Raw genomic sequence first — 72,089 nt, forward strand, 5'->3', positions numbered from 1 at the left:
ATGACCGTGGCTTCTTTAAAGGCAGTTGGAACTATGCCCGAGGTGAGGGAGTAATTTAGAAGTGCAAGGGCAGGGGCTGGATAGGTGGAGAAACACTCTTTTAAGATGCGAGGGGGGCAGATGTCCAGTGGGGAGCCGGATTTGACTCTAGTCATTAGTTCCAGAAGCTGGACCTGAGTTATGGGCTGAAAATTAGCAACGGTGGCAGTACTGGTCTTAATTGCCATACCGAACGTGATTGGGGTCACCAGTTGAGGAATGCTAGTTTTAATGTCTGCAATTTTATCACTAAAGTAGGTGTTAAGTGAATCACACAGACACTGGGTAGGAATTACCTTAGGGCGGACATTCTCCAAGTTCGTCAATTCATTGAAAATAGAGAAAATATCCTTAGATTTGTTTGAGGAATCTAGGATTCGAGAAGAAAAGTACTCCGCCTTTGCTGCGGAAATGGCATTCATATATTCCTTTCTGGTCCTGACATATTTGATTTTTAACTCGGGATCATATTTGCGGCGCCAAAGGCGTTCAAGATGCCGTAAGGCCAGTTTCCTAATTTTCAAGTCATCGGAGAACCATCTATTGGCATCCGTGCGCCGTGCCAATCTAATTCTTTTGTACTGGGCATGAAGATTACTAGCCACTTGTAACCAGCCAGTGAGAGTGGATACTGAAGAGTTTAAATCGTTGTCCAGGGGAGGGATGACATTACCTAGTGACTGTAAAAAAGCAGTTTTATCCATTGCATTCCAGTTTCTAGCTAGTCTGCCGGTGACTGGCGCAGTGATCCTAGTGGGGGTAATACATACCCTAAGTTTAAGAATAAGGTGGTCTGACCAAAGGCATGGCAAGGGTGTCGGGGTTGTTACGCATGTGGTGTTGGACCACACATGGTCTAGTATGTGAGCTTTGCAATGGGTAGGGGAGAGCACTAGTTGATTAAAATTTAGGTTAGACAGAAGATCAGTCAGTTCAGCCGATTGAGGGCCCTCCGAGGGATCTTTATACTAATAGTTAAGATCACCTACTAGAAAGATCCTGGCATGGTCAAGGGCCAAATTAGCAACTTGATCGCTTAAGGCCATAAGAAACGATGGCATCGAGGTAGGGGGTCTATACAAGAGGACGCATGCTATACTCATGTGGGGAGTAGCAATTTTTAGCACTAGGTTATCTGTGTTGGCTAACGTCAAACAGGTAAGGGTGGTAACATCCAGGCTAGAGTGGATAATTGCCGCGACTCCTCCTCCCCCTTTCCCCGTAACACGGTCTGCCTGAACGATATGGTAATTAGGTGGCAGAGCTGCAATGATGTCGGGTGCGGAGGTAGGGGTTAGCCACGTTTCTGCCAGTAGGAGAATATCTGGTTTCTCCGTATCTAGTAGCAGAAAGATGTCCATCTGATGCTTGACAAGGGAACGGGTGTTTAAGTATAAAATAGTTAGCGATTGGGGGGGTAGGTCAGGCGGAACCTGATTGTTTGCGCGGGTGGTCAGGTGACAACCCTGACTCAGGATACCATACTTACATAGCCGACAGAGTGCTGCGTTAAAAAGCTGTACCAGCATGGGGCCCCAAATGTCACTGTTAGCTTTATACAGATCTGCTGGGATCCCATCTGGACCTGCCGCCTTTCCACCCTTTGTAGCTCTCAGACTCGTTAAAACTGCGGGCAAAGTTACCACCAGTTTTTGTGCATCGTCCCCTTTCTCGTGTATTAGGTCGGGTCCTATTTCGGAAGTTTCCTCTAGGCGCGTATAGAGAGTGGAGAAATGAGCAACCCAATGGTCTTCATTAATCGCAATTTCCATGCGAGCTTTGGTATTATCATAGAGGAAGGGGGCATTTACCGCCCTCCAAAAAGCAGATGTGTCTTTAGATTGTGAAGCTGCACATAGTTCTTCCCACACCACCCTCTTTATGGCATTCTTCCTATTGGTCAATGCCAGATTGTAACGTTTCCTTAGGTCTCTTATTAAAACGGGGTCCCGGGGCACCCGGAGGATGGCGTGTTTAAGCTCAGTAAAAGCCTTGGTGCATGCCTTATCAAACCATCTTCTACTATTCTTGGGCCTATTTCTTGACTCCACCCTCAGATTCTCTTTAATAGTGAGTGCTATGATATTAAAATGTTCTATTGTGTGCTCACTCTTGGAGTCTTCATCCAGGCAAATTCTAAAGCTATCGCTACAGGTATTCACCAGCTTAGCTAGGAATTCCTCTGGGACCACCTTACTCCACTTGAGTGTGTACCCATTTTGACTCCCCAGCGTCACGTCCGGGGCTGCCTGTGTAGGGGGCTGATCATTTTGCCAGGCCACAAATGGGATATCAATCTCAAGTATTTGTCGAAGATGATGGCTCATTGGACAGTCAATGATCTTACAGCAACTTATCCTTTGACCATAACTATTTGCGCAAATGCTAAAATCAATAGTAGTCGATGCTCCCCTGCCAATTAAGGTCGGGCAAATGGTGTTGGTTGATAGGCTATTTCATTTGCGTATCCCAAATCATAATTAAATAATATCTCATTTAACAGATCCCCGAATAAAGTATGACCAAAATGTGTGAGATTAATGTCCAGCTCTAACATTATGCCACAAATGCCTTTTTGGCCCTTTTTGCAAAGTGAACAGTTAAAATCCCCCCCCATAAAATCATTACTTCCTTCTCTTTACTATCTATTTCACATTGTAAGTCGTCACTTAACATTTTCAAAATATCCTGGGTCGCGTTACTTGGGATATTATTATAAAAGTTTATGATAATGACACTAGCTCCCCTCCTAGTATCTATCACCATTTTATGATAAAAACTACATTTGGAGTAGAAACGTACCCTCTCATATGTTAAACGATTTGAGAGGTACGTGACTAGGCCACCCTTAGGTCTCCTGTGTGTTCCCCCAGGTTTCTTGCAAAGCCAAGATATCCAGGCTATTTGTGACAGTTTCCCATGAGGGATCAATGATTTTCTGTTTTAAACCTGCCACGTTCCAAAACATCAGGGTGCAGGTTTCTTTATTCTCAGCCACTGCTGCCTCATCCGAGACAGCATGTCCTATTTCCGTCCCATGGTTTTCCGATGTAATTTTGCCATGGATTTTTGCGGGCACAGAAATGTAGTTACTCATACTCCCAAAACGTACTCCCTTTTTACATATATTGGTATCCCCCGCCGAACCCCAGATATTTTGGTTCAAATCCCTATGCATTTCATGCCCCCTCCCTCCCCTGGCATTGCTGGAGTCCCTAGTCCAGCTCCATCTATTGTCTGGTTGCTCTACTTGCATATAGAAGTAGGAGAGGGGTCTAGCCACAATCGTTGATCCATGATTTCTAGGTACCCCCAAGCAGATATGCTCCAATCAATCGATCAATCAATCAATCGAAGCATTTATATAGCGCACTACTCACCCAGAGGGTCTCAAGGTGCTGGGGGAGGGGGGTCCGCTACTGCTCGAACAGCCAGGTCTTGAGTTGCTTCCTGAAGGCGAGGTGGTCCTGGGTCAGGCGGAGGTGGGTCGGGAGGGAGTTCCATGTCTTGGCGGCGAGGTAGGAGAAGGACCGTCACCCTGTGGTGGCTCTTCGGATGCGGGGGACGGCGGCGAGGGCGTGGCCGGTCGATCGAAGCTGGCGTTTGGGAGCGTAGAAGTTGAGGCGGCTGTTGAGGTATCCTGGGCCTTGGTTGTGTAGGACTTTGTGTGCGTGGGTGAGGAGTCGGAAGGTGATTCTCTTGTTGACCGGGAGCCAGTGCAGGTCTCTCAGGTGTCCGGAGATGTGGCTGCAACGGGGGATGTCCAGGATGAGTTGTGCTGAGGCGTTCTGGATCCGCTGGAGTCTCTTCTGGAGTTTGGCGGTGGTTAGGGAGTTGCTGTAGTCCAGACGGCTGGTGACGAGGGCCTGGGTGACCATCTTCCTGGTCTCGGTGGGGATCCACCGGAAGATCTTACGTAGCATGCGCAGGATGTTGAAGCACGACGAGGAGACGGCGTTGACTTGTCTGGTCATGGAGAGGGAGGAGTCCAGGATGAAGCCCAGGTTGTGTGCGTGGTCTGTTGGTTTGGGTGCGCTGCCTAGGGCGGGGGGCCACCAGGAGTCGTCCCAGGCGGAGGGTGAGGATCCCCGGATGAGGACTTCCGTCTTGTCCGAGTTCAGTTTCAGGCGGCTGTTCTTCATCCATTCGGCTACCTCTTTCATCCCTTCGTGAAGGTTGGCTCTGGCGGTGGCGGGGTCGTTGGTGAGGGAGAGAATCAGCTGGGTGTCGCCGGCGTAGGAGATGATGTTGAGGTTGTGCTGGCGTGCGATGTCTGCGAGGGGGCTCATGTAGACGTTGAAGAGGGTTGGACTGAGCGAGGAGCCTTGAGGAATGCCGCAGATGACTTCGGTGGCTTCAGATCTGAATGGGGGGAGGCGGACTCTCTGTGTCCTTCCGGCGAGGAAGGAGATGATCCACTCCAGTGCCTTCTCCTGGATTCCGACGTTGCTGAGTTGCTGCACTAGTGTACGGTGGCAGACAGTGTCGAAGGCCGCAGAGAGGTCTAGGAGGATGAGGGCTGCTGTTTCTCCGTTGTCAAGCAGTGCTCGGATGTCATCGGTGGTTGCGATCAGGGCGGTCTTGGTGCTGTGGTTGGCCCGGAAGCCAGACTGCGAGAGGTCGAGGGATCCGTTCGTCTCGAGGAAGGCGGCCAGCTGCTTGTTGACGGTCTTCTCAGTGACTTTTGCAGGAAACGGGAGCAGCGAGATGGGGCAGTAGTTCTTGAGGTCGGTGGGGTTGGCTGATGGCTTCTTTAGTAGAGCGCTGAGTTCGGTGTGCTTCCAGCTCTCCGGGAAGGTAGCGGTGTCGAAGGAGGTGTTGATGATGTCCCGCAGGTGGGGTGCGATGACAGCGTCGGCCTTGTTGAAGACGTGGTGAGGGCAGGGGTCGGTAGGAGATCCGGAGTGGATGGAGTTCATCGTGCGGACGGTGTTTTCGGTGCTGATTGGGGTCCAGGCGCGGAGGGTGGTGGTGGGGGGCGGTGGTTCGGTCGTGGCGTGCGTCGGTTGAGTGCTGAAGCTGTTGTGTATGTCCGCGATCTTGTTGTGGAAGTAGGAGGCGAGGGAGTTGCAGAGGTCTTGCGAAGGGGTGATGTTGTTGTTTCCGGCGTTGGGGTTGGAGAGCTCTTTAACGATGTTGAAGAGTTCCTTGCTGTTGTGTGCGTTGTTGTCCAGTCGTTCCTTGAATGCGCTTTTCTTGGTGGCGTGGATGAGTTGGTGGTGTTTTCGGGTGGCGAGCTTGAGGGCAGTCATGTTGTCCGGTGTTGGGTCTCTGCGCCATGTTCTCTCGAGGGCTCAGCAGTTCTTCTTGGAGCTCTTGAGTTCGTCGGTGAACCATGGGGCTTTCATGCTACCGGGTCTGCTAGGCGGGGTCTTCAGAGGGGCGAGGTCGTCTGCGCAGTTGCTGATCCACTTCGCGAGTTTGGTGGTCGCCTGGCTTGTGTTCGTTGCGCTGGTGGGAGGGTTCATGCTCAGGGAGGTCGCGAGCTGGTCGGCTGTGATCTTGTTCCAGCTTCTGCGTGCAACCTGTTGTTTGTGGTGGTGGATCGTGGTCCTTCTGAAGTCGAAGTGGACGCAGCTGTGGTCGGTCCAGTGGAGTCCGGTGGCGTGGCTGAAGGCGATGTCCTTGCTGGATGAGAAGACGGGGTCGAGTGTGTGTCCGGCGTAGTGGTTGGGGGTGGTGACCAGCTGCTTGAGTCCCAAGTTAGCGAGATTGTCCAGCAGGGTGGTGGTGTTGCAGTCGTTGTTGTTCTCCAGGTGGAAGTTGAGGTCCCGAGGAGGATGTAGTCAGCGGAGAGGAGGGCGTGCGGGCTGATGAAGTCGGCGATGTCTTCGCTGAATTGTGTGCGTGGTCCCGGGGGTCTGTAGATGAGGGTGCCTCTGAGGGTGGTCTTGGGGTTGATATGGACCTGGAAGTGCAGGTGCTCGGCGTGTGCGAGGGTGTCGTCGGTGTTGGTCGTGATGCGGATGTTCAAGGGTCTTCAAAAGTGACAACCACACAATCCCCCTGAGATCTTTTTCTATTGTAGCCCAACCAGGGAACCCTCTGAACCATTAAAAGATGTTACTGGTTATTTCTGGTGGTAAGGGGTGATTGGAGTTTAACCAATAAAGCACCTTATTTCTAAGTGCCCAGAAGGGTTCCGTAATTTGAGGAGCCAATTCTGGTTCCCCAGCTAAGACCATCACGTAGGGGCATACTTCTGGTGGTAAGTTGATGCTTCTATGTTTTTCGGTCTAATCTTGTTGAGGTTTGTCAGGATTATGAATGGGTGCATTGGGGGCAACTGGTTTATTTGTGGTTGCCTCGCATGCCGGAGTGGATTTGGCACAGGCTTTACTAGCTTCAGAACAGGTAGGGTTTGGCATGGGGATTTTAGATACTGCTTTTTCCCTTCCGCTGCACATTTATTAAGTGTCTGGGGTTTATTAGCTGGTAAAGTTGTATGGACTACTCTTTTTGCCTGGCTAGTATACTGTGCTTTTATGTCCTTCTGTAGTTCATGGAGTTGGGTTTCTATCCCATGAAGCCTCCCTTCTAGGGGAGTAAGTAGGGATTTAATTAATATCGTCAAAGTACATATTAGAGGATCTTACCTTTCTGCTCTTGTACCTGTGCTATTGGCTGTGGTACTATTAGAAAAGATATCAGCTAATGTGTCATCTAAGGTGGTGTCATCTAAAATGCTCAGTGGCATGGTTTTAGAACCAACCTCGTCTTTTTCTGACTCATCCCCAGGAATTTCCCTTGCTGCCTCTTTGCTACTATCATCACTAATGCCCCCCCGCATTCGCTGCTTTTACCTTCTTAGCAGTGGAGTTATTTTTGTTAATACGCTTATTTTTACAGATTGCCCCCTCCCTTTTACCTCTCGTTTGACTGTTGCTACTATCAGCCTGGGTATCTAATTGTACTGCAGTCATAATATTTCCTGAAGGTGCCGGAGCCTGAAGATCATGAGGGATCAAATTTTGAAAAGCAGGCTGAGTACAGGCGATATTATGGACCTCCACTTGTGTCTGCAAGGAGATAGATTTACTTAAGGTGTTTTCAGGACTACGTGACGTGGCAATTTGGCCCATGGATGACCTCTTAGCAAATGCTAGGTCTTGAGATACCCTTCTCTCCATGAGCACAATTCCTTGGTCTATCAATGAATTTGTGCGTACTATAAAATCGTCCAGTGTACCCGTCAGCTTTGTTCCTCCTGCCGCAGCCTTACTTCTAGTTTCACGTGTCATTTGTGTGGGCTACAGATGTCAGGGTTCACAAAAATAAGAAATAAGAGAGCTATATTCTAAAAAGTCTATTTTTGGAGCATGTACAGAATAGGTGAGGTAGGGGGAGTCTATATTCAATCAAGGTGATATGCTACCAAATATATGCAATTAGCTGGTATAGACTAAAGGGTCCTCAATGGGATTCACAGTTCAGGTGTGACGAATATACTCTTAGATAGTGTCAAGGACTCCCAAGGAATATGGTACAAATATAGTGCAAAAAGAAGGGTTGCTTACAGTTCCGTTGTCCTCAGATGAAATAACAACCAGGGTCTCTGGCCCAGCCTAGTCACTTCAGGCCACTGAGGGCCTAGGAGGGCCCGCCCTTTGCCCGGGCTTAGCCCCGGGCGCTCCCGCACGCTCCAGCGCGCTCCCGCGACACGGGGGCTGTGAGAGCTTTAATGCGCCTCCGGGCGCTCTGATGACGGCGTCAGGGTGCGCCGCCGCAAGGGATGCCGGGATAGCGAGTCCTCCGCTCGCCGGTTGCTAGTGTGGAAAAAGCGGCAGCGGGAGGACTCGCAAAGCAGGCAGCAGGTGTGGGCCAAGGCGGCTAAATCAGGTGTCGCCGGTGTCCAGTTCCAAGGCAGGTAGGAAGAATCATTTATTTACTTTGCATAGGTTTTACTGGTCCCCAAAGAAGCTGTCCAGACTAGGAGGGTAAATAAGATGCTGCCTGAAAAGTGGACTTAAAAAAGAGGATGACGTGCATATGTTTTGGGAAAGTCCTGGAATGAATGCTTATTTGGCTAGATGTGGGTTAGATATTAACAGATATTCTGAAAAAGAGCATAGAGGCAAGCTTATCGCTAATTAATTTTGGGATCTAAGATAATCATGGCTTTATTGGGAAGAACAGGAAATCGCCTGAGCAGCTGTTGTTAATTTTGATCATCATTGCTCGCAGGGAAATATGTATTAGCTTGGTTAATGACTGCTAGACAACTTGGCAGGTTAGATTGTATAAATACTTCTGAGAAGAGAGCCAGCATATGGGAACCCCTTATGATTCAAACTCAATCAGGCAATAGAGTACTAAAACGGTCCAAGGATTAAGACATCCTATTCCTAAGGGAGGTATGCGGGGGAATCCTCGCCACCTCGAGATAAAGGTTGGAAGTAGGTGTATCTGGGCCAGGGAACATCCAGTAGGATGCAAGTGTATATTCAGTTCTCTAAACCTTGTGCGCACCGTAACAAACACCTTTTTAGGTCTCGCCTACAAAGCGTGCATGCGCTGCATAGGAGAGAGACCTAATGCCATCGGCACAGCTTTGGAGGCAAAAACCTACAGGCGTTGCATTGCTTGCAATGCAACGTGTGCACATCTTGGCAATTTCCTTGTGGGAGCGTGTAGCGCCATATGGTGGTGCCATATGGTTCCACGCTGCCGCAAGGGAATCGCACAGGCCCCCTCCCCTAGCTGCCGGGTGCTTGTTTGTTGTCGTTACTTCTCCTTGCGCAAGGTATGTCGGTCGGGCACTTGTAACTCAGTGAGCGAGACAAGGCCATCAGCAGCAGCGATGGGGGTGATACTTTTATGTAATCTTCTCGTGTGAGTTGTAAATGGTGTGGGTAAGTCCAGTGTATCCCGTATGTGGAAGGAAATTTGGTGCGGCCCTAGCTCAGGGATGCCCAAACAAGTACCTTCACCCAGGATAGCATAAGTGGTGTTTATTGTGGGCAGTCTAGTGTTTGGAAGTGCTGGAGATGAGCTTCGGTAGACGGGACACTGTATGCGGAAGCTAAAGACTTCCTGTGGAATTGTGCTCACCTTGATTACTAAAGCGCATGCGCAGAGCCTCCACCATGGGGTCAAGACTTGCGCATTCGCGATACCCGTGGGAGGTGACCTGATGCTCTAGCCATCATCTGATCTGCAAAGGTGAGTGATGTCATCTTTATTGCAGGAATGATGTCACCAGTGGGTAAACACCTGACTAAATTGGACGGTCTGTTCACGAAGCCGAATCTCTGCAGTTTATAAACTCCCTCTTGTTTAAAACTACAAATAAAGTAAACATTGAAGACGACCAAAGTAGTCTGACCCTCAGAGGTTCTATCTAGAATTATCATGGTGCAACTTTACCATTAATTTGTCAACGGATGCAATTATTGCCATAACTCTTGCCAACTCATTGGTAACTCATTGAGGTTACTTGCTTTAACCCAGTTGAATAACCAAACGTAACTTTCTTACTGGCTTTGTATGTATAAGTATGTTGGGTGTACTGCCTTTTTGACTATTCACAATAAATAGATTAGATCTACAGTTTTGGACACTGGCTTGGCACCATAACCAACTTGCTTTTTTATTGCAGCTGAGAATAAAATATTGCAGTCAGATCAGCTGGTATTGCTTTGTGCCAGAGGGTTACAAAAGCGTATTCGGTCATTGAATTGACCGGAAACCGTAGCAACAGGTAAGCATTTGAGGTGGTAGGTTGTTAACACCATCTTTGGGTTAGATTTCAGTAAGGAACAGAAGGTAAGGTGAACAGCCCACGACTGAGCCGCTTCCGATGTTTAGCGCCACTGCTTGCAGGCCCCAGAGGTCAGGAGATGTCTCTTGTTTACCTTGATTTACTGTGAAGGGAGGCGGCTGCCAGGCACAATCTGCAGCAGTCGCCTTCTCCTGGTCGGGTGACACTCGAGGGCTTCACTGAGCTGCTCAAGTCCTCCGCATAGCCGTCAGGATCATGTGGGGTGTCGATGGGGTTCAGGGGTCGCTGATCATGACAGGATTAAGTGGGGCCCAGATGGAACTCTGTGTGGGGAGCATAGGCGGCCGTGGCGCGGACCTGGTCAGGTAAGTTTTTAAACTGTTTTTTAAACACTCCCCCGTGAGTTTCCCCCCCCCCCCCCCGGAGTCCACCCTCCTTCCCCCCCACGAGTATTCCGAGTGGCGACTGTGTGCCCTCCTCCGAAGCCCCCAAATTCCACACGCGCTGCTCTCTCTTGTTTCGCTCACAGGCCTGAATCCTGGAAAGGTAGCTCCGCCTTTCATCGTTCCAAGGTCTGTAAAATTACACTTACACTTGAATAGCAGCAGCAGTTATTTACAGCCCTGTGAAACTGTGAGACTATGTCAGCATACCACTATTGAATAATTCTGCATTTTATTCTGTCCACGGTGGACATCATTCTGCCAAGCATTAAAAGAAAATAAATACGATATGTGCATACATTATTTTTCAGGTAACTGTGAGACGATCTGCACCTCTACCGAGTTCTACCCTGCTCCCAGACACACATTTTTCTTGTCCCCACGTCCACTTTCTTTTATATTCGGTACCCCTCTTCAGTCCCCCGATTTCTTATCTTGCCCTTCTCTGTATGTTTTTTCCGCTTCTCCTCATAGCTCTTCTCCTTGTTCCACTGTTCCCTCATTTTTTGACTTTTTTCTCTGTTGTAAATCCCTACTCACTTTCAACCCTCATTCTCTGTTTGGTTTATCTTTTTCCATCTCTATTTCCACTTTGTCCCATATTGTTCATCCTATTTATACCTCCTTCTCCATTTCCGTATTCCTCTGTAACCCTTAACGTTCATCAATTACGACTGCCTCCTCCCTTCGTTTCACAACCTATCTCATCTTTTTTCTCTACTGGTCCTCAGTCTTTTCATGGGTCGTCTTTCGCCTCTTTTCTCCGACCTGCCCCTCGCATTTCATTCAACTCACCTTCCTCATCTCTATTGTCTCAGTGCTTCTGTTCACTCTACCCTAACTTCTTTCTCTTATTTTCTCTAGTACTCTTTTTCCTCTCTAGTATTCACTGTACTTTTTCCTATCTCTTCCTTACTCCCCTCTTTTCCACATTTCTCCTCCCTCATTTCCCTTTATTTATTCTTCACATCTTGTACATGCCCCTCCCTTATTTCACTCAATCACTCTTCTTCCTCTTCCTTGCTTTCCTCTACTCTCTCTTCTCCATTTTTCTTCTTTACTCACTTTTTCTGTATACCTCCCCCTTTCCTAATTTCCATTTTACTCCCACTTCTTCCCCTCCTATCACTGCATACCCCTCATGTTCCTTTGACTTTTCCATGCCCTCTTTTCACTCGTATTGCTTTCTTTTCTATATACTTTCTCGTGTTCCCCTCTTTTACACTGATGGAGCGAGTTTCAGAAATTATTTTATTCTGGCTCGTGAAATTAATTCTCTGTAACATGAATTAATATATTAATGGATTGTTGCATGATTTGTTGTATTAATCAATCTAGATTAAAAGTTTTACCTTACATCACATGTGGGATTAATATTAATGTGCTCATGTTGCATTTGCGAGTCTGTTTTGTAACACATAACTAATATTGTTTTGTTCGTCCTATTGTCTTTGTCAACATTAATGCGGCTGATTATCTGGTGGCATGTGCTCTTATTATGTGTGCTTATGTGTTTGTCTATGTTTTGTCTGTTTATCCATGTTGTGTTCGTTTATCTTTTTACTCTTTCAGATATATGAAGTATCCAGCTGGACTTTATGAAGAATGGTAGACATTAAATGTGCTGCTTTACTTGTGCGCTTTTGCTAGGTGACATATATTAATGGGTTAAATATTAGCAATGGAGGGTGGGTAACAGAAGGGTTTATTTTGCTTGAATTAATCACTTTTTTGTGTTTGTTTAAATACTAGCTCGAGAGAAAGGCTTGAGGCCTAGTTCTGGTGGAAGTTGGTTGCCCTGAGTGAAAGGAGCTGAGCACAGCAGTGTTGAAGCTTTTTAATAAAATATTTCCTTGGAAATGTACTGAAGCTCAAACAAAAGACTTTGTGTAAAACGTGCTCCGAAAGTAAATACGTCAAGGCCAAGAAAGCGAGTAGAGGCAGTTTGGCTAAAGTCCTGGAGGAAACTGTGAACATTTAGTCTAATGTTGCAAACTCTCGGAAGCCGGTGTCGCTTCATGTCAATGGACAATGACATAATGATGTCATGAAATTCTGATGCGGTGGCCTCTCGATGGTCTGATGGACGACAACCAATTGGGTTGCTGGTTTTATTAAAAATATCATTTTTAGTTAGATTAGTGGGTCAGAAAAAGTATAAGAACCTAGCCTTTTGAGGGGAGCGGGACGAAGTGCAGGGCGAAGTGCTGTCCGTTTTTCCTTGGACACGTAAGGCAAAGCAAAACAAATTTTAAATGTCTTTTTCTTACAGGGCCAGAAAGCTTAATTTAGGGAATTAGGGTCTATTTGCTTAAATTCATCAGTTTCGAGCAATTTTGATGTGTCAGACCTTTGTGCCAATAAACTAATTGATGATACTGATTTAATGAAGATGTTTGCTATTAATAAAGAATTAATAAAGATTTTGAAAACTGAAACTTAACTTTGAAATCTTAAAATAAAAGACTTAAAACGTCAAGCTGGTCTTGATTAATTTAGTCGTTACCATTAGCAAATATCCATTGACCATAGTGGTTTAATTAAATGTTTTCCTTATGTTTAGAAATGTTATACTGCAGTTTGTAAATAATGTATATAATATTATTCAGTTGGTGTGATTAATTAGGCCACATGATTCAGCTCCAAGATATTCTGTCTTAGTTGTATGGGCCTTGGTATTAATTAGTACGGTGAGTATTAGGTAGTGAATGGTGGTGTATGTGAGACAGAATTTCTATAGCTGCACTGGATCAACACACACCCTCCATCTTCTCCTTTCCCCCTTCTTTCTTTGTCTCTGTCCCTTACCTTGTTTCATTGTTCACTTGTTCCATTTCTCTCTGCCCCGTGGTTGTCACCTCTCCACCAGCCTGTAAAGGGCACCATTCCTCCTTCCACCAGGTTTTAGAGCCATCTTGATTGGTGCTGTGGTTACCTATTTTGTAGGTCACACTAATGTTCTCTTTTGGCACTTTGTTAGGAAAAACCTCAAAGCCTCAAAAAAGCCAACAGGCAGGAGTCTGCTGCGTCTATGGATCAGCTAAAACAGATCAGTTTAACAAGCTCTTCTTTTGCTCCTTGCAGGCACTAGAATTCAATTAAAGCGCTTGTGCGTGCTTTCTAAAAGCTAAGAGGGAACCCTTCCTCTTCATTGAATGAAAATGTGGGTGTACCTTCCTAGCAGAATGCTGATTTCAGTTGGCAGCAATTTCCTATGCATCAAGGGTTTTTAACTTTTTGCTGTCAAAGGGCATAGACTAGGAAGTTTGGGGATTTGGTGGTGGAAAGTCCTGTTAGGTAAGCTCTTACATCAAAAGTTTTACATCTTTAAGACAAGTCGTAAATCTAACCTGTTCTAACTCTGGTCCTCACAGGCTACATTATCAGTGTGAGGGCCTAGAAATAACTTTTTGTAAAGTGTGCAATATCTATCTATCTATCTATCTATCTATCTATCTATCTATCTATCTATCTATCTATCTATCTATCTATCTATCTATCTATCTATCTATCTATCCTCCTAGCCATTCTGCTGCTCAGTCCCTCTCCTCAGCTCTCATCCTACTTTCGCCCACTCTCTCCTCTCAATTTTATTGCCTTATATTATTTTCCTTTCATACTCCTCATCACTTATTTTCTTTCACTGCTTTGTTTTACATTGCTACCTTCTTCCCCATATTTTCATTAGCTGCTCTTCCACACTTTCATTACTATTCCATTTCCCTTCCCACTTTTCTCTCTTACTCTTCCCTTGCCTTATTTCACTTTTCAGTTCCCAACTACCTCTTGCAATATGTTAGCTTCTACTTTAGGAATCGGCTCAAAATCCTGTGTTTTTGGTTAAATCACTTAATCGCCCCCCTGCCTATAAACAATGAATATCATCTTGTGTAATATAAGTAAGTCGTTTAAATCGCTCAAATACATTTGGGTCGAGTTTATCTATATATATAAAAACAAGAGTATGTCTGTCTGTCTGTTTGTCCTTTATGCATTACTACACCATTCATCCGATCACCATGAAGCTTTGGGAAGTTGTTGAGTACACTCACGCGTATGTTTCAGTCAAATTGTTTTTTTAAAGTACACTCCTGCGAAGGTTTCTGTCAAAGCAATGTTTTACAAATCGGCCCCCCAGGGCCCTCATAATCTTTTGAATACTGAAATAGACAGTGAATTTGCGAGCATCGTCGACAGTTATGACCCCCAAATGGAAATCGATTGGTCAATCTACATCATAAGCACGAAAGAAAAAGGGATTATTAGCTTCAGAAACAGACGAGCAATGGGAAGCAAGATTAGAAGTTGTTCGAATACAAACTACTCAAGCCCGTGATGCTGTTCAAATACAAACTGCTCAAGCCCATAATTCTCAAACGAACGAGCAAAGAGAATCAAGATTGGAAGCCGATCGAGTACGCACTACTCAAGCCCGTTCTCCTCAAACGAACAAGCAACAAGAATCAAGATTGGAAACAGATCGATTACGCACTGCTCAAGCCTGCTCGAATGAAACAGGAGAGCAATGAGAATCAAGATTGGAAAACTATCAATTACGCACTGCTCAAGCCCGCTCGAATGAAACAGGAGAGCAACCAGAATCAAGATTGGAAGCCAATCGAGGACGCACTGCTCAAGCCACACTTAGAAATGTTTTAAAAAATAAAATGAATAAGTTTCAATAACAATGACACAATGTAAATTTAATGGTATCATAACGAGTTTCCTTGAATTTCCTTTCTTATGAGATCGCAGCAACGCGCTACTGGTAAGCTAGTGCTATATCAAAACTGCTGAAAAATCCACAAAGAGATTAAAACAAAGCCTTAACAAGATACCTAGGTGCCCATTTCCTGGCTGATTTGCACAAAGTTAAATAACGAAACCTGGCTAAATTGCGGCTTTTCAGCATAAGTTGATGGGTCTTAGACAAATATTTTATTTCACTGAAACTTTTTTCTTCATTAGAACTTATGAAATCAGTTTCAGATATTTGAGATCAGAATGCCAGTCGTAAAAAAGCATTTGCAATGCAATAGGTCTTGCATTTTAGAAACTTTGACCTATTGGTATTGTAAATGACAATGCCTTTTATTATTGCTAATTTTTAAAACAAATAAATAAATGGCATTGCCATTTACAATGCCGATCGGTCAAAATCTTGCAATTGCGAGACCTATCGCATTGCAAATGCTTGTTTGGAGTGTCGCATATGAGGATCCCAAAAAAAACTTGGAAGACGCTTTTGCCAATGTAATATTGGCCCTTCCCTGAGATCTAACCCCACACAGGCAAATCTGAAACAGAGTAGATATATACCAGTAAGTTACATCCTAAATTGCCTCTTATAGTCGAAATATCATTAATAACTGAGAAACAAACTGTCAGGGTTCAGCACGTACTATAGGAAATCTTCATAGGCGATTCTGTTCTTCCCATCAATGTATCAACAAAAGCCTCTAATGAAAACAACCATCCTAAACCAAGATGCTGAGGGCCTGATTACGATCCGCGTTCGAAGGCTTTTGCCCGACATGGTAGGTTTAAAGTCCAACTGCTGTATTAAGATGATGGCGGTTAGAGTTTAAACCCGCAGCAGGATTCGGCTGTAGTTTGATGCGCTCAAGGAGCCTGTCGGTCAGTTGGAAAGTCTGCATAACCCCTAACGACGACAACTCTGCCGTCTGGTTTATGATGTTGGTTTTTGACAGCCATTCCATGTCAACCTATCCGACATGGAAAGGCTGTCAGAAAGAGACGTTGGGGGCCTTTAGCAGGGCTCCTCTACCCCTCTGGCCTTCTGCATTTGGGCCTGGGGGGCCAAACTATCCCTGCACCTTGTGTTTCAAAACATACATTTTTCAATGGAAGCTTGTGCTGTGGGCCTTTTTAGCCCACCGCACAAGCTTCTATTGTGGAATGGATCTTGGCGATCGCCCATAGGGTGGGAGCATTGTAATTGTGTGGTCGGAAACGCGGACCCAAGGTCGGGCGGTTCTTTTTTGCAACGGTCTGCCTGGCATCGTAATAAGGTCCTGGGTGTTCAGTGGATAATGAGAAGAAGGGCAGTGACAGGAGAAGGATATCAGTCAAGTCCTAATTCACAGTTTCAAGATTTAATACCACATCTTGTTAACTCACACCACATCAGTGCTTTTCAGTTTAAATCATTCTAGGGCCATAAATCCCAGTCCACAGCTGAAATTCTGCTTCACCCTAAACAGGAAATTCAACACAATACAATTAGAGGCTGTTTCAGTGTTGACAGACAGGATAGTATAGCGTCTTCCCCTTCCTGGGAGCATGCAAATGAACACACCACACCCGGATTTTTGCAACAGACATCTTTATTTCTCAGCATATGGTCACATTCTCTATGCATTGCTTCATAACTTTCATAACCAAACCTTAACACCTATCAGCTGACTACGTAATTCCTGTTTAAATTCCACTCAGAACCACGAGGGTCCTGGCACACATTATATCAAAGAAAGCACAGTATAGTAAATAGTATCCCCACATTGCTCTACTCATTCCAAAAAGCCTGCATATATCATATTTAGTGGATCGGTGAGGAATAAAACTAAAATGTCCAAATGCATACTGCATGCTAAATCTGGGCATATCCTCTTGGCCAGCCCCTCACCCAAAATTTTCTTTTGAAGTTAAAGAGACATAATGATATTCAGAGTGCTAAGTGGCTAGCTTACTCTCTCTACTCTCACAAAATACTGTTAGCCATATCAGTGTTTCAGGCACCTATGGTGATGCTGAGTCGTTGTGAATCACTGCATTTCTAATTTCTGATGTGTCGACATTCTCTTAATCACCAATATGTTATGACTTTCACAGGAGCACCTCTTTAGTATTTTCATATCCCGGCTAGGGAGTATCTAACTGCATCTACCTGCCATACTAATAGAAAATTAATGCATTGAACCTAATTACATGAGAACCACCCACCTATTTGTAGTCATGGGGAAGGACTGCAGGAGAATTAGGAGTTTCCCATCTTAGTACGTCTATATGCAAAGTTCAATGAGCTGGTTAAGAAGCGCAAAGACCTTGCATATGCCAGGTTATACATATTCGGTGTACAACTATTACCACGCATTTTTTACCACGCACTACACTTACAACGCAGGCATTACCACGCATACCATTACAACGCATTGCGCTGGGGGGCGCTCTAGGATAGGGAATACGTTTAATTTTATATCCAACACCTTCCCTAGTATCCACGGGGACTGGAGTTGGAATATAAAATTATACTTACCACTATCCAGCACCTCAAAGCGCTATGCGTTGTAACGGTATTCGTTGTAAATACCGCGTTGTAATGGTATGCGTGGTAATGGTATGCGTGGTAACGTCATACATCCTACATATTCTCATATGAATCACCATTGTGAATATGTTGGGCCTGCTTAGGATATAGGTGGGACCGCCCTCAACAGGCCGTTGGTGGTGGCCCAACCAACATCCAGCTGGGCAGTCCGATAGCCGCCTTATGATGTGGTTGGTCGGACCGCAATGCTCCTTGAGCCCGTCGGACCATCGGTCGGAGCGTAGTTCTTACAATAGTGCAGTGTTTGCTCAGGCACCACCGTAGGGATTACGATGTCCCTTTATGACAGCCTTTCAATGGCGGTTGACCGCAGTAGAAAGGCTATCGGAAAAGGACTCTGTGGGCCCTTAGCAGGGCCCCGTCTCCCCTTGGCCTGCACTATTAGGCCTGAGGGGCACCTGATGTGCCCCCCAAACATCCTTGCCCATGTACCAGACACTGTGTCGCGCCTGGCACACAGTGCAGGGATGATTGTAACAAGCCTTTTGCCATTGAGGCTTGAGCTGCGGCCATTTCACAGTCTGCAGCACAAGCCTCAATGGCAAAAGGCATATTTCCGGCCACCTACACAGTGGTTGGATCATATTTTGGTGTGTGGGACCTCTGCCTACCTATCGGCCAGTCCCGTTTCTGCAACGTTGTGAACCTGTTAGCCTCAGAAATGGCAGGTGGGAAGAGGCCAATATTGCTTTTTCATCACATTTATCATGCATAATAATCAGTGTCATGTATCGAAATTGCTGATAAAGATGCAATCTATTAGGTTGTGTTGAGTGCTTCAAAAACAGTTTCAATTGCCAAAGCATTGTTTTCAATTATAACTCAGTACTGATCACGTGCTTGACATTTCCGACTTAGACGAAGGCCCGGTCATTCCCCCATCAACAGTAGTTCAGAGAAACAAATATCCAATTAAATCATCGCATCCCTTTTGAGGAAGTATGTAATTTGTACGTTTCTTCTGCCCACTAAAGCTTACTGCATGGGAGAATGAGTCAGCCCACTTCACCCACTTCAACTCATTGAGAGTGGGCAAATGTGTACATTCGCCTAAAAAGAGCCAGCCATTGTCACCTTTAATTTCTTTATTTTGGGATTTATTTTTATTTTTTAATTACATGAGAGAGTGCACGGTTAAAATGCTTCTGAAGGCTGAGACAATGACGTTTTTACCAAGCAGCTCGTTTAAATTCCGATCACCTCTCTGCTGAACAGCTTCTTTTACCACTGGATCATCCCAAGTTTCCTCAGATACAGCTGCCAGGCTGCTGACTAAATATTTATGGTGGCTACCAGACCTCTATTACTGCTTCTGTGCCACATAGCGCCCCCTACAGACTTCTTCTTTCATCATCGGATCACCCCAATTCTTCTCCTATGACTTATGCAAATAACACTGATATCCCAAAGACAGACACACACACACATAATGACACTAAACAAGTGCATGCAAAGGAAAAGTCCACAGATAAATGACTGAGCCCAACCCAGTTAGTGCCTCATTTACATTTAAGATGCACCACTGTAGTGTCACTTTTTGCGATGCTCTGGTGGCGCAGGGGCCTGCTCCATATTTACCAGGCTGCACTAAGCCACCTTTGTCTGCGGTAAAGGGGCGTGCATTGGGTGTTGATGTGGGCATTGCCAGGAATGCCCATGGCTTTATGGCACTGCCCCAGATTTACAAGGAATCGTAACTCTGAGGCAGCGCCAAAAACTTAATGGATGTGTAACGAGGAGAAATACCTTTTTTTTCTCCATGTTTTTCCTTTTTCTATGTGTGTTTCAAAGAGGAAAAAGCCTTTTGTGATTGCTTTTTTGCAGGAAGGCCCTTCCTGTACAAAAACAATCATTCCTGTAACACAGTCACCCTTGTACCAAGGCGCAAAAGTGCATGTGTCAAAGCATGGCAGTCCATTGTGTGCCAGTACAGGGTAAGGGGGAAGAAATGCACTGTATCGGATAGATACAGCACATTCCTACTCTTTTCTTTTACCGTAGGTCAAGGGCAGCAGGAAGGCCTGTGCTGCTGCCCTATAACAAAATCTTCTGAATAAGGCCCCTAGTTTGCAGAAAGTTATGCTGAAGGTTTACAAGGTACAGGAATGGGTTACCGTACGGGCCAGTGATGATAGACCTAAGCTGGCTCCTGCCTGATTAGCAAATGATGATCAGGGATACACAATATCTGCTCCTGAACCTCTGGGGGTTCACCCCACATCAGGACTCTATAGTCCAGGAAAATAACTCATGCGCAGAAGTGGAGCATTATCAGGCAAGCCCCCAGTTGCTGTGGCTTACAACTGCCCTTGGGAATAACAGGGGACTGTCACTTTCATTCCGGGGCCCTGCCGTTAAGCCTCCCAGCGTGTTGACTCTTGTGGTTACTTTTTGCTTCAAAGTCCTTTGCGTTGCCCTGTAACTCAAGAGGGCCACCACTGGAGCCATACAGTGTATGAGGTGGATCCTGCCTTGAAAGTGACTTTCCTGAGGGGGTTCGGATTTCCTCCCCAGGTGCAACCACTCCACTCCCGCTCCCTTAAGCCCCACCCCACTTCCAGCTCTAAGGGATAACCCAGAGAGGGGTGTACTACCTGGCAAGGGAATCCAATGCCAAGCTGCTGGCTGCCAAATTGTCATCCTACATGCGACGCAGGCAGCATCATTATGTGTACCCCCAGGTTTTTAAGATTTTGCCAATCGCAAATCTCCAGCAAAAACTGCAGAATTCAGCAAGACCAGCAATTTTAAACAAACATGATGCAAAATAAAAATGTTAAAATAAACTGTCTCCACCCCTCTCCCTAGTGCTATATATATATTTGTTTTTAATTGCTTCCTCGTTTCAGAAAAACGCTGACTGACCACACAGGGAAGCCAGGGTATGACAAACAGAATGGCAGGGAGACTATTTGTATCACCGGCAGCAGAGAGCACTCCCCCTGCTGTTCACAATCTCATTTGACCCTGTGCCCCCTGAAGAGTCCCAGAATGAGCACAGATTAGCACAGGCGGAACTATCACTGTGCTGCAGGAGTGACATGGCCAGTCGACCTCCCAGCTCCACCTCCAAAATCTGTGAAGTCTTGTCCACTGTCCACTGACTTGAGCAGTGTGTCTGCTATGTGTCTGATGTGACTGTTCTGAAGGTCTGATCTGATCTATGCAGACAGCTGCACGCTGACCGCATCTTCAAATTCCACTTGCCCCCTTGGTTGAGGTGTGACTCGAGAGCCATAACTTCCTTGGTTCAATCCGGCTTGGTCACACCTGTAAGCCGAGATTGATCCACACAGATCTCCCGTGAACTATGCATGAATGCAGGTCTGCAATTCCGCTGTTTATCAGTAAAATTGAAAAATGTTTTTAAGGGAGGAGATATGACCTAACGACCTGACCTGCCAGTCTTGGAGATGGGGAACTAGGTTAGGGTACCGTTGTCAACTCAGCATCCTGTGATTCTGTGCAAATAATTGTGGGCCAGATACACTAAGATAGAAGAGGACAATCAATCAATCAATTAGTCATTTGTTAAGCGCACTACATACCCGCGAGGGTCTCAAGGCGCTGGGGGGGAGGTGGGGGCGGCTATTGATCGAACAGCCAGGTCTTTAGTATCCTCCTGAAGGTCAGCAGGTCTGGGGTCTGTCGTAGCCTCAGTGGGAGGGTGTTCCATGTCTCGGCAGCTAGGTTGGAGAAGGGTCTCCCGCCGGTGGTTGTTCTTCTGATGCGCGGGACGGTGGCGAGTGAGAGGTCGGCGAATTGTAGCTGGCGGTTGGGGGTGTAGAAGGAGAGCCGTCTGTTGAGGTAGGCTGGGCCGGTCTTGTGGAGTGCCTTGTGTGTGTGGATGAGGAGCTTGAAGGATATCCTCTTGTTGACGGGGAGCCAGTGTATGTTTCTCAGGTAGGCGGTGATGTGGCCGTGTCGTGGTACATCGAGGATCAGTCGTGCCGAGGCGTTTTGGATGCGTTGTAGTGGATTGATGAGCTTGGTCGGGGCTCCCGTGTAGAGGGCATTTCCGTAGTCTAGTCTGATGCTGACGAGGGCCTGGGTGACTGTCTTTCTTGTATCTGTCGGGATCCATCTGCAGATCTTGTGGAGCATGCGGAGGGTGTTGAAGCAGGAGGAGGAGACAGCGTTGACTTGCTTGCTCATTGAGAGCATTAAGTCGAGGATGATTCCCAGGTTGCGTGCGTGGTCGGTTGGGGTCGGGGCTTCCCCCAGTGCTGTTGGCCACCAGGAGTCGTCCCAGGCTGACAGGTTGGAGCCGAGGATGAGGACCTCCATCTTGTCCGAGTTCAGCTTCAGACGGCTGATCTTCATCCAGTCGGCATCGGCCTTCATTCCTTCATGGAGGTTGGCTTTGGCGGTGATGGGGTCCTTGGTGAGGGAGAGGATCAGTTGAGTGTCGTTGGCGTAGGAGATTGTGTTGAGGTTGTGCTGTCGGGCGATGTGTGCGAGCGGGGCCATGTAAATGTTGAACAGTGTCGGGCTGAGGGTGGATCCTTGAGGTACGCCGCAGATGATCTTGGAGGCTTTGTGCGCCGACTTCTGTGTATCCTACGGTATTTTGAAAACCAACCTATATACAAATAGATCAGTTCACAACACACCGAATCGCAGTGGGTCGCAATTTGACCTACCTCATGAATGTTATTAATGAGGTAGTTTAAATATTGTGACCCACTATGATTCGCTGTCATCTGTAGCACACTGTGTCTTGATTGCTTATATGATTCGCTGTCATCTCTAGCACACTGTGTCCTGATTGCTTATAAGCAATATTGTTTTAAAAAAATTCAACCTGTTTTCTTTAAAGAACAATGTGATGCATTTAAAAAAAAAAGTGAAAAGTTGTATTCTTAAAAAAAAGTTTTGTCGATATACACAATGGGGAAGGGGTCCCTTGGGGTCCCATAACTATTTGGAAACTGGTTACCACATTCTTGATGGTTGGATAAAATATTGATGTTTTGCAACTGTATTTTGGTTGCAAAGTATTAAGACATCTCATTGCGAATCAGTATTTGGAAGGGAAACCCTTAACACCCCTTTCCAAATAGAAATTCAGTATGTACATGCAATTTGGATTTTGTATATATCAAAAGGTCATTTTGTGTTTGCAAATGCTCTGATTTTGCCAATTGGAGCCTTTGCGATCCCAAAATCCCATCATACTGTAGAAGCGTATTAATAATATATAAAACAAGTACAAGTATGTAATAAAGTTCAAAGTAGGACGTTTATGCAACGCATTTGTGTGAGGACAGCCTCTATAGAAGGCTGACCTAAAGTACGATTCACGTGTTTTTAAGCCTTTGATACAGCTTGTAAAAATAACAGCAAATCAGGCATCACCGGCAATGGGACTTTCCAAACATTTATTCCACCATTAATGAACAACAAACTTTTAGCTGTATTTGGATATTGGCTTATGAAATGTTCTGAAACCGAAGCAAAAATGCAAGCTCCTTACTAGGTGTCAGAAAATGGAACGTGAAATAAGTGGGCTTCAGAGGGACGTGCCTGAAAAAAATGTATTTGAATCTGGTGCTCAAGCAAAGCTCACTGATGCCCTTGGGCCATGTTCACTCTATATGAAATCTGCAACAAAACATTTGTATGTGTTTTCAATTGAAACTTTGCTCTACAAGTTAGTGATTTCTGTTGGATGGTATTATTTTCTCAGGAGTTTAAGCAGCTCTGAGAGATTGGCCTAGCATACATGATATCGCTAAAATAAACACATGACAATGCAAAGGTGACCAGAACCTATGAACAGCCATCCTAATGATAGAATATTGCTGACTACACTTGGCAAGCAAATGATATCTAAGCCCCAAGCATTACAGGAATGTTGATCATTCAATCACTTTCTCAACAGGATAGTCAAAGTCGGATTTTTATCATTTGCATTTATGACAAACCGCCAAAGCTTATTGAATGATTACACAACTAGCTAATGGGATGCAGGCTGGACAGAGTTTGAACTTGCCATTTAGTTGGTATGTTAATAAAGTATATGCCTGACATGCAACTTAAATAAAGAACTAACTTAAGGTGACTTGTCTGTCGTTTATTATGGTACAACACATGATTCCAGAACAAGTGTATAAGGAAAGGTAAGTGATGCTTAGAGGCTTATTTATGACAGGTTTGCACCGCCGGAGCGTTACTTTTTAATGCTCTGGTGGCGCAAGACTCTCCATCATATCTAAGAGGCAACGCAAAGCCAGCCCACGTGGCTTTGTCTGGCCTCATAGATATGGAGTAAGACAGAGCAGCACAAGTTGCTACGTTGCCTTACCCTGTTTCAAGGAAGCACTCCATGGGCGTTGTGTTGATCAAAACCTTACACCTCCCCAAAGCAGGTGTAACAAAGAGAAATTCTTTTATTCCTCCTTGTTTTGTCCCCATTTCCATGCATGCTTCATTTTGCAGCACACATAGGAAGAGGAAAACCCCTCTCGGGATTGTTCTTGTGTAAGATGGAACCCCTTCCTGCACAAAATAATCCTGCCTGCAATGGAAGCACCCTTGCACCATGATGCAAGGGTGCCTACGCTGATGCTAGGCAGCAGATTGTGTGCCAGGGCAGGGGAAAGGGACAGGAATGCACTGTATTTCATGAGTACGGTGCATTCCTGCCCTTTCACATTGGCGTAGGGTTTTACGGTGCTGCCCTATGCCAATTCCTCAGAAATGAGGCCTTCAGAGTTTAATCCATCTTTTAGACTATAAGATAGCACAAATCAACTTAGTATGTGAAATGTATCAGTTGGCTTAGATAAAGACATGCAAGAACGAATGAATGTCAAAAATATGATTTCCCGAAAACAAGTGCAATAGTTTGCCACACAATTTTTTATTTATGGCTAGCAAAATTTCCAAATTTTTGCGTTAATATCCTAGGGGGTGTGAATTAAGCTTTAAGACTGCTCTTTTGGCCTGATTATGAGTTTAGGTGTTATTTGTGCCTGATAAATAGCAATACCACGGGGTATGTGATTCATCAGGTGTGATAAATAACATCTACTACGAGTTTGTGAGGAGTAACATGCAAATGTTGGTGTTTAAAGCACAAAAATCAGCATGATAGGTTAAATACTGTATACTTATCCTTGTTGAATTTCAACAAGTTTGACCAGCTGAAATTTAACAAAGTTATTTAACCCATCCAATAACTATTGGATGCTTTATATACCTTAAAACACGTAATTCCGACCCATACTTTTACAGGGGTTTACGTATGGGTCACTATTAACCGGCCCACTCGTAATCAGGCCCTAAATCACACTATCATTGCTGAACCTAAGTTAGAGGGTTTTCAAAGTGGTGGCCGTCTCTGAAAAGTAATGAGGTAGGTGGCAATACATAATGCTGTTTCACCATGTGCACTTAATTGTAAGCCAGTTGGAATTTCAGTGATACAGGTCTCCCAGTAATGCTTATCTCAATGCTTTTAATTATCATCTATGGAACATTTTGCACCGCACTTCTGGCCCCTACTAGTTCTTACACTTAGTTTGGCCCACAATTTAGAGTCGCACTGCAGGGCAGCATTTCTACATATACTTATGGCCTCGACCATTTTCTGCCCACACTTCTCAAAGTACTTCTGGTTTGAACTTCATAGTGCACTACCAGCCCACGATTTCATTGCAAGCTTATAATGGTGCTCCAGCAGCACTGCATCAGTGGTCTGAATGCGCTAGTCATGTAGCTGTGATGTAGACCGTGATGTATTGGACAGCAAGTTAATGCAGACAGAATGTGGCCTTTATTGAGCTTCTTCATGTTATTCATCTGTTTCAACTATTCTCGAACTCTAGTGTTCTTGTCAGCAGTGTCCGATTATCTTGAGAACTCGAGGTCATGCTTCGCATAATTAATTTTCACAGTCAACCAAACTCCTCTGCATTGGAGGGTCACAAGGCTGCCTTTCAAATAAGTCTGTTTTGCTCTTATGAACTTTAGGGCCATCAGTAGGCAGTCATGTCTACAGAACACTTTCATATCTGCAAAAAGGTTTCCAGGCTGCGAGTCCAATTTTAATTTGTTTCACCTAAAATGTGAAGATGAGCAAAATCATATTTTTTTTAAGTTTGAAGGCTTTATTCGAATAATAAGTAATACAAAGAACCAGTGATACAAAAATATTGCAATACAAAATAAAAAACATATCAAATGATTGGTTAATATAAAGAAGAAGAGATAACTATTTTTAAGTTTTTAAGGGAATAAGTGGAAGGGAGGGGGAAAAGAGGGAGGAGAGAACGGTAAACATTCCAAAACTAATAAAATGAGAAACAGCATCTTACATCAATCAAGCTAATATATATAATATGTCAAAAACAATAAAAGGCAAGGAACAAAGAAAATAGACATTCAAGGAGGTTTAAAATTGTAATCATTTACACGAGAATTATCTGTTAACACTAAATGATCTAAATAAGTAGTAAGAGGTAACCAAAAGAGATCTCTATTGACCAATGGTTTACAGGAGGAGGTAAAAACAATATAAAGTTGGTGCATATGACAAAGACTGTTCCACCAATGTTGGATGGAGAGTTTTTTGATTGTTTTTTAGAGCAGAGGTCTTCAAACTTTTGTAGGTTGAGCCCCCCCAGAAGAATTGTTTTCGATGTTGGGCCCCCCCACCACTTGACAGAAATTTCTGGAATCTAGTACACTACATAATCGACCGCCGCGTACATATCAGGGGCCATATCTATTAACTAAACTGTAGTTATCAATTACATCTTTTTAAACACTTATCCGCTGCTGCCGTGAATAGATTGCTGTTACAGTTTTTTTTAGCTATGGGACTAGGTTTGTGGTAGTACTAGTAGTAGGGCAGAAAAGTACCACGCCACGGAAGAACACTATCACAGCATGGGGGATTTTAGTTTAGGATGGGCGCACCACCTTATGCTTTGGGAGGCCTACAGTCAGGAGCCACAAGTGATGACAAGAACACCATGCTGGCATGGCTGACCTGTAGGCATGATGTATTTTTTACTCATGTATGTATGTGTCTGTTTAACAGTAGACAACATCTCTGGTAAATTATTTCAGTCTGACTCACACAATTAATTTAGTTTCAAATCTGCAGGCCTGGCCGCAGGGCTGCTCTGTCTCCTCATCCTTATCATGGCCGCCCTGACTAACTAGATTTATCTTCACAGACTACGGTTGACAGTTTTACCAGCACACTCTCCCTGCTCTCTTCGCACTGGGGCCCGCCTGGGGGAGGGGGAGGAAAGGAAGGGGGTCCGTTATGGCTCACGTCATCATCATCATTCTTAAGATGCCCACTGTCCGCTCTCATTTGTTGTAATATCATTATTTCACAGCGTGGAGCGCACCACGCATTGCAAATGATTGAGATGAGATAAGATGATAATAAACTAAGATACAGAAATCTGCAGGCGCAGGGCCGCTCGTCATCCTTCAGGTTTACATCTGCAAGAGATCTCGGGTTTAATTTAATTCTGCCGACAGTAATCTCGCAGGCCGTGGTACTTCACTTGAGGCTCAGGTATTTTCTTTAAACTACGGGTGTGTGATTTGCCACTAGTGTCCTTCCATTTCTGGTGCTCTACAGCAGTTTCAAGAAGTTTTGGAGTTTTTTGTTCAAATGGCTGCAATTTCTGATATTTGAAAGTTTCCTTCGTGTTCATTGACTGATTTTTGTTCACGAGAAAGTGTGACTCATAGAAGTTGGAATTTCACACATAGCAATCTGAAACCTTGGCAGCTATGTCAGCGCTACCTATTAACCCCCTCCTGGGATGGTTAACAGTTAGCACTTCGCAAACAAAAGCATGGGCGCGTCATGCCCAATGATTTCCCCTCCCTCCCCCCTTCAACCCTCTGTCACCTGGAGTTCTTTAATGACGGAAATTCCCATTTGAAATGGGTGAAGACTTGTGACGCAGAGGACAACAAAGGTAAGATTTTAGTGCCGAGTGCGCGTCGCGCCCCCCCTGGGATGGTGTCGCGCCCCCCTGGGGGGGCGCGCCCCACAGTTTGAAGAACTCTGTTTTAGAGTGATGTGTCGGAAAGCTAAAGCGAGCATAAGGTCGAAAAGACCATTTTTGTGAGGAAGAAGGTCTAAAGAATCAGAGAGAATTCCAGAAAAAGAAGGGGAATGGAATAGGGAATGGAAATATTAAATAGACAAGAAATATAGGACCAAACTGTCTCCCAGAAAGTAGTGACCGAGGGGCAGAGGAAGCGAAGCTGAAGAAGGTCGGCATTAGAGGGGCCATAGGTCCAACAGTTTGTATTAGTGGAGTGAGAAAATTTAGTGATAGAGGTGGGAGTAAGATAAAGTCTATGATAGAGAAATAACACAGATTGAGTAAGAAAAGCAGAGCAAGAGATTTTTGAGAGAACGGGACCAAAGTTTGTCCCAGACAATGATAGACCATTCACATCCCAGGTCAGATTTTCATGAAAGTTCCAACTTAGTTTTAGTACATTCTGGGTTAGGAGCTGAGAAGTATTTATATATAGGAGAAGCTTTAGGCAGCCAGAGAAGAATCTTTTTTTTAACATAGTTTTATAAGATTGCATTACAGTACATCACGGGGTAAATCACCCCACAGAGTCTGAACGTAGAAGAGTATTAGAAACAAGGGGAACAGGTGAGGATGGGCGAGGCTAGAAAATATCAAGAATGACCGTCATTAGAGTGGTAAATTTCTGAAGGAAGGAGCAGGGACATTGAAAAGTGTTCTGATATTGGGGAAATAGGCAAGGAGATAGACCATCAAAAAGGTCCTTGGCCCAGATTATGCCCCATGATCTCCAAGAGCTCCAAAAGATAGTTCTGTCATTAATAGTAATACAGGAATTATGCCAAATAGGAGAATCTAGAAAGGATTCTCTAGAGATATGTTTCGGATGTATCAAAGTTTTCAATAGGGAACAAGGGTGTTTAAACAAGGGAAGGGAGGTAAGAGGAGTTTTTGCAGAAAAGGCTAACATTTCTTTTAAAGAGAAAGGTAATGATAAGGTGCGTTTAATGGAGAGCCACAGGGGAGTAAAAGAGAAAAGGTCAGAAAGACGCCATTTGGAGGCCTGGCGAAGACAAAATGATTTATGATACAAGCGAAAATTAGGGAAATTTATACCTCCATTAGGTTTTGTCCTCCAAAGAGAAGAGAGAGAGATTCTGTTTTTTTTTTGCCAAGGAAATTTAGACGAAAATCAATTTGTTTAAAATAACAGGGGAAATGTGGATAGGAAGCATAGAAAGAGTGTAAAGCAAAATAGGAGTAATCATCATCTTAATTGAGCCCAACCGACCCCACCACGAAAGAAAGAGAGAATTCCAAAAGGAAAGTAATTTGTCAATCTGAGATAGGATTGCATTTATATTTAATTAAATAGAAGAGACAATAGAGTTGGAGAACCATATACCTAGTTATCTGTTTTTTAGAGCTATTCCATGCAAACCCAGTAGAAGATAAGGAATGCGGAAGACAAAATTAAGTGAGAGGGAGAATTTATATTTTATCAGAATTGATTTTATATCCTGGAGAAGTGTGGCTCAGGGGTTAGAGGCGGCAGACCCGGAAGCTGAGATCGGCCCTGGACCAGGGTTCAATTCCCCGCCTCGGTGGGTCTTGGGCTAAAAAATTCCATGGACTCGATAATTCTCGCTCCGGTGCCTTCTCGACTCACGGGTTCACACTCTGCGACTCTGGGCAATAGCTTGCTTAATCTCCACAATGGCCCCTTGTGGCGGGATGCCTGGCTTTCACCTTGTGGATACCCTGCCGGGGTTATCTCACAGGGGAATACCAGGATGGGTTCCCTAAGCAAGCGCTTAGATACCGACCTCGGTCAGTGATTTGCGCTATATAAATACATGTACATTTATATAAATACATGTACATCCAGAGACAAGGGAAAAGGAAGTAAATTCATGTAATAAAAGAGGAATACAAATTTAAGGATCAGAAATGAATGGTATAGGATGTCATCTGCGTAAGCAGAGAATTTTAAATGTTGATCACCATATGAAAAACAAGAAATGGAAACATTCTTACAGATTGAGGAAAGGAAGGGTTCAAGAGCAAGAACAAAAATAAGAGGAGAGAGGTGACAACCTTGACGAACTCCGCGGTTGGAGGAGAAAGTAGGAGGAAATACCGCCGTAAATTAGTACTGAAGCTCTGGGGGTAGAATATAATAAAGATATATTTGGGGCCAAAACCATGCCACTTCAAAGATGCACATTAAAAGGTCCAATCTATTCTATCAAATGCTTTTAAAAGCAATGACAGAAATGGCCACTAATGATGTAGACAGGAAAGGAACTTTGTTTTAAACATTAAGAAAGAGACAGGAATAATCCAAGGTCAATCTGCCTCTGACAAAACCACATTGATCTTTACCAACAAAATGAGGTCAAAGAAGATCTAAACGTAAAGCAAGTGTCTTGGCAAAAAGTTTATAATCAACATTAACCAGAAAAATCGGCATATAATTTGTGCAAAACGTAGGATCTCGTCCCTCTTTATGGCTAAGGCAAATTGTGGCTTCTTGAAAAGTGACTTCTGTTTTACCAGAGAGAAAGAAGGAGTAAAAAAGATTTAAGAGTTTAGGAAGAAGTAAGTTCGAAAAATGCTAATAAAATTCAACTGAAAAACCATCCAGCCAGGAGTGTTCCCTTTCTTTACAGCGGTTAAAGCAGAGGATAGTTCCTTAAGGGCTATGTCAACCTCAAGATCAGAGAGATTAAGATGAGAGTTGGATGGGGGTGGTAAATTATCAAAATTGAATTGAATGAGGGAATTAGAGGGAGGGGACTCCGAGGTGAAAAGATCCGTAGAACAATTTAAGCTTGTTAAGAATACCTTGATCCTTGTGAAGAAGAGAACTATCTGCAGAATAAATAGAGTCAATCATCGTATGGTCTTTATGGGATTGAAGACAATTTGCTAAATGTTTTCTAACTTTATTATGGCCTCCGTAATAACGAGCACTACTTCGGAGAAGCATGGGAGATGCGTTATCAGTCGAAGTTTTAATGAATGCCAATTTAGCGCAAATCAGAGCTGGCAAGACCTCGTCATCCGATAAAGTATAGAATTTGTGCTCTAAAGCTTTGATGTGGGCTAGGGTAGCTTTATTTTGTTGAAGAAAGCATTTCTGTTTTTTTTAGACAAAGTCTATAATGAAACCTGTTGCAGTGGCTTTAAAGGAGTCCCAAATGATGTAGGTGGAGGAGCTAGGATCGTTATTTAGTTAAAAAAAAATCATTAGCAAAGGTATTGAAAGAAGAAGAGAAAAGAGGGTCAAGTAAAAGAGCCAGAGCCAACGGGAGGACCTGGGATATGGTGGAAGTAAGTCAAGGTCAATTATAATTGGGGCATGATAAGAGATAACAATAGGTTCAATAGAGGAGGATAACAAGTTTTGAGATAAAGATTGAGAGAGAAAAATATAGTCTAAACGAGACAGGGAATTGTGAGGAGGAGAGAAGAAAGAAAAGTCAAGAGAATGGGGATGAGTGAGTTTCTAAGAGTCAACAAGATGTGTTTGGGAAATAGTGTCAAGAAAATGTTCCTGAGATTTATGAGGGGTGAAGCATGTCTGTGATTGGGAATCTAGAAAAGGATCAACAACTTGGTTGCAGTCACCTCCTAGAATACATTTTTGTGTGATTAGAGGCCAAAAGGAACAATCAGGATGAGTAGGACCATAAACAATAAAAACAGTCAAAGAAATATTATTAATTAACAACTTAGCTAACAACCATCTACCTTCTGTATCAATTTCTTGCAAAATAATTTTACAATTCAGTTTCTTGTGGCATAGAATTATAACACCATTTTTCTTATTAGAAGTGGGAGGGAATAAAACTGATCCCACCCAACCTTTCTTCAATTTTCATGCCCCAATTTTTGTTAGATGGGTCTCTTGTAGAAGTACCAAGTAAGGGTTATAAGAGGTAAGATGTGGTAGAATTTTCTGTCTCTTAATAGGGTTAATGAAACCTTTCACATTCCCAGAAATAACATAACTCTTAATGAAAAAAAAATCAAAAATACATAAAGAACAACATCAAAAACAAAACATGCAATATTAACAAAGATGCAATGAATACTACAATCAAACTTATTAGTCATACATAATTACAACATTAGAAAAAAGGAGCAAAAGGGGACTGAAAAAGGAGAAGCGTGGAAAAAGAGATAATAAGAGAAGACAGTATATGACAACCACTAAATGCAATATAGGAATGCAAATCGAGAAAATAAAGGGGAAGGGGACTGTGATATGTACCTTCCAAGGGGAGACAAAGAGAAAAACAAGGAGTGACCGACACAAGAGAGAAGACAAAAGACACACAATTGATGGACGGAATGCAGAACAAATAAAAAACATTCACACCTATTCAAGAGATCTGGGTTAAATCCATCATTCTTTTGCTCGCCATGCCACCCCAGTTCAGACCTGGCCATATGCAAATCAGTCTTGACCCTGTGCCTCATGGGAACAGTCCAGCCTGAACTGCCAAGCCAGGTCCTCCCTGTACTGGAAACCATCATCCTAGGACCAGTTTCAGGGTTTCACCCCTCTTCAGCCAGGATAGTTTGATTCCAGTGGCACAGTGAGCCCAGGACCCACGTTTGGGCATACCTGGCACACATAGGGCGAGAATGCAAAAGACACACAATTGATGAATGGAATGCAGAACAAATCAAAACATTGACCCCCAGTCCAGAGATCTGGGTTAAATCCATCAATCTTTTGCTCACCATGCCACCCCAGTTTAGAGCTGGCAATTTGCAAATCAGTCTTGACCCCGTGCCTCATGGGAACGGTCCAGCCCGAACTGCCAAGCCAGGTCCTCCCTGGAACAGAATCAAGCATTCTAGTACAAAATTCGGGGTTTCCCCCGTCCTCAGACAGAATAGCTTGATTGCAGTGGCTCAGTGAGCCCAGGACCCTCGTCAGGGCATACCTGGCACAATTAGGGCAAGAAAGCAAAATACACCCAATTGATGGACGGAATGCAGAAAAAATTAAAACATTCACCCCCAGTCAATAGATCTGGGTTAAATCATCAATCTTTTTCTCACCATGCCACCCCAGTTTAGACCTGACCATATGCAAATCAGTCTTGACCCTGTGCCTCATGGGAACAGTCCAGCCTGAACTGCCAAGCCAGGTCCTCCTTGTAACCGAAACAAGCATCTTAGGACCGGTTTCGAATTTTCACCTCTTTTTAGCCAGGACAGCTTGATTCCAGTGGCACATTGAGACCAGGATAAAAGTCTGGGCATACCTGGCGCACTTAGGGCGAGAAAGCAAAAGACACACAATTGATGGACGGAATGCAGAACAAATCAAAAGATTCAACCCTAGTCAAGAGATCTGGGTGAAATCCATCATTCTTATGCAAACCATGCCACCCCAGTTTGGACCTGGCCATATGCAAATCAGTCTTGACCATGTGCCTCATGGGAACAGTCCAGCCCGAACTGCCAAGCCAGGTCTCCCTTGACCAGAACAAAGCACCCTAGGTCTGGTTTCAGGGTTTTACCCCTCTTCAGCCAGGATAGCTTGATTTCAGTGGCACAGTGAGCCCAGGACCCACGTCTGAGCATACCTGGCGCACTGAGGGCGATAAAGCAAAATACACACAATTGATGGACCGAATGCAGAACAAATCAAAATATTCACCCCCAGCCAAGAGATCTGGGTTAAATCCATCACTCTTTTGCTCACCATGCCACCCTAGTTTAGACCTGGACATATGCAAATCAGTCTTGACCCTGTGCCTCATGGGAACAGTCCAGCCGAACTGCCAAGCCAGGTCCTCCCTGTACAGGAAACAAGCATCCTAGGACCGGTTTTGGGGTTTCACCCCTCTTCAGCCAAGACAGTCTGATTCCAGTGGCACAGTGAGCCCAGGACCCAAGTCGGGGCATATCTGGAGCACCAGGGCGAGAAAGCAAAAAACACACAATGGATGGATTGAAGTCAAAACAAATCAAAACATTCATCCCCAGTCAAGAGATCTGGGTTAAATCCATCATTCATTTGCTCAGCATTCCACCCCAGTTTAGACTTGGCCATATGCAAATCGGTCTTGACCTTGTGCCTCATGGGAACAGTCCAGCCCGAACTGCCAAGCCAGGAACTCCCCGGACCAGAAATAAGCACCCTAGGACCGGTTTCGGGGTTTAACCCATCTTCAGCCAGGATAACTTGATTCCAGTGGCACATAGTCATATGCAAATCAGTGACCCTGTGCCTCATGGGAACAGTTGAACCCGAACTGCCAAGCCAGGTCTCCCTGGACCGGAAACAAGCATCCCAGGGCCTGTTTCGAGGTTTCACTCCTCTTCAGCCAGGATAGCTTGATTCCAGGGGCACAGTGAGCCAGGACCCACGTCTAGGCATATCTGGCGCACTTAGGGCAAGAAATCAAAAGACACGCAATTGATGGGCGGAATTCAGAACAAATAAAAACATTCACCCCCAGTCAATAGATCTGGGTTAAATCCATAATTATTTTGCTAACCTGCCACTCCAATTTAGGCCTGGCCATCTGCAAATCAGTCTTGACACTGTGCCTCATGGGAACAGTCCTGCACAAACTACCAAACCAGGTCCTCCATGGACCGGAAACAGGCATCCTAGGAACAGTTTCAGGGTTTCACACCTCTTCAGCCAGGATAGCTTGATTCCTGTGGCACAGTGAGCCCAGGAGCCATGTCTGGGCATACCTGGCACACTTAGGGCGAGAAAGCAAAAGACACACAATTGATGGACGGATTGCCAAACAAATCAAAACATCCACCCCCAATCAAGAAATCTTAGTTAAATCCATCATTCTTTTGCTCACCATGCCACTCCAATTTAGACCTGGCCATATGCAAATCAGTCTTGACCCTGTGCCTCATGGGAACAGTCCAGCCCGAACTGCCAAGCCAGGTCCTCCCTGGGCTGGAAACAAGCATCCTAGGACTGGTTTCGGGGTTTCACCCCTCTTCAGCCAGGATAACTTGATTCCAGTGGCACAGTGAGCCCAGGACCCATATCTGGGCATACCTGGCGCACTTAGGGCGAGAAAGCAAAAGACACACAATTGATGGGCGGAATGCAGAACAAAACAAAACATTCACCCCCAGTCAAGAGATCTGGGTTAAATCCATCATTCTTTTGCTCACCATGCCACCCCAGTTTAGACCTGGCCATGTGCAAATCAGTCTTGACCCTGTGCCTCATGGGAACAGTCCAGCCTGAACTGCAAAGCCAGGTCCTCCCTGGACCAGAAACAAGCATCCTAGGAGTGGTTTCGGGGTTTCACACCTCTTTAGCCAGGGTAGCTTGATTACAGTGACACAGTGAGCCCAGAACTCGCGTTTGGGCATACCCGGCCCACTTAGGGTGAGAAAGCAATAACACACAATTGATGGACAGAATGCAGATCAAATCAAAACATTCACCCCAGTCAAGAAATCTGAGTTAAATCCATCATTTATTTGCTCACCATGCCACCCTAGGTTAGACCTGGTAATATGCAAATCAGTCTTGACCCTGTGCCTCAGTGGAATAGTCCTGCTCAAACTGCCAAGCCAGGTCCTCCCTGGACTGGAAGCAAGCATCCTTGGACGGGTTTCAGGGTCTCACCCCTCTTTAGCCAGGATAGCCTGATTCCAGTGGCACAGTGAGCCCAGGACCCACATCTGGGCATACCTGGCGCAATTAGGGCGAGGAAGCAAAAGACACACAATTGATGGGCAGAATGCCGAACAAATCAAAACATTCACCCCGAGTCAAGAGATCTGGGTTAAATCCATCATTCTTTTGCACACCACGCCACCCAGTTTAGACCTGACCATATGCAAATCAGTCTTGACCCCGTGCCTCACGGTAACAGTCCAGCCCGAACTGCCAAGCCATGTTCTCCCTGGGCCGGAAACAAGCATCCTAGGACTGGTTTTTAGGTTTCACCCCTCTTTAGCCAGGATAGCCTGATACCAGCTGCACAGTGAGCCCAGGACCCACGTCTGGGCATACCTGGCGCAATTAGGGCGAGAAAGCAAAAGACACACAATTGATGGGCAGAATGCCGAACGAATCAAAACATTCACCCCCAGTCAAGAGATCTGGGTTAAATCCATCCTTCTTTGGCTTACCATGCCACCCCAGTTTAGAGCTGAGCATATGCAAATCAGTCTTGACCCAGTGCCTCATGGGAACAGTCCAGCCCGAACTGCCAAGCCAGGTCCTCCCTGGACCAGAAACAAGCATCCTAGGGCCAGTTTCAGGGGTTCACCCCTCTTCAGCCAGGATAGCTTGATTCCAGTGGAACAGTGAGCCCAGGACCCATATCTGGGCATACCTGGCGCACTTAGGACGAGAAACCAAAAGATACACAATTGATGGGCAGAATGCAGAACAAATCAAAACATTCACCTCCAGTCAAGAGATCTGGGTTAAATCCATCATTCTTTTGCTCACCATGCCACCCCGTTGCGTTTTGTGCCATTTTCTGTCTCAGGCACTAGGCCAATCCACACAAATGAGGTACCATTGTTCTTGTAGGACTTTAGGGACGCGGGGTGGGTGGAAATTTATGGAACCACACAGATTCCAGAACTTTCCACCAAAGAAATGTGGGGAAAATATGTTTTTTTGGACAATTCTTTAGATTTGCAATGGATTCTGGGTAACAGAACCTAGTGGGAGGCAGTCAATTCACCCCATCCTGAATTCCCCTGGGTGTCTAATTTTCAAAAATGTATAGGTTTGCTAGGTTTCCCTAGGTGCCGGCAGAGCTAGGGTTAAAAAACTACAGCTAAGCGCTTTGCAAAAAAAGGGTAATTTTTTGCTGCGGAATTGAGATATGACCACGTTGCGTTTTGCACCGTTTCCTGTCGGGGGCACTAGGCCGACCCACACAAGTGAGGTACCATTTTTCTCGGAATACTTTGGGGAAAGCGGGGTGCATAGAAATTTGTGGATCCACACAGATTCCAGAACTTTCCACCACAGTAATGTGGGGTAAATGTGTTTTTTTTACACATTTCTAGGTTTGCAAGGGATTCTGGGTAACAGAACCTGGTGGGAGGCAGTCAAGTCACCCCATCCTGGATTCCCCTGGGTGTCTATTCTTCAAAAATATATAGGTGTGCTAGGTTTCCTTAGGTACCCGCAGAGCTAGGGTTAAAAAACTACAGCTAGGCACTTTGCCAAATAAGGGTAATTTTTCACTGCAAAATTGAGGTGTGACCACGTTGCGTTTTGTGCCGTTTCAGGCACTAGGCCAACCCACACAAGTGAGGTTCCATTTTTCTCGTAAGACTTTGGGGACGCGGGGTGGGTAGAAATGTGTGGAGCCACGCAGATTCCAGAACTTTCCACCACAGAAATGTGGGGAAAATGTCTTTTTTTGGACAATTTTTTAGGTTTGCAAGGGATTGTGGGTAACAGAACCTGGTGGGAGGCAGTCAGTTCACCCCATCCTGGATTCCCATGGGTGTGTAGTTTAAAAAAATGTATTGGTTTGCTAGGGCCTCGCCTAAGCCAAGCCCGTCTGCGCCCGTCCGCGACAGGACACGGCCAAGGGCCATAACCCCTGGCCCTTTAGTACGCTATTCACCCCAGCAATTAAGACAGTTGAACCCTGGCCACTCTCGCCAACACTGTATCATTCTGCCTCTTTCTACTACAGTGGGCGTTACCCCTTCCCCTTGTTCTGGGTGCCAATACCAACTTCCGCAACCTCGTTTGCCAGGTTCTTCAGCCTCAGACGCCCCCAGTAATATATTCTCTCATGAATCGGATATCGCCCACTCTCATGGCTGTCGAGCAGCGCTCATTAATACGCGCTCCCTTCCGTGCCACAGCCTACAGATTAGCGAGTTCATTCTCGCTCATGATCTTGACTTCCTTTTCGCCACTGAAACCTGGGGAGATGCTGGCTCAGGACCCGATTTCTGCCTTGAAACCCCTGAGGGCTATAGTGTTGCTAGGCATGACAGACTTATAGGAAGAGGTGGCGGACTCGCCATTATCTATAAGAATCAGTACCGTACTACATTCGATCCTATACAGTCCACTAATTGTGAAGCAGCTACTTTTTCTATTAATATTAATTACAAACAAGCCCTCAAAGGAATTTTGCTATATCGACCTCCTGGGCCTCGAAATTCTTTTCTTGCTACACTTTCTGATTTTAATGACCACATCATAAGCTTGACGGAATACATGATACTGGGAGATTTTAACTTCCCTTTGGAAGAACAGGGCAACCACGACACCACTCAACTCACTGCTGACTTCCTAACTTTAGGACTTCAACAACTGGTAAAGGGAACCACACACCAGGCGGGACACACACTAGATGGTTTGTTTTCCAACAACCCAAACATCTCTGTATTAGACACTCTTCCTCTTACGTGGTCAGATCACAGGGCTATTATCTTTGGTTTACATACCCGGCTTGCTAACCCCCCCCCCCTCCAGGCCACGAACTAGGATAGGGACCCGTGCCTGGAAGGATGCAGATATTCTTCAGATGGTGGATATCCTGACACTTTCCTCTCCCACGGGAAGAGCCAACCCTGCTCTCTCAGCCTCCGACTTCCAAGATTGGATTCGGAACGCTGCTGATCAGGTGGCCCCGGAGAAGTTTATGTGACCCAATAGAACAGCTCAGTCGGCGGCTTTGTACACCGAAGAGCTTAGGCTCCACCGACAACATTGCAGGAACCTAGAAAGGCGTTGGAGGAAATTTTATTGCCCCATAGCCAAACAATCCTACAAAGATGCCCTGACAGTATACAAAAAGGCAATTACTGTCCGAAAAAGTGCCTTCTTCTCGGCCCAAATAGAGAATGCCAGGAACTCTGCTAGAGAACTGTTCTCAGTGGTCACTACTCTGTCCACCCCTTCTATGGGTCCCGGGGCTGAACCCTCTCAGTCTCTTTGTAACGCTCTGTCCAGCTTTTTCACCACTAAGGTGGCAGATATTTACGCATCCTTTGCAGGGGATGCAAGGACCAGATCCAGAGCCTGCAGCGAGAAAGGACTAGCCATTGACCATGATCCCTTCTCCTCCTTTGCCCCCATCACGCAAGATCAAATCAGCAGACTTGTGTCTACTATCAAGTCTGGCTCCCCCTTGGACCCCTGTCCCCCCTCAGTGATGGCTAACCTCAGTGAGGTGATCTCTCGTCCACTTATGGAAATCTGTAACACCGCATTTCAAACTGGGCACTATCCAGCTTCGTGGAAGAAGGCAGTGATCATACCTCTTTTGAAAAAACCCTCCCTGGACCCTACAGCTCTGGCCAGCTATAGACCTATTGCGTGTCTCCCCTTTCCTGCCAAAATATGCGAATCTCTGATGAATAAACAACTCTCAGAGTTCGTCGATACTCACCAACTGCTCGATGAAACGCAGTTTGGCTTCAGGAAAGGGCATGGAACCGAGACCGCTTTAATAAAGGCCTCAGATGAGATCAGAGCCATTATGGACCAGGGAGGGGTGGCCGTCCTGATCCTTTTGGACCTGTCCGCAGCCTTTGACACGGTCGACCATGTTATTCTGGCCGACCGTGTCACAGCCCTGGGGATAAACGGCATGGCTACAGATCTTATTTCATCTTTTCTGGCCAACCGTACCCAGACAGTGAAGTTGGGTAATTTCTATTCTTCTGTCTCTGCACTCCCATGTGGAGTCCCACAGGGTTCCTCGCTAAGTCCAACGCTATTCAATATCTATGTAGCGGACTTAGCGAGGGTAATAAAAGCCCATGGGTTGCGACTTACATCTTACACAGACGACACCCAACTGGTTCTGGCGATCCATAAGGACGGCCCAGTGGTGGCAGCTAATTTCCAAAGGGCTATGCTTGCTGTCAGTACCTGGATGTCCTCCAATTGTCTGAGGCTTAACTCGGACAAAACCGAGGTCATGACCTTCGGTAAACTCTACCCGGAATGGTCCTCTATCTGGTGGCCTAACCAGCTGGGCTCTCCCCCTGTCCCAGTAGAAAAAGCCAGAAACCTGGGAGTTATTTTTGACAGCAAGCTGTCATTCAACCTTCACGTCAATAAGGTTGTGTCATCCGCGTTCTTTATCCTAAAGAAAATTAGGAAATTACTGCCTTACCTCCCTACCTCAGCTGGGAAGACCCTGGTTTCTACCCTAGTGTTTTCTAAAATTGACTACGGGAATGCCCTCTTTCTTAATACTCAGAAACTCGTTCTATCTAAGTTGCAGTCCATACAGAATGCGGCTGCAAGAATCCTTCTTGACATCCCCCGCCGCCAGCCTACAACTCCCGCCATTCGTCATCTGCATTGGGTAAGAGTAGAGGGCCGCATTAAATTCAAGGCCCTCTGCATTGCCTACAAGGCAGTGCACGGCGTTGGACCTAAGTTTCTGACTGAAGCGTTTCAGTTGTATGCCCCTAAAAGGCAGCTGAGATCCGCCAACACCTGCCTCCAGCCGGTACCTCGCACGAGAACGGCAACCTGGGGAGACAGGCGTTTCCTGGTTGCTACTCCCAAACTTTGGAACCTTTTGCCACTCATGATTAAAACTGCCCCCATCTGATGAGCTTTCGTAGGCTCCTAAAGACATCGTTGTTCAACCAGTAAGCTTGCTGTTCGGTCCCTCTAGCCTCCACATGCGCCGAGACACCTTCGGGTATTTGTTTGCGCTATAAAAATCTCGAAAATAAATAAAATAAATAGGTTTTTCCTAGGTGCCGGCAGAGCTAGTGTTAAAAATCTACAGCTAGACACTTCGCAAAAAAATGGTACACTTTCATTGTGAAAATGCAGTGTGTTCACGTTGGATTTTGAGCCATTTCCTGTCGTGGGCACTATGCCTACCCACACAAGTGAGGTACCATTTTTATCGGTAGACTTTGGGTAATTCAGATTTGTAAAGCAACTGTTATTACCTATTGATTTTAGATGCATTCCTGCCTTCCAAATGAAGTACATTGTGTAAAAAGAAGTCATTTTGAAAAATGACCGATAATTCTCATGCTAGAATGAGTATTCCCAATTTCAAAAATGTGCAAATATGTACTGTTTCTAAACTCTGTAATTTGTTCCCATTTCAGAAATACATAGATGTCTTTCATACCGATTTTTTCATGTATACATTTTCACACAATAATTGCTATATACCAGGTACATAATAAAAAGCCATTGCAAATTGCTGCTCAGTTTTTGACTCTGGGTTCGTCTGTTTCTTGGTGCACCTACAAGTCCTATATGTCCCCACAACCAGGAAGGCCCAGTGGGTATAACGGTATATTGCTTTCAAAGAACTGTCATAATTACAAGAAGTTACAGGTGAAAATGTTGACACAAAAGGGTGTTTTTTCCAACGAATTTTCTATTTTTCCTACATTTAACTGTTAGTTTATTTAAAGAAACCTTGATGGAGCTACACAAATGACCCCCTGCTGATTTCAGAATTTCATCTACTTTTCTAAAATGTATATTTTTACAGCATCCATTATTGCTTTCACACCCATTTTTATCATTAACTGGATGTAGGTTGAAAGCACAAAAAATAGCAACAATGGGCTATGTCCCAGAAAAATGCCAAAACTGTGTAAAAAAAGTTGGTTTTCTGATAAAAGTGAGTCATTCCCTAAAAGCTGGGGTAATGGTGATTTTAGACCCAGAAACCATTTTTTGATAACATTTGCAAGGAAAAACCCAGGCACTTTTACTTGTAGCCCGTATTTTCCCATTTTTCCGAAAAAAACCAAAATGTTGCTGTTTTTTGGATAATTTCTAGGACCCTCCAAGGGAATCCACAAACCCTGGGTACCTTTGAAATCCCCATGATGTTGGAAGAAAAGTACGCACAATTGGCGTAAGTACCTAAGTTACAGGGGCCTAAGCGCGCACTACCCCAAATAGCCAAAAAAGGCTTAGCACGGGGGGGAAAGGCCTAGCAGCGAAGGGTTTAATAATTAACCTGTGGAAAGAAAAATGTTAAGTCAAGTCAAGCGAGACAATTCCTGTAATAGAGGACAGGAAAGTCAAGGTACGGAGGACGTGGAAGGAAGAGAACCAGAGATTTCTATTGACGAAGAGGAGCATGTGTGGATGCATTTCCTCAAGTCTGCCAGTTCCTCAAAAGTAGAAGTTTTGTTCTGGTAGGTAACCTTGAAGGAGCTCGGATGAAACAATCCATAACAGGCTCCAAGTGAGCGTAAAGCTGTGCGAAGACCCAGGAATTCCTTCTGCTGTTTAGCTGTTGCTGAGGAGACATCTCGAGAAAGAAATAACTTTGAGCCTGGCCAGACAAGTTGTTTCTTATGTTTAGCTGCATTTAAAACCAGGAGCAAGTCTGTGAATTTAAAAAATAAAAAGATTACACCTCTTGGTTTGGAGGGAGCAGATCACGAGGACAGACAGGGAACCAATCAGTGAGCTCGTTGAATACTTAAATTTGTAGACGCAGGATGATCAAGATGCTTTATAAGAACGTTTTTGAAAAAAGAGACAGGATTATCCCCCTCCAAATTTTCAGGAAGACCATATAAACGCAAGTTATTGTGCCTAATTCTATTTTTTAAGTCTTCTGCTGTTCTCTTCAATGAAAGGACCTCCCTCTCCAGGATGACCAGTTTTGTGGAAACATGTTGTGGGTCATCAACTTGCTGCTCCACTGTGGAAATGCGAGAATCCATAGAAGCCCATTTAGCGTCCATAGTTTGTAGAAAAGAGTTGGTCTCCTTGATAAAGGGACGCAGAGCGCAGATTTCCTCAAAAAAAAGTCTAGAGACATCAAAGAAACAGTCTTTGGAGGAGAGGGAGGGTCCTCTTTGTGACATTTGTTCGCAGGAGCTGGGACCCGCGACTTAGTAGAAGAGGGCGACGAAGCTGTTGACTTTGCAGATCTAGATTGCACCATAAATCTGGTATCTTGTGTTGAAGCAACAGGATGAGCAACTCTTGAGAAGGAGGCGTAGATCTTTTGTGTGTAATTAATAGCTTCCTAGTCCTACCCATAAAGTAAGGAAGGAGAAAACTACGTGGGGGTGAAGGATAACAGCAACACAAACTAGCACTCAGTTCACAATATATGAAGCGAGCTCCAAAAGCAGCTACGTAGGACCACAAAGTGACAAGAAATCCTTCTTTAGGTTATAAAGAAAAGTCTGGTCAAGCAACAAATGTAAAAAAAAAGTAATACTTAAGGATAAAGAGTCACAAGATGCGCATTATATCTGGAAAAAGAGGCAAGCAGAGTCATTCAGGTAAGATTCACTAAATGGCAGACGCAAGGGGGCTGGAGCAATGAAGACAGGCATTACCTCAAAAGAGTTGAGAAAAAGGCTTGAAAATTACATGGTACCACTCAGGGACACTTCCGCTGCAGATATCTCCCCGTTTCGCTGCTTAAAAAAGGTCAAAAGTTACGGAAATCAGCTCGACATTCTCGCCTTGATACGGAGCTCCGAATCTAGGCGGCCATCTTGTCTGGCACCATGCGCGCTTCCCCCAGCAGCCTGCGTAAGATGGTGTTAGCACTACTTACAACAGATATACATTTCCTTATATCTGAGGCCACTTCACTTAAATCCTATGTCACCCCTAAGGCAGACCTTTCAATCCTGAAGACAGAGTGCAGGGTTATAATTGTGAGGGTGCCCTGCATGAGCAAGACACCCCCTACAAGCCCCGGAGTTGATATCTAGGCTTTGTATGTGCGATTAGCCATTTTGATACATATCATGGCCATGCCTCATTACGCGATGGCTAACTATATATGCTGTGTCAAACCTGGGCATTTTTGGTATCAAACATGTTGAAATCCTACTCCAACACTGGTACTGGTGGTGGGGTATGATTCCATGCACTGGGGGTGTTCATCCAGGAAGCTCCCAGTACTCCCGGTAACAGCCTTTCAGGGTCTGCCAACAACCTAGTGCTGCTGCTGACCCCAGAGAAGATTATGCCCTTCTGATGCTCGGCTGAGCTTGAGCAGGGGAAGGTAGAATAATAGGTTTCCTGTCACAGGGAGGTGTGGTCACCTCCCAGACATTACTAATTGTATTGGGCTGGAGAGGGGATAGTTGCCAGCACCACCAGACTGCTTTGAAGCGCACATATGGTGCCTTCCTTGCATACTCCTGTTAGAACCAGTTCTGGAAGCTCTTGGTTCCTGCTCTGGTGTGAAACTGGACAAAGGACATTGGAGTATCCTTCCCTCTGCCCAGCCACTCCTCTGGGAGCGACCACTGAGTTGTTCCAACCCCTTTCTTAGGGTATAAGACTGGGTGGGTCCTCAGATTCATCGTGGGACAGGACTCAAGCCTGGACCTATGTCAATCTTTTACCGTCTGGACACTTGGACTTCGCATGGAACCAAAACTTCATCAAAGAAGACTACTGCTGCTCCTGGTATTGCTGCTCTGCAAATTTTCTTCATTGTCTGTGTCTGTGCTTCTTGCAGGATGTTCAACAGACATGTGGGCATCAAGGACACCTGCAGTAATCTCCCTTGGAGTGAAGGAGTCACTCTCCTGCATCTGCAGGCACTCCAACAAAGCTGACTGGTCTGCTGTTCCTGATGTCCCATGAACTTCTAAAGACTCAGCAACACAGGTAGTGGTCCTGCAACTCCATCAAGGCCAAACTTGTCCTCTCTGCAATTTTGAGGCCAGTATCCCTGATCAGAACAGCTGTGACTGAACCCCGTTGAACCATGTCATCTTGCTGTTGCCAAGGCTTGTTGGCTCTTTACTCCAGAGATCTTTGGCCTACTAGAAGCTCCAGCCTTCCGCATCTCTTCCTGCCAAGAACTTTGTCCTCGCCATTTCCTCTGCACCATAGGCCTTCATCTTTGTTGAGCTGCTGAAGGTCCTCTTGCAAATCCTGTGCCTTCGCCCTGTGGGTCCTCTCGAGGGACGTCTCTTGCTTCAGTGGGCTCCCCTGCTTGCTCAGGCCTGCTCTAACTCTCCTGCACTTGGTGAGTCATCTGGATCTTGCTGGTCCCAATGTTGCTCTTTAATCGTTTTCCACATGTTTTGCTGCTGTCAAGGCTTGTTGGTGCTCCCGCCAGACACCGAACCCTGGTTCTTGGCTTCCAATGTAGGTGAACAGCTCTTGGTCTTCCACCGCATCACCTGTTCCTCACAGCTGCAGCAACAAGGTCACCATCATCACTCCTGCATCTTCCGTCATCGGTGGTCATTGATCTTCAAGCCTCCTGGTCACCTGCGATGGCAAAGATTATTTCCCCTCCTCTTGCAAGTTCTTCTCTTCAAGAATCCACCCTTGGATTCCACTGGACTCTTGCACAGTCTTTGCTAGCAGCATCTTTTCTGAAGTCCTCCATTGTGGTCTACAACGATTTCTGACATCACTTCGCATTTGTACACCCGGCTTCCATGGTGTAGGCATCCTGGTTCCTGGGGTATCTACGGGTGGATTCACTCTCTAACCTCCTGTTTCTGCCAATGGTTTCTTCAGAATCCACTGGGAAGGGTGGTTCTTCTTCAAAACTGCAACCGTGACTTTCCAATTGACTTCTATTGAGTATGCGGCTGTGTTTCCACTCTGCACACAGCCTCCGTGGGTTCCTAGGTACTTACCTAATGTGTGGTTCCTTGGGTCCCCAGCTCCTCTGATCTCTTGGTCCAAGTACCGACTTTGCTTGCAGTTTGCATTCCAGTTTCTTACTATATTGTTTGGTCTTCCCCTGGAGACCACTGTGTATTTTCCTTACAATTGGAGTAGTGTGTGTATTTGTTTTGATATCTCCAGGTAGGAAATATACCAATGTATTAGCACTTCTTCTGGAGTAAGCCAGAAGGCTGCTCTCCAAATCTACCACTTAGTGTTCTTTCTATAGTTGTCTAAGACCACTAAAATCACCATAATAGTTGTCTGGATTAGTGCAAGGTTCTTTACTTAAATAAGTGTGCACCATATACTAAGGCAGTCTCCTACATCCACACTAAATATCTGCTTTCCAAAATACCCATAATTCAGCATAGCTCTAACACCTGAAAACAATGACATGCTGCAGGAAAGTGGGTTTCTGTTGTAGTAACCCCCCACACCTTTTGCCATATTTCTAATGCACTTTGACTTGATGGGCCCTGGGTCCCTCCAATCATGTTCTCAGGGCCTGTGTTCTTTCCCAAAACTGTACATGTGTACCCATAATTGGCCCATTTCTATCCACAGGTAAGCCTCTTGTAAAAGGTGCCCTCGGTACCAAGGGCAATGTGACCAGAGAAGGCCTCTAAGGGCTGCAGCACTTATTGTGCCACTCTTAGAGGCCCTGTACCTTAACACCCACACATTGCCATTGCAGGCTGTGTTTTGGTGCATAGAAAAGTGAAGAGTCGACATGGCACACATTCCTGTGCGCCATTCCTGAATCCCACTGCCTGAGGCCTTGGTAACTCATTCCTTTGGTAGGGTGCACTATCCCACAGGCAGTAGCATGAGTCCTGTGCCCCTAGAGTTTCTAAGTCCATTCATAGCCACTGTAAGTTTAGAAAAGCCATAAAGAGTATATGGTCTGGGAGTTTGTCATTATGAACTCCACAGAACCATAATGGCTTTTCTAAAAACGAGGAAGCTTGTTAGCAAACTTCTCAGCACATTAAACCTACAGTGATGACAGTGTGGGATTTAATGTAAAATACACTCAGACGGCATCTTAGAGATGCCCCCTGAAAATTGACCAGCTCTGGTGTGGGTCCTGAATGGCTGCTGGCCATTTTCCGCCACCACACCTCCACTCCCTGCGTCCAGAAACAAAGCCCATCCTGGGCAGAGATGTCATGCCTTCTCCGCCAGAATGGACTGGGTCCACGAAGGGCAAGCTTCAAAGCCCTGCCGCTTTTGGAAACTGTCCCTGCCTTTTGCTGCTCCCAGCAACTGGTACCTGTTCTATCCCTCATGAGAATCGGCCTGAAATCCAAGCTAGGATGAGAAGTGTGCCCACCTTTGCTAACACCAGCCCTGAGGTGTGGGAGGCAAGGTGAAACACACATCTCAGTCCACTCTATCTCGAAGATGAGTGTATCCAACCAATTAGTGAGAGGCTCATGCCCCCTTTCCACTGGGTACCCACCCCAAGGAAGGGACTCATTAGTCCCGACCTGCACACCCCTTTTAAATGCCCCTAAATTTATTATGTAGGGAAAATCCTGAAACTTGTCTCCTCAGGTTTGAAGAAGAAAGAATGACCGAAGAGCCATGCTGACCCGGGAAGAAGAGGATATCTACTGCTTTGGCCCCAACCCTACCCGCCTGTCCCAACACCGACCTGCCTACAGTGAAGAAACCAGCATGTCCCAGAGCCCCCAAGACCTGCCCTGCACTCACCCTACAGACTCTGTCTCCCATGAGTACCGTATTTGCTCAACAAAGACTCCAAGTCCAGAATCTGGATTCATGTGACTCTGCAATTCTCATCACTCTGCACCTGACACCCACAGCCTGAGTTTGAGTGACTCAACACCACAACGAGGTCTCCCCAGCAATCCTGACCTGGGCTCTGATGATCCCCGACCTCTCTCAAGTAACAAGACGATACCTGCAGCCTCAACCTGAAGGGTACCCCGACCGCAATGGGAACTGGTAAAAAAACCCGACGCCAGAAGACACCCCTGTTCCCCCATTCTCCCCATGGCCTTTAATGGTCCAACCAATAGTGGTCAAATACCCCCCAAGAACCCCATTTACCTCTCTAGCTGATATTCACCTTCAGGAAGCCTCCCTGCCCGACCCTGCAGCAACTTTACCAAACCGAGGGTCTCCATCAAAAAGCACCGAGTACCCAACGTCTTCTTAGAACCCTGCACATGGCCACCCCAGTGCAGCTGGTTGTGCAGCTCCTGTTATGGTCATTAGCCCCTGCACTGAAAACCTTAACCCAGGAGCTTTGCTGACCAACCAGAGTGGCCTGCTCATAATAAGTCCCTAAATGAAGGCCCCCTTAGCACCATTAGCTAACATTGGGACCCTGCTCTCTTCCCCTTGCCGCCCCCTTGGGGAACCTTAGTCCTAACCCCCAAAACTCCCACTTGTAAGATGTTTACTTACCTGCAAACCCTATAACTATTTCTTCCTATAGGAACCTATGTCATGAGATTTTGGGCCTAAAATGTTCTGTGTTGAACTGTTGTTTTGTATGGGAAAACAGTAACTATAATTCAAGCCAAGAAAAGTCTTACTTACCTTGTACTGTGAGATCATTTGGTTGTGTATCTAGGCATACCACTCCAATATTCAAAGTAATCCAAAAGTAACTAAAAAGTATTTAAAAAGTAATGACTGTGTTATTCAAACTGCTTTTTAAAGTAATACCAGCCTGTAACAATTGCAATCCATCCTCAATTGCATTTATGGTGTGCAATTGAAAGTATATTTTACCTACCTGTACTAAGTCCTGCTTGGATCTAGAAATAAAATACAAGTATACCTTTTTTATTCTGACCTTGGATTCTGTCTCTGAGTGGATGCCATCAGACTTGATTGAGTGAATACAATAAATGCTTAACACACCGTCTGGATAAGCCTAACTGCTTGCCCACACTACCACAAAGAGAGCTGTTAGTATTAATCGAATTAAGCCTCTGCTATACCTCTGGAGACTCTCCGGACTCGGTGCAAATGATACCTTACTTTGGTATAGTTAATGCAGAGCCAGCTTCCTACTCATACTCATACACATATGTGCACACACTATTTGTGTTGTGTATCGGTGCCCCCTGCCTGTTTCTATGCCTGTGCCCTGTTTTTTGTTACCCAAGTTTACAGAGCTGCTCATTTTTTATTGATGTATTTTTGTGATTCTTTGTTTTTACTTTTTGCAAATATATGCTTGCATTTAAGAATCTTAATTTTAATTTTGTTAGTTTTACATTTTTAATGCTTATCGCATATGTTTTAAAAAAAGAAACACAAAAAAATACCAAAAACACGTATATATCTACGGACAGGTATTTTGAGAACATCTTCTTCATCCGTTGACATGTTCAGCTTCTTATTTTGCTTCCATCCACCATAACATACTGGAATGGGGGAATTGGGTCAGCCTAATATATTCATTAGATATCGTGCATTACAAGTGGCAGCATTTTGTATTATCACATGACTCCAGGCCCTCATTATGAGTCACCTTAATAACAGAAATACTCTTCTGGTAGCGACCAACCAAACCCTTTTTTCCAAATTACAGGTGGCACACAACCAGCGGCTGGGCTTGTGTGTAAGCCTCCTCCTGGCTCCCCTCTGTGCCCACCTTAAGAGCATCACACTGGTTACTGGTCAGGCAGCGCTACTTTTTTAAGCTCCTATATCTTACACACACATCCTTGGTGGGGAATGTACCCTCCTACCTATGAGCTAGGCTTATTTGGTAATATCCGAGTAAATATTCTGAGGTCCAAGGATGAAAGCTTGTAAATCCTTGTCGCATCCGTACCTCCAAGTTTGGAGGTTGTTCATCTTCCTACCTAGCCCCTTATGATCGGAACAGCCTTTTTCGCTAAATTCAATCATGTTCTGATCTTGGAAGGTTGTTTTAAAAAGTGCTGAAAACCTGGCTCTTCTCAATTTGTCATCAAAATGAAATGACCATGGGTAGTCCTTGAAAAAGCAAATGGTGATTTCCAAAACATTGACAAGATACTTCTTTACAAAGAAGCGCAATTGATTTTTCAAGAAAAAACAGACCAAGTGGGACTCAATAAATTGATCGAGTGGAATAGGGTAGGCTGAGTAGTATAACATCAGGCTTTTTTCTCCCCTCTTTCCACCCTTACACTACTTTGGTACTGGTGATAGAGATATGTCACTTTGGTATTGATGAGAGAGATATGTCACCTTCCGGGGCTACGCCGTATTGCTGTAGCTAGATAGACTCTCTATAACAATAGATACCCCACATGGTAGCAACTGTATATTGAAAATGGGGCAGTATTGGTTTTCTGACGATCATGATATTGTACTGTATATAAAGCAATTTGATGATGACAACCCATTTGTGCATGTGAAAAAGTTGCCGCATGATCATGATATTGCATTCTATACAAAGTACTTGGATGATGACATCCACATTTTTGCATGAGAAAAAGTTGCCTCTTGAAGATGAGAAACTACAGTGGCCCTATGAGAATGGACTTGGGGTTTTTTCCATGACATGTCTTTGTCACAGATTTGTGACTGGGTGAAATGAAGAGAATATTATTGTTAGAAGGACCAAATAAGATTGGCGGTAAGTTGGGGGAGTTACGCGATCTTTGTGGGTCTGCCTGCTGTCGAATAAAGTTGTTGTCATCAATAAACAGAGTCACGAGTGAGGCTATGACTTTGGACGGTGTGTTTCCCCAATCAAATATGGCTAAGAGATTTCCGCGTGAATACGCGATTGGTAACATGGAGATTCGTTAGTGCCTCCCAATCCAAGATGGCCGTGAAACTCTCGCGTGATTACTCGGGGGGCTGCGTTATCTGAAATACAGGACAGTCGGCGTTTAGCGAGACACAGAGGTGGAGACAACACGCTCCGTGAGGCCTCGGTCGGTAAGGAGTGAGGGGTACCGGGGGTGATGATGCGCTCGTGTGCAGGTAAAACTTTGAGCAAGACGCTTAGGAGATTCTGCTATTTCCCTTAGATTTAAGTAAGTCGGCAGGTATATGCGGCAGCATTGAGTGAATCTAGAAACGATCTACAGAGAGTTACGATATTGGGTCGCTGTGCAGTAACATTCTACATGGTGTCTAACAATAGAAGTATATGGTATGCGAAGTGTGGCCACAGTTAGGGTGTGTGAGATCCGCTGGGACTACATGTGTGACAGTAATAAACAGGCTGACCCTGTTTTTTTGGATTCATGCAACAACTGAAGTTTGAATCGTATAGGAGGACTCACATGAGGAGCCTGTACTTGTTTCTTTAACCTCTAAGCCGGTAGGCGACATGGTGGCTTATTGAGGGTAAATATGACCATGACATTATGTGTGGAATGGAGAATGGCTGATATAAAGGTTGAATAGCAGAATGTTCACACAGTGTGTCTGTTTTTATTATTGTTGACAGTATTTTAGAATGACGTGTCCAACTTAGGTGCTGTGGCAAAGAGTCTGGCCCTGAAGAATCTGCCTAAAAAACCCTCTGGCAGAGAAACATGTTGGCATACGGTAATGGTATGCATGAATAGCATTCTACCTTTTTTTACTTAGTAAAGAATAAAGTTGTTGCGAGTTGAGTGAACCTTTCAATTTTAATCACTTTTTGCCACAACGTGGAGTGTGATTTGTTGTCACTTCACTGCACGCACTTTTCTTTTCTTTTGGACACTTTTTCTTTGGGCATAATGACCACCAATGATGATAAAAATGGGCTTATCTGGTGAGTACCTACCACTTACCCTGTTGCTGGTGCGCCCGTGAGGGGTCATTTTGCCTTTTCACATTTTTTCACAACGGTTATGTGTGTGGGACTGAATGAATGAGGATTCTAATGACCACGTGTTTCAGTAGTCCCAGATTTCTTTAAAACTGTCAACGAAGTTTAAGGGGGTTTTTATGCAAGATAATTGAAATCCGTCACAAACTAAAGTTGAGTGAGGGTTATGTAGAAAACTACAAAGCTTCACATGAACTACAAACAGAAATACAATAGAAGAGATTTCTGTAGTTTAGGAACCGGATCATTTCGTTTTGATGACTTTTGAGTGGAGAACGACCCGGGTTCCTTTTTCCCTCTATGCTCCTTGTTGAATGTATATTCTGAATTTGTACCTCTCCTTTTGTTCCATGAAGCACCTACATACTCCTTTGGGAGTGAGTCGCATTCACTATATAAGCTATTTTAACATACATATTATACTTTGTAGCTACCTGCACAGCAGCACACTTCAATTACATGGCTACTCGGCCACTTTAAATTTTGACTTTTTTAAATGTTACAGTTTTTTACATAGTGCAATTAATTGCAAATAAGAAAATAAGAAAGGAAATAACCATTGCAGTCTTGACAAGGCCAGCCTATTTGCTTTTTCAATGCTTGTTTAAATAATGGCTTTGGGGTCTGCATTTCTGTAGTAAGATAAATATGTGATAGGTATTTAGGAATGAGCAATATATTTCCTACATGGTCGGTGAATATGTTTTTATATTTGTTTAAATGGTTAAAATAAGGCATTGAATCATTTAACATACCTGCCCTTGAGTGTGGTTGGGTTGAGAATTTACCTGCGTACCTAGTGAAGTTTGCACCTCTGCCCTGGGTTCCCTTTTCACTAAGTGTCTGTAGGTGTTGATCATATGCCATAGCTCAGACAATCTTGTTGGCTGCGGGCATTATGACTAAATGACATTATGGCATTCTGATTGAGACCCATAATAGTCGGAAGGGGCACTCAAAGTGCACCCCTCCTTTTAGAGATTGACTGTTTTCATGTCCCCAGGTTGAGAAAGCTATAAGTTAATGTATTTTTTTCTGTTAGCTCAGTGGGAAAGTTTGTCCTGGCCTCTCCCTTTTAAATTGATCCTTCAGTAACATTTTACTTGAGTCCTTCGATGTATTGATTTAAAGAAAAGTAAAGTCAATCTTTTTTGTCAATTAATAAAAATCATTACAATCGAAGAATATATAAAATACTTTAAATTGGTTGAAATGAAGTTAAAAAGTACATAGAGGACCAGTGTTAATTTTTTCAATCATCAAATTCAGAACAAATATATTACTAGTATTAGGGTGATTTAGGGATAACATGACATACTGATCATTGGTATCACAATTTCCATCACTAGAATAGCATTCCATTCTACTGTTTACATTTCATGTCATATTTTTAAATTTCTTTCATTATTAAGACATCGCTTCTCTATATACTAATAAAACCTTTCGTACAACAGCCATTACCTTATTTCTTTGCAATTTCCTTTATTAACGTGCCATTGTGCTTTTCATTCAAACTGTGCTACTTCTTCTAGAGTTATATTTCATGCGAAATAAAAAGAAACACATTTGAATTTGATCAGTAGAATGTCCCCGTGCTTCTGCACAAGGCTAGGCTAAATTTATTAGAATCTTATGTAATTGGGCGTATAGTTTCATAATGGTTTACCTGCAGCAATGAGTAAACTTCTTCTCAGATCTAAACTAAATCTATTAGAAATACAAGTAATGAGGCATAGCATTTAATAACAGTTCAGCTGCAATAATTGGGAAATGTTAGATCTATCAAATAACTTTTGCTTGCTGCCCCAAGTATGAGCTCAATTTCTCCTGGTAAATGATCTAGGGTCACTATACACAAGGACCCTGCACTTCATAGATTATAAGATTTATAAGCTTATTAATGTTCCCCTCTATAGTCAGATAACACTGTCAATTAGCCATATGAAGTAATTAAATAAGTTATTCCTTTAGAAAATTCGTGAAAGTCGAATAGATCAGCTAGGTCTATAAAGTGTCAATGTGCTTCTTTTCAATATTATTGTATTAAAATTGAAATAAAATTAACATTGTTTGACATAGGTCGATTGAAACAAGTCATTCAAACAAATAATGGTGATAGCTTTCATAGGCTACTGGGAGGTGATAAGAAAATAGAGCGTTTCCATGCTTTAGACCCATTACCACCTACAGCATCAATTTGTAAGAGATTTCGAAAAAAATCTTACTATGCTCAGGTCTCACGGCACCATTGGGAACATAAAATAACAGTGCGGACAGATTTCTTGTCATAACGGCTTGCGATTTCTGTCTGGGAGGCACTCCTAGTTTAACCTTTGTTCTACTATGAGAATAAACTTTACAAATTGGATTGATATTCATTTGAAACTTAGATGACTAATCCATATCTACTTTGCATATGAGGGTAGGATAAACATGAGTTGGGCATGCACGCTTGACCGTATGGGGACAAGAATCCATTTTGGAACTCGTGTGCAAGTGATCAACTAAATGTAGGGTAGAGCTGAGCTTTGCCAGACAGGGATGTGAGTATACGGAAGCCCCCTAGTACATTACTGCAGTGCCTTTAAAAGGGTTTTAGGCTCCATTGAAGGACAGATAGAGATCAGATTGTCTTTTGATGGACATCTTGGTTCCAAGCTCTCCTTTTAGTTGCCTCTTCCTTTCTCAGAAGTTGAGTGCAGTCAGAGATGTATAGAGGCCAAGTTTGAGAGAGACTTTTGTTAACTTTTTTCTTAAGACAGACTGTAGCTGTAGTGAACTTTTTTCTTAACTTCTTGCTTTCCTCCTTTCTCAACAGTGGGGTGCAGACAGAGATGTGAAGAGGTCAAGTTAGCCAGAAACTTTTGTGGCTTTGTTTCTTCATATTTAAGTCATGGCTCACCTTGCTGCACCTTTCTTCCAGAACCCCAGATCAATGTATGTATTAATGAGCAGTTCCTTGGAATGTCTCTGAGATCAGAGGGGAATTAAAGCAGAGCAGATCTCTGAAAATGTTTTTGTAGTCTTCTAGAAAGGCATACATTTTAGGCAGACCATCTATATCATATCTATATCAATGTTCTATGTATTTCTCATTACTGGTGCCCATGCTAGGTCAGGAACATACTTGGAGGTTGCAATAATACTGCTAGAAGCCCTGCTTGGGAATAGGCTTTAAGGAAAAAAATACTATTGCACACAAAAGGATATTGGCAATAGATAGCATGTGCCTACGATGAAAGCAACCCACAGATCAGCGGCCTGGAGGAATGAGAATCTGTATTGGAAAACACTGAGGGTCTGATTACAACTTTGAAAGTCTCGGAGCAGGGTACATCGGCAGCTTCCGGCTCCCAGACCACCAAAGTTGGCCACCGGCTGCCTGCCAGCATAATACGTTGTTTTGTTGTCCAAAGGTACCTCAATGGGAACACCACAGCCTGTACCTGCACAGCTTGGACAGTACATTTCATGCCACGCAGGTGCTGGGGGTTGATGCATACAGGGGGCACCATGCATGCCCATGTGGAGGGGCAGCAGTTGGCCCTGTAGGACCCCCTTTCTTTCCCCACAACCTCACTTTTCATGGCAGGCTCGCCGCCATGAAAAGGCTTGCAGTGAGGAAAGTCATAATATGTTTGGCGGAGCAGCAACTGCACCAGCAAGCATATTGCTTTCACTGTCCGCCTCACAACCACCGGAGATCATGGATCATTGGCAGTTGCAGCTATCCAGTGGCAGTCTAACTGCCAAACTCATAATTCGGACATTGGCCCGCAGGTGTGAAGGTCCATAACCTCCACCTCACCTCCACCGCGAGTATGACGGTACTATGGACCACCCTATTCGTAATCAGGCCTCGAGTATCAAGAGTGAAGTACTGAGAGCGACATCAGGAACAGGGCAGACAGACTGTAGCTGTAGTGAGCTGATTACTATCCTGTTCTGCTAGTGTACTGTGAAGCCATTTGTTCTGCAAACCTGTGGCTTGGGGAACATTGTGCAAAAGTCTTGCTATGAGAGCCCACCTGAGCCTTAACTTTCATCCCATTTACCGCACTGTGCCAAAGTTCTGTGTCATGAACTAAACCACAAGTGATGGATACACAGTAAACATAGTGCCTGTGGGCATGGTGTGAACAACAAATCTCATACCGGAGTGCAAGCACTGCAGTCACAGGGGGATCCAGATCTGCTGGCACAATATACAAACTCTAGTCCTATATTAGACTTCTGTAGAGTTCTCACCCCATCCTAAATGTTGATACCTGACTTAAGGCAGGCTTCTTTGATCCATTTGGGGTGGGCGGCTTGGTTGGCCTGCATGACCTGATGGAGGTCGTTCACAGATGTTTTCCCCAATCTGCTCCAGGAGGAGCAAGGGAGGTGCAATAGCATACCACCAAAAATGCTGTGGCACTAGGTGTAATCTCACTCCTGATTCCATCTACTCCACAGTGACCAAAGCAGCCTGCATGCATGCAAGACTCTGTGGTAAAACAAGCTGAAAGTCTGCGGCCACAACATATAAGTGGGGGCATCTGCAGATGAATGATATCCTCTGAAAGACAAACTGCATAAATGGTAACACGGTGGGGAATCCCTAAATGGTCCCTAAATGGGAAGGCACCTCGAGAATTTAGTGTAGAGGGTGGACAATCACAGTAGATGGGGCCCAACTTCCAGGGGAGTACTGTTAGTGGACTACTGGTAACAAGGAGGATCTGAACTGCTTGACATTATACAATACGTGACTGTAAGAGTGGGGCCTGTGTACATATTTGTTTTGTATTGTATTGTCTTGCAGCATTTATATAGCACTTACTACCCCAATGTGGGGATCTGAAGCACCTACCTAAACGGGCTTCAAAGCCACGTCATGTATGGCGTGTGATTGGTATGGTAATGTCTTTGTTTTTTGGATCCTTTGTCTATGTTGTGTGTAATGACCACTTTGGTATGGCTATCAGCGATGGCTGGTAAAATTTGAAAGTGGTAGGGCGTAAATGCCTGCCTCAAGTTTAACAGAGCAAGCAAACCTAACTTCCTGAAATATGACTCCAAATGGTACATTTCTTAGCACAATTTCCCAAAAATTCAGTTTAAAATCCAGAGATTCTGGGGAGACACTAAGGAAATATTACAATACTTTCATGGTGTGACAGAAAAGCCCTACCGTCCTTAGGACTGTTTGTGGTTCACCACCCCTAAGAAAGGTTTCCAAAAATGGTAGCAAGGCATTGTGTTTTCAGCACAGTTTCTCCCCGTATTTTAAGATTATCCAAGTGCTACTACGGTCTTTGATCATGCCTTTCCTTGTATTTCTGCAAAGATGATCAAATGAAAGCACGGACTTCTCCATACTATTTAAAAGAGGGGGATACCTCTATAGATTAAAAGGAGGAGCCAAGGCAGAGCTGAACAATGTTCTGGATTGGCTGTAAGAGCCCGTGAACAGCCACAAGACTGTCTAACATTTAATCGTACAAAAAACATAATGTAAAAACAAGATAAGATGTCTTCACAGTTCAAGCAAGTGTATTTCTTTATCACAGGAAAGAGTTTCAACTTAGTATTTTAGATTTTATCACTACATTGAGAGGCATTTATTAGAAGTGATAGTTTAAAACATACATTCATGCTCCCACCTCCTCACCAACAACGTTGTCCGTAGTGAAACAAGAGGCAAGTCACGCACAGTCTAAATGTGCCAAGTCTTGTTATTACATATGGAGCAACATTGTATAGTAAGGACAAGGGCGGTTTTTTGGATAGCACACATCCTGAACTCATGTATTTGAAGATGCTCTCATAGGTGATACTGAAGAAAACGAAGGCATGGCAAAATAAAATAATTGCCTTCAATCATACAGTTTGGTAAAGCGGGGAAGCCAGGATTGAGAACAGTGTTTCAGGTTTCACTATGTGCAATTCTGCCACTCGATGAGAAGCTCATTCTCTCACCTATTTTACATCAATGGTTAATGCTCTACCTTTAGTTTTGGGTGATGGGTGAAAGCGTGAGTGAGAAGGGTTAACTTGCAGAGTGGAAAATTTCATTGCAAGGTAAGCCAAATTAAAAATAATCCATATTTATTTTTTCTCCGAAAGGCTTTGTTGAAACAGCAAAAGCATTTCTAGTGACAGAAAGGGTAAGACTTTTACAAATGAGGTTGATAATATGTATAATTAGGAACAAAGCGTTTTTTTATGACAATGGAGCACGCGCTCTTTTAGTCTTGAACTTAAATTGTTTGATGCAATTAAATTTAGCAGGGCTCCACAGTAAGAGCTGTTTATGTTTTCAATTCAGAGCATGTATTCCCTTGCTGAGGAGGCATGTCTACCTTTACCCTTACTCTTTACCTGCACATTTGCCTCAGAGAGCAGCCTTGAAACACGCCACATCTACAAATACTAATCTTTTCTGTGACCAGTTTCCATAACGGCGTCAGAAAGAGGAGGTGAGAGGTTATTGTTATGCTGATAGATGGAAACGTCTGACGTCATCAGGATGACGCTGAGCTGCTATGGAACGCTCCCATGAAATTTCTGTTATGCTGGTCTGCTTCCGTTCACTATCTCCCCATGAAACTTAACACATCTCCCTGGGTGATTTGGGGATGGTGAAGAGAGTGCCCTAACATATACAGATAAAACAGTTTGTCGGTGGAAGCTCCACATTTGAGCAAAGAAAGTACCACTCAGAATAGGCAATAATGTTACTCTTTTTGCTGAAGAAGCAGAAGAATTATTTTTTTTGTTTACTCTCAGCTGTTCTCTTCAGAAAAAGAGGGGAGCAGCCCTTTTACAAATTATTAATGAGCCGCACTGATGGTTATAATGTTATAGGACATAGGGCTTTGCAGTGTGGTGGATGATACGGTGTGAGAGAGAGATGCACTGTGAGAAATTGGGTTGTTGCTTAAAGTGAGGTTAAACCCTAATCAAGCAACAGTCATAACCGTTGTCATGGTGAACAAAAAAGTCACTAAAATAACTTGTGCTTATCTCTCTGGTAGCTTAGCACAAAAGGAGTCAGGCGTAACTTAGAGGCGATGTGTAAAGTATTTATAAAGCACTTAAGCAGTAATAAAGTGAAAACACAACACAAGAAGTATCCCACACTAATTTTGAAAAATAGTGTAAATTCAAATAAAAAATTATTTGACACCAAAACAACAAAAATTCCATCAGTTGAACCGGAGGTATGAATTTTTAAAGTTTAAAGTGAAAAACTGCATCTAAAAGATCAAAGTCAACTGCGGAAAACTAATTTTTTTGAAAGTTATGGCCAACGATGATGCAGTGCAGATCGGATACACAAAGTGGATTTAGCCCGGTCTCTGCTTACCCTCAGACATAGAAGAAGTTTTGAAGAAAAACATCTGAGAAGGTAAAGTTCAGTGTGGCTAAACAGCTGGTGGACTCCGAGGAGGAGATGTCCTCACCGGGTCTGCAGTCACAATAGTTTGGTACAAACATCTTTGTGTATGAGCTGAGCAGCTTCTGTGAAATGCAAGTGGGACTGTGCACAATCACACACCTCCACCCCCATCCTGCTTGGATTGCCAATCCTGCAAAAACCCTGTCCCTCGATTTTGTGGCTGTCTGGGAGGAATACACAAAGGCTAAGTGTCAACTATACCTAGTCATGGCACCCAGGAAACAAGCTGCAAGCACCAAATGGCTAGCACAAGAAAATCCCAACTTTCTAAAGTTCTAAAGTTCTAAAGAACTGTGACTTAAAATCCATCTTTAGTATTAAAGAGGATTTGACATTAGAATTCCTTAGACACCAAACATGACATTTCTACCTGCTCCTAAACAAAGGTTATCATTCATTAAATGCAATACGGTAATCAATTGTTATGCTATTGGAGAGGCAACACAGTAGTAAAACAACTATTTTGTACTACTTTTCACCCTAAGTGGGATGGTATGCCCGGATGTGGGTCCCTTGCTCACTGTGCCACTGGAATCAAGCTAGCCTGGCTGATGAAGGGTAAGACCCAGAAACCGGTCCTAGGATGCTTGTTTCCATTCCAGGCAGGACCTGGCCTGGCAGTTCGGGCTGGACTGTTCCCATTGGACAGGGTTAAGACTGATTTGCAGATGGCTGGTTCCAAACTGGAATGACATGGTGAGCAAAAAAACGAAGGATTTAGGCCCGGATCTTTGTACTGCAGTGAATGTATGACATTGTTCTGCATTATGTCCATCAATTGTTATTTTTGCATTTCTCACCCTGAGTGAGAAGGGTATGCCCAGATATGGGTCCTGTGCTCTCCATGCTACTGGAGTCAGGCTATCCTGGCTGATGAGGGCTGAAAGCCTGAAACTGGTCCTAGGATGCTTGTTTCCAATCCAGGGAGGACCTGGCCTGGCAGTTCGGGCTGGGCTGTTCCCATTGGGCGCAGGGTCAAGACTGATTTGCAGATGGCTAGGTCCAAACTGGAATGGCATGGTGAGCAAAAAAACAATGGATTTAGGCCCAGATCGATGTACTGGGTTGAATGTATGACATTGTTCTGCATTCTGTTCATCAATTGTTCATTTTGCATTTGTCACCCTGATTGAGACGGGTATGCCCAGACGTGGGTCCTGCGCTCTCCATGCCACTGGAGTCAAGCTCTCCTTCTTTAAAAAAAGAAAATGGTGCTCATTCTGGCAATTTACTTGTTGGCCACACTCCCTTTCCCTTCCCTTACCGAGAGCCGGATGGGAATAAAATCATTCCACTCAAGAAATCTAGCTGCATCCACTCCTACCATTCTCCAGCATAAAGGGACCAGGACCGACAGCTGTTTATTGGCTTAATCATTGGACCCCAGTTCTTTGACACCATCGACCAACAAAGCCCATATCTCTTCCAGACTTTTGGGGTCACATGCCATGTCCTGTTGTCTTATGTATATAATATTGTTTTTACACTGTGAGAAAAGGGGTGGAACAGCTGATTTCCAGGCTCTACAATTCTACTGTCTTCCCATTAAGACAACATAAAAGATTAGTCTTGCAGCCTTTTTATTTGAAATGAAAATACTGTCTTGGCATCTTTCGAAGAATATAGGGAAGGGAATTACTTCTATCTGTATACCAATTACATCCAACAGAAATTCGCAAAGGTCCATCCAAAATTTAGTGATCTCTGGGCAGGTTAAAAACATATGGCGGTCATCTGCTAAAGGATCTCGCCACCTTGAACAAACATACTGAGTTCCAGAAAATGTTGCCAATTTTGCTGGGGACCAATATACCTGATATAAGGTAAAAAGATGGTTACGTTTAAGAAAGGCAGGTTTAACTATCTCCCGGAGCAATGCAAATGAGTCCATCCAAACTTCACTCAAATTAATGTTGACAACATCATCACTCCACAGCTTTTGGATATCCTGATCTATATCATATTCTGCTTCCACCAAAGTTCGATACCACAAAGTCACTTCTTTATTAATAACACCAACTTTCATGGCTTTATTTAACCAGGAATCATCCTTCTGTTCCTCCCAGTTTTGCCAAGCAGAGAGTTGATAGAATTTAAATCTAGTTAATTGCCCTCGTGTACATAGTATCAAAGTTTCCCAGGTGACCAGATCCATACCTATTCTCAAATCTCCCCAACGAAAGATACCCGCTTGCTTCAATGGTAGGCTGAGCTGATCATCTAAACAGTCTGGGGTTCCTGGGGAGCCCAAAATTGGTGCGTAGTCCGAATAGTAGGATATTCCAAGTTTTTCCGTATATAAACCCAGTTCTTCACAGCCTGCAACAAAATCTTCAGTCTGACTTTTTAGAAACATTTGGGGTCCCCTTAACTTGAAAAAGAACTCCTCTTGTTCATCCCCCAAATCGCTAAGCATTGCAGCGTAAAGGAAACCTAATGCAGAATCTTCTGGTTTATTTAACAGCATCTGAAAGTCCTTAAAATGAAAAGCATGCCTATATACCCAGAGGTCTGGAAGAGGCAGTCCCCCCTTCTGCAGCTTTCTCCTTAGCACGATATACGGGGACCCTTCGAGGCCCAAATGAAGCTGCCAATCTTAAACTGTAGTTATGCTACCTCACCTTTATCGAATGGGAGGGGTATAGTATTAAAAAGAAAAGTGACACATCAGCGACCTTGTGAGTGACTATGATACCTAGATAGCGCATCTGATGTTTCACCCCGGAGATCTGTGACGGTTGGTTCAACTCCATAATTTCGGTTTTATCTCTGTTTACCCTATACCCGAAATCTTCCCAAATAGTTCTGCTGTAGCCATCAATATGGGGATAGCCTCCTTGGGATTAAGCGTGTACAAAATAAGATCATCCGCATATAGAGCTAGTTTGACCTTAAAGTCTCTATAGCTAAATGGAACAATGGAGGTATCTTGTCTAATTAAAGCTGCAAAGGGTTCAATGTGAATGTTGAATAACAGGGGAGCCAACGGACATCCCTGTCTTGTTCCTCGCATAATACTAAACCAGTCTGTTAACTCCCCATTTACTAAAACCCTAGCTCTTGGCACGCGAGATAATGATTGTACAGCTTTTATTAGATTGTTAGGGAATCCAAAAGTTCTTAGGGCCTCCCAAAGATAGGGCCAATGGACCTGATCAAACACCTTGGTGACGTCAACTGCCACCACTGTTACTGGCAGTTTACAGTATTCCACCAGGTCAACTACGCAGAGCATTGTAAAGGTCAATTCATTGAGCTGCCTTCCGGGAATGAAACCCCTATGATTTCTATGCACTACATACTTGATTATCTTAGCAACCCTTGCTGCCAATATCCCTGTGAACACTTTATAGTCTTTGTTCAACAGAGATATAGGCCTATAAGACTCTGCGAGCAACGGGTCCTTGTTTGGTTTTAGAATTAATACTACAGTTGCCTCAGCCCAAGATGGCGGGGTCCTCCCCTTCCATCAAGATAGTATGAAAAATCTTTTTAAAAACACATACAATGCTATCTACAAGAGACAGGTATATCTCAATCGGAAGGCCATCTGGCTCGGCCGCCTTCCCTCTTGCCATTTTACTCATCTGTGCTCGAATCTCCACTTCACTAATCTCAGAGGCAAGAGACTCTCCTTGGTATTCATTCAAGTGGTGGAGTTCAACGTTTTCCAGAAACTCCTCGATATTTCCATCCCTGGCATAACATCCTCTTTATATAACTTAGCCATATATCTGCATACTTCGGCCCCATCTTTATGTTGGTGTCTACTATATGACCTGTTGAGATTTCTTTTAAGTTGCTTATTTGGTTTCAAGCTTTGTCGCTGTGTCGCTTTTGACTTTCCAGGCAAGAAGGCAGCCGCTCTTCTCACCATATGAAAAATTCTGAAATTCACTGACCTTCCATCTGTTTAATAAGATTTTATCCAAGGCACTTTGATATTCTTGTTGGAGGTGCTGTAACTTCTTAGTCAAAAGAGACGCCTTACTAAAGCATTCTAATAATGCCTTTTGCAGCTCTAGCTCTTTGTTTTGAATGTTTTTCAAGAGGTAGATTTCTCGCTGCCTCAAACTATGATTTTTTCAAGCCATAATAGAGGAGCCCAAGGCTCTCAAAAAGACTTGAAGGCGTCCCAGATTACCTGAATTTTTGCGGACCCATTATTATCAATAAAAAAAGTTACGGACTCCTCTCGCATCTTAAGTTGGACAGCCTCATCTAGCAAAATTGTCCGATCCAGGGTCCATCTTGTTATACCCCTCTTTTCTTGGAACCTCAAAGAAAGGCAAACCGCAGAATGATTGGAGAGGGTAGCGGGGAGATGGTTAACCTTTTCAACTCCCTCGAGTAAGAGATGATCTATTAAGAAATAATCGATGTGGGAGTGTTGACCATATTTCTTACTAAAAAAGGTATATCCCTTCTTATCCCCATCTTAATTCTCCAAACATTGACTAAATTTAGTTTCTGAATCAAGGTTGTTAGTATTGCCATTGAGTTTGGTGGGGTAACATATTTTGCTTTGGATGTTCTATCCAAGTCTGATCTTAGGACTAAATTAAAATCACCTCCGATTATCACTGGGCTATTAGATGCCAAAAGAGCAGCCTCTAATGTAACGCGTCTGGGTTGTCCTGGTTCGTGCCATAGTAACTGAGACACTCTAACATCTTATCTTGAACCTTTACATTAGCTAATATCCATCTCCTAGATGTATCCGTGTGGTGGCTTTCCAATTTAGTACCGCTATTTGATCTTATAATTATAGCTACTCTTCTTGTACTACCTCGCTGGTTAGAACAGAAAATATCCTGAACCCAGGCCCATTTTTTAAATGCGCTCATACATTCACTTTTTTCTAAATGGGTTTCCTGTAGGTTCCGTTAACTCCCCTTTAATAAGGAAGGCCAAGAATGCTGAAGGTTTTGTCAAAGTGAACCAAATATATGGCAGATTGAGGACACTATTTTTTCCTTTTTTCTCCCACATGCTCCCTACACTCTGTGTCCCCTCCCTCCCCCCTCCCCGGGGAGCCCCCTATCTATCTATTAGGGTGCAAGCACATTTGAGATACCCGTATGCTAACGAGACAAATGCAACAACCAAAATTAAACCTATATCCCCAAATAAAAATAGTGATGCCGTGATATAAAAGGTATAAAAAGTATATAAAGTGTATGAAGTATGTGAAATATACAAAGTGTATCCTAATAGAGAGTGAAGAAAGCTTATCAACATTAGTGTTAAGCTAAGTATATTCCTCTATTCCTCTAGAACACCCTATTACAAAACTCAGTGTTATGCTATTTGCATGCTATATATCTTTGACCTACAACTAGTATGGGTAAAAACTCTATCCCGATCCTCCCATCTGCTTTAAAAGGGCATCTACTTCATCTGGCTCTCGAATGTTGTACATTTTGTTCTGCCACATAATCTACAACATGGCGGGGATTTTTTTATGTACTTGTGCCTACCTGAAACGGAGTTCTTTCATTTTTGAACCTAAAAGCCACTGCCGCTCAGCGGTTCTTTTGCCCAAATAGGAACGTATCAAATAGGCAGAACCCCTATAAGTCAACGACCGTTCTTTTAATGATCGGGCCAGGACAAGATCCTTGATAGAATAGGTGAGAAAATAAGTTAAAATCCTAGGAGCTTTCCTCCCTGTCTGTAGCGTATACGGATCTCTATGCACCATCTGGAGCTCTTTTTCCCAATCTATATCCATTCTATCTGAAAACAGCTCTATCAACAGCTTACAGACAAAGCCTTTGAAATCCGCCTCTTCTGCATTTTCATTAATACTTAAGAGGCGGATATTATTTCGCCTGGCATGAAGCTCGAGCATTTCCATATCTTGCTGTAGTGCCTTATTCCCTTGTTTGAGCCTCTTAATCTCACTAAGATTAGTAGCATTGGCCACACCCGAAACCTTCACCTCCTCTTCCAGGCTCTCTGTACGTTTAGCTTATCCATCGATCTTCTGTTCAAGAATCTCCCCTTTATTTTGGATGTCCTTCTGATTACTTTCAGATGTCTCAAATTTAGCTAAGATTTCTTCTCAAACTATTAATCAGATCCGCATGGTCAAGCCGGAACACAAAGTGCCCTTCGAAGTTGTTCCACTTGCATCATTATTTTCAGGTCTCATACCATTTTGAAAATTACCAGATATGTTTTCATGTACCTCTGCGAGAGGAGAAAAACGATTCTCAAGCCTCAGTGGGTTACCCTGCTTTTTTGGGAATATCATTTTCTCTGCTGGTTTTAATAAACTCTCACTTTCTCCCACAGTTGTTGGGGACCCTGCGACCTGCCCCATTATTTTGAAATGCGACCTGAGGGAAGGGGGTAGTTTAGGCAGAGAAAGCACTTCTCTTGACCGACACTTTTTGATGTTAGAGGTTTTCTTAACAGGAGTTTTAGGGGTCACCACTAAAGGTGATTTATCAGCTTTCTCCTCGCCTGTCTTCTTTTCAGGAGCTGATCTGAGTAGATATCTACTCCTTTCTGGTAGAGACCTCCCCCTCCTTGACGTTATCACAACAGGAATTCAGGTCATGAACACAAACATGGTCAAATGTAGGCGCCCCAGCCTCCCTTCCTCCAGAACTTATAGGGCGCTGTACATTAGAATGTGGGGCTCGAGGGTGAGACTCCCTCTTTATCCACTCCGTCCACCCTTTAATAGAGATAGCGACTCCGTCCCTTTGCTGTAAGGACTCTGAGAGGGACAAGATTGGCCTAATAAATTACCGATAAGCAGTCCAGGCAGTCCAAGCTTGACAATTCTGTTCTTATACCTCTTATATCTCTCCCCTTTTTCATATGCACTGTTAAACCGTCCGGTAGCTAAAAAAATACTGCTCTTACCAGCATGAAAAGTTATCTCGGCTGCCCGGAATCTTCTCCAAAACGTTGCCGCCCGACTCCAACTCCCTAGGGTGGCGGAGCTGTGTATCTCGGCGGTAGGGAGGCCAGTGTCCCAGCCCATACGCAGCCTTACCGTAGCAGCGATAACTGCAGCCGGTCTCCGGTCCTGTGGAGAGCAGTTATCTGCTCCCTATCTCTCGTCACGTCTACGTTTTCTCACGCCTCTCTTCACTCGCTTTACCACGGCAGCACTTGCTAGCCTTTGCCATCCGTTCTTTACTGCTGCTGCGCCGCTGGACTCATCTCGCCTCGTACAGGGGTTCTCCCGACTGGCATTAACGAGCCTTCATGTTCCCCGACCATGTGATCTGACGATCCAACAGGAGTCAAGCTATCATGGCTGATGAGAGCTGAAAGCCCACAACTGGTCCTAGTATTCTTGTTTCCAGTCTAGGGAGGACCTGACCTGGCAGTTCGGGCTGGACTGTTCCCAATAGGCGCAGGGTCAAGACGGATTTACAGATGGCAGGGTACAACCTGGAATGGCATGGTGAGCAAAAAAACAATGGATTTAGGCCCAGATCTCTGTACTGGGGTGAATGTATGACATTTTTCTGCATTCTGTCCAACAATTGTTCTTTTTGCATTTTTATAAAAGTGGCATTTTCTAAATTGTAATTCAAAATCCGACTGTACCATGAGAGAAAACTTTTCCTTACAATTCTAAAGATACTAAACATAAACTTTTATAGGCTCCCATTTGTAGAATATGCCTTTTAGGAGTAATATGGTAGCCCCAATGTTCTCTTATGGAGAGAGACAGGCCTTGGAGGAGTTAACATAAATTTAAGAGTTTTTCACTGCCCGGACATGCAACATTTAAAGGAACGCACAACTTAAAATTACTTCCTACTTTTTAAATACACTGCAACCTGACTTCTGGACTGTCCATGGTCTAATCTAGGGATGAACTACATGTATTAAAAAGTAAGGTTTGGGCCTGGCAAAAGGTGTATTTTGCCAGGCTGATGTCGCATTTTAAAAACTGCACACAGGCTGCAATATGATACTTATGTGGGTGGCACAATCAGTGCTGCAGACCCAGTAGTAGCATTTAGTTTACAGGACCTGGGGCACATGTAGTGCCACTTTACTAGGGACTTTCATTTTTTTTTTAAAATATACTTTTATTGTTTTTGTTTAACAGCAGACAGACAGGAGAAAGATAAGTAAACAAGTACTTAAATTTACATGCTTTGAATGACACTAAGCAGCTTGATCAAGTTGATTCATAACAATGCTAAATACCAGCTGGGACAAAAGCAAACACAAATACAAACCAAAAAAAACAACACATCTGTAACCCTTACAGACCTAACCAATTGGCAATTGGCGACCATAATTTATACCCAAACATTTTCCGCCTTATGCCCTTAATTTTATACAATGAGGATTCAAGGTGATATATTGACAGTCATATTGCTTGCCATTTTATAAAGTTTAGTGGTTCTGTGTCAATCCACTGCGATGTAATGCAAGATCTATATACAGACATACATATAAAGATAAAGGCTTCCTCTGCAGGTGACCATTTATACAACATATTTTCTTCCACACCAAATATAACCAGTTGTGTAGTTAGTCTAACACAGATGCCCAAGCTTTGCGTAATATACAGCTCCACATCCCCAATGAACTGAGAAAGCTTTGGACATAGAAAAAATACATGAGCAGTATCAGCAGCATATAGGCTACATCCGCTACAGTTATTCCCCTGTCCCGACTTCCATTTTGCCAATTTACCTGGTGTATAGTATAGATCAAACACCGACATATAGTGCTGGCTTTGGAAAGACCCATTTAATAATACGGTAGTAGCTAACTCTATGCTTCTTTACAGATTGACTCATTCTACACCCAACTTATCTTGCTATTTCTCTTCATTTGCCCGGAGATCGTCTTCTACCGTTGCAAGAAGCAATTGATATAGGGGGCCCATTTTATGCCTACCCTTAATTGCTTCGATAATCTCTATCTTTCCTAGTACAATCATGTTTCCTGACAGCTTCTGCTCACAAAAACTCCCAAGCTGAAGATATTTAAAAAAATCAGCACGATGCAGCTTGTATTTCCTCATAAGGTGATGAAAGGAGGCAAAACTATTCCCTTGAAACAGATCTCCTAGATAACACACCCCGATCTTTCCATCTTAACATCACCTGATCATTAAAAATTTCAGGAAAGAGATAGCACTTCTGAAGAGGTGTATATAGTGTTAAATTGCGGGTGATTCCAAGTTTTTTCTTAACTATCCTCCATACCAAATAGGCTGGGTAAATTATTTTAAATTTGGTCTTCTTGTAATAACTTGGTTCCACAATTCTATTTAAACATTGCTTAGCCTCTTCACCCAGAAGCATCTCATAGATAGATGGGGCAGAAAAATATTCAGATGGATCAACTAGTAAGACCAGCACCCCCATATGCTGTAATATTGCTATCCAGTGATAAAACTGAAAATTGGGGATGCCCCAGCCTCCTCTGTCTCTAGATAAAGTACATTTTCTAAAAGATCTCCGGGCCCGATGATACCCCCATAAAAATCTAGAGCACATTCTATCTATTCGGGCAAAATAATGGGAAGACATTAAAAAGGGAATAGCCCAAAATATATACAAAAATTTGGGGAAAATAAGCATTTTCAATACGTTACTACGCCCAGCAAGTGAAAGTTTTAAATTATCTAATCTGTCTAATGTTTTATTGGAGGCAGCTATTATAGAATCCAAGTTGGGGGGGGGGGGGGGATAATATTTTCAACATTAGCCATAAGTTGTATACCCAAGTATGTCGCCTCATTTTCAAATGTAATATTTCCTGGTCGGCCGCCTTCCGAGTGAATAAATTGAGTCTTTTCTACATTTAGTTTATAGCCGGACAGCCGGCTGAACGCCTCTGCAGCCTCTATGGTATTAAGTAATGCGCTGGCGATGTCAGATGATACCACCGCGATATCATCTGCATATGCACAGACTTTAAACTCCCTATTTTGAATCTGGACAGGTTTAATAGCCCGGTTGTTCTCTAATGTTAAAATAAAAGGGTCCATATATAAAGCAAAAAGAAGGGGGGAGCAGGGGCAACCCTGCCTCGTCCCCCTTTCTATCAACACCTTCTCTGATAATTTCCCTGCGATCCGAATTAATGCAACTGGCTCTTTCATATAACACTTTAAGTGCTCTAATAAAGGCCTCGGGGAACCCCTTCCTCGCCAAGACTAGCCACAAAAAACTCCACGAGACCCTGTCGAACGCTTTTTCAGCGTCCAACAGGGCCACCCCAACCGGAGAATTCTTCCCCTGTGCCCAGTGCAATATTGAGATAATCCGCCTTATTTGATCAGTGGTTTTCCTATGTTGTATAAAGCCATGTTGCCTTAACGAAACCAAGCCTGCATCATATCATTCAGCATATTGGCTATCAGCTTCGAATAGATTTTACTATCCGAATTTAACAAGGATATTGGTCTATAAGATCCCATTTCAATATCTTTTTTGCCCTTCTTTTTAAACACCACTATCGTGGCATTAGCCCAGGACGGGGGAGCATTCCCCAGAAAGGCTTCCTGGCAAACTTCAACCAATTCCGCTCTCAGGCTATCCCTAAATAACCGATAGAATTCCAAGGGGATATTATCTAGACCCATTGCTTTCCCCTGGGCGAGTCCTAATATTGCCGTCTCTATTTCCCCCCATTCTGGTGGCTCTTGTAAAATAGATTTTTGCATTTCGGACAGTGTTGCTGGGATTACCTGATTTAGATACTTGTCCAAGGCAACCTCCCTAATATCATCAGTATATAAATCCTGGTAAAATCCTTGGAACGCCTCCCTTAGTCTCTTGTAACACCCCCCTGCAGATCTCTTACTTTGGGAATATCATTAAAGGCGGCTTTTTCACTAACCCTTTTGGCCAATACTCTACCCGTTTTCTCACCAAACTCATACACTTCTGCTTTATATTGAACATATTGTGCTGCTATATTGTCAGCTATATTCGCATAATCCCTAGACCTTAATGGTGAGTTCCTTCTGAATCAGGTTAAATATATCTGCCTCCACGCCAACCCTTAACGCCTCTGCCAACTACTTCTCGGCCCGTAGAGTCTGATCAAAATTCTGCCGGTGCTTAAACAGGTTCCTTTTACGCTTAAATTGGGAAAAACTTAGGGGTTTTGCCCCGGACCACTGATTTAAATGCGTCCCAAACTGTCGCTATAGAGGCAGTACCTTTATTGAACTCAAAATATTCCTGGATTTTTTTAATTATAAACTGACGATATTCTCCGTCTCCTATTCAACCACTGCTGAGGCTCTGCCCTCTCTTCCTGCTCAACATCAAGCTCCAGTATCACCAGGGTATGATCAGAGACCAGCTTAGGATGAATCTCAATTTTAGCACTTGCCGTAAGTGAAAATGTAATAAAAAAGTAATCTAAACGCACAAATTTAGCATGAGTAGCAGATTAGAATGTAAACCCATCATCCTCTGGATGCTTTAAATTCCAGACATCATATAAACCATGATCCATGATCGGAGCGCGAAGTGCCTTAAAGACCAACCTCTTTCTTCCATTATAATACTAGGGACTTTCAAGTAAATTGAACATGTCAATTGTGTATCAGCCAATCCTACCATGTTTTAAAAGCAAAGCACAAGCACTTTAGCACTGATAAGCAGCAGTAAACTGTGCAGAGTCATAAAGCCAGCATAAACAAAGTCAGCAAAATAGGGGGGCGCGAAGGCAGAACATCAGGGGAAAATCATACCAAGGATGCCAGGTCCAACAGTGACTGATTATACTCAGCCTTGTTTCCATTCAGGGTCAACGTGATGAGTACTAGTTTAAAAGAGATAACATGATTACTTGCATTAAATATTCTATAGGTAACTTGTGAAGAATTAAATAAATTCATGCCTTACTTTGGCCCCGACAATCTTGAAGATTACTGTTTGATCAATTACCTATCTTTTTTTAGAGTTGATAATCAAAAAGCCAATCACTAACCAGCAAATTGGGAAAGTTGTGAGTAGCATTGCCATGGGTTCATGCCAGAATACAGAACAGAGACTGTATCCACTCAATTGTTTATAACCTACTTCAGACCTCCTCCTCCTCCTTGGCCTCTCTGCAACCTTGAACAATGTTAAACATGTTGCTGTGCTCGACACCATCACACCTAGCATGAGTGTTGATGTGACAACCAGCACTGAATCACATCATAGATAAACAACATATATATTCTTTTCCACATAAGACAGCACAGTTCTGAGACTTGGGATTTCCCCAAAGCTTCACCATCACAGCAGAAGCAAGTTTTGATCCTATGCATCGATAACATCTTCAAAAGATAGTAAATAGATAACACTTCATGCTACCTGATTTTATGACAAGACCGGAGGCTAATATTATGCAATATTCCTTTATTGCCACCACCACAGCAATATATTCATGATTTCAGGATGAATGACAAAAGCTTGCCTCCATCTCAACCAAACATGTAATGAGTTTGTCCTCACTGGCAGTGGCAAAAAGCAGCTGCAAGTGTATGCTGGCTCTCAGAAGTGAATCTTGAAGAGTTCAGCCAACAATGTGTTAACATTGTCAAGTTTCTGGGCTTTGAGAGTGGCAACCTCAGCTTCAGAACTTACTGCATATCATAAGTAGAAACACCAGGCCTCAACTGCGCCTGCTTTGCAAATTGACGGTCTTTCATTCATACATGGACCTACAGAAAGCCTATTTAAAAATGACTGTATTCCATATCAGGCAAGGCATCATCAGCCCGCCTGTTGGTATCCACAATACACATATTACCTACACATAAAGAGTATTGTCCATTATACTCTATTCCTGATAAATGATTTTGGAAAATGTGTCTACATTACTATCATCCTTGGAGAACTCCATTGACTCGTAAGCCCCACCTGCATCACCTTCAAAACCTTTTAGGTGATGTACAAGACAATCAACTCAAGGACCTCTTCAGAGCTGGCAAACCAGATTAAGATCTACTGTGGGTGTCTAAAATCCAAAATAATTGCGGTGCAAGGTGATGTGTAGAGAGATAAATGAATAGAATATGGATACGAAGAGAGAACAACACTATATATCTGATTCAAAAAATATTTTTGTGCCATACTCCTGCAAACGTAAGAGCAAGTCACACCCACAGAAGGAGTGTGACACAACTACCCTCAGAAAATTATCTGTGTATCAGGTACAGTAAATACAAATTCACTGGGAAATAGAACTTAAGAGGACCTGAAAATGCATGTACTCAAGGTGAAGTAAACAGTGTAGCAAAAACTGTATCTACATATAAAGAACTGTGTACCAATATAAAACTGTGCATATAAATATCTGTACCACATGCATGGCACTGTATAATTTTTTAAGAGAATTTTTGAGCCAGTTTGGTTGATGTGAGTCAATTACCAAATACTTAAAAATAAAAATGTAACCACAAATGTTGCACATGCATAATTACGCCCATGAGTGTTTGTCAATTTCTGAAAGCATGAGAGTCAAAGAAATCCTGTGGAAATGTATGATTACGTTGACGGAAGAATCTCTTTCATGAATTTGCACATTTTTGTGCCCATCGACTTCAGTTAATTGAAATATACAATTGTAATTATTCTAAACTCTAAACAAATCTCTCTAGGCGTCATATGTGTATTCTGTATGTA

The sequence above is a fragment of the Lissotriton vulgaris genome, chromosome 4_1 (assembly GCF_964263255.1).
Source record: "Lissotriton vulgaris chromosome 4_1, aLisVul1.2, whole genome shotgun sequence".
Lineage (NCBI taxonomy): Eukaryota > Metazoa > Chordata > Amphibia > Caudata > Salamandridae > Lissotriton > Lissotriton vulgaris.